The 72,089-nt window shown below is 45.8% G+C and overlaps 2 protein-coding genes across 2 annotated transcripts; both read right to left on the bottom strand.

Moving 5' to 3' along the window:
- Window positions 1–30,879: 30,879 nt before the first annotated feature.
- LOC138356855 (trophinin-like) lies at window positions 30,880–31,578 on the bottom strand. Its single transcript, XM_069313200.1, has one exon. The coding sequence runs from the start codon at window positions 31,576–31,578 to the stop codon at window positions 30,880–30,882; it is 699 nt and encodes a 232-aa protein (XP_069169301.1).
- A 769-nt stretch (window positions 31,579–32,347) lies between these two features.
- On the bottom strand, window positions 32,348–41,148 carry LOC138356856 (uncharacterized). Its single transcript, XM_069313201.1, has 6 exons — window positions 41,038–41,148; window positions 40,772–40,857; window positions 39,399–39,516; window positions 38,350–38,932; window positions 37,711–38,249; window positions 32,348–32,359 (listed from the first exon to the last, which is right to left on the bottom strand). The coding sequence occupies exons 1-6, from the start codon at window positions 41,146–41,148 to the stop codon at window positions 32,348–32,350; spliced, it is 1,449 nt and encodes a 482-aa protein (XP_069169302.1).
- Window positions 41,149–72,089: the final 30,941 nt, after the last annotated feature.

The following is a 72,089-nucleotide window of genomic DNA, read 5'->3' on the forward strand; positions in this document are numbered from 1 at the left end:
GTCTGCTGTCAGTTTGACAGTTACCTCCCGTGTCTGTCTGCTGTCAGTTTGACAGTTACCTCCCGTGTCTGTCTGCTGTCAGTTTGACAGTTACCTCCCGTGTCTGTCTGCTGTCAGTTTGACAGTTACCTCCCGTGTCTGTCTGCTGTCAGTTTGACAGTTACCTCCCGTGTCTGTCTGCTGTCAGTTTGACAGTTACCTCCCGTGTCTGTCTGCTGTCAGTTTGACAGTTACCTCCCGTGTCTGTCTACTGTCAGTTTGACAGTTACCTCCCGTGTCTGTCTACTGTCAGTTTGACAGTTACCTCCCGTGTCTGTCTACTGTCAGTTTGACAGTTACCTCCCGTGTCTGTCTGCTGTCAGTTTGACAGTTACCTCCCGTGTCTGTCTGCTGTCAGTTTGACAGTTACCTCCCGTGTCTGTCTGCTGTCAGTTTGACAGTTACCTCCCGTGTCTGTCTGCTGTCAGTTTGACAGTTACCTCCCGTGTCTGTCTGCTGTCAGTTTGACAGTTACCTCCCGTGTCTGTCTGCTGTCAGTTTGACAGTTACCTCCCGTGTCTGTCTGCTGTCAGTTTGACAGTTACCTCCCGTGTCTGTCTGCTGTCAGTTTGACAGTTACCTTCCGTGTCTGGCTTTCCAGCTTTGACTCACAGTAAGGTTTAGGGATAAAATTATTAAAAAATTCTACACACTCGAATTTCCTTTTTCTCGCTGGAACTGCCGCTACAGTCACACGTCACCAGGCGCTCCGATGAGTCACCCGGCGCTCCGATGAGCCACCAGGCGCTCCGATGAGTCACCAGGCGCTCCGATGAGTCACCCGGCGCTCCGATGAGCCACCAGGCGCTCCGATGAGTCACCAGGCGCTCCGATGAGTCACCAGGCGCTCCGATGAGTCACCAGGCGCTCCGATGAGTCACCCGGCGCTCCGATGAGTCACCAGGCGCTCCGATGAGTCACCAGGCGCTCCGATGAGTCACCCGGCGCTCCGATGAGCCACCAGGCGCTCCGATGAGTCACCAGGCGCTCCGATGAGTCACCCGGCGCTCCGATGAGTCACCCGGCGCTCCGATGAGCCACCAGGCGCTCCGATGAGTCACCAGGCGCTCCGATGAGCCACCAGGCGCTCCGATGAGCCACCAGGCGCTCCGATGAGCCACCAGGCGCTCCGATGAGTCACCAGGCGCTCCGATGAGCCACCAGGCGCTCCGATGAGCCACCAGGCGCTCCGATGAGTCACCAGGCGCTCCGATGAGCCACCAGGCGCTCCGATGAGTCACCAGGCGCTTTGATGAGCCACCAGGCGCTCCGATGAGCCACCAGGCGCTCCGATGAGTCACCAGGCGCTCCCATGAGCCACCAGGCGCTCCCATGAGTCATCATGCAGGCGCTCCCATGAGCCACCAGGCGATCCCATGAGCCACCAGGCGCTCCGATGAGTCACCAGGCGCTCCGATGAGTCACCAGGCGCTCCGATGAGCCACCAGGCGCTCCGATGAGCCACCAGGCGCTCCGATGAGTCACCAGGCGCTCCGATGAGACACCAGGCGCTCCGATGAGCCACCAGGCGCTCTGATGAGCCACCAGGCGCTCCGATGAGCCACCAGGCGCTCTGATGAGCCACCAGGCGCTCCGATGAGTCACCAGGCGCTCTGATGAGCCACCAGGCGCTCCGATGAGCCACCAGGCGCTCCGATGAGTCACCAGGCGCTCCGATGAGTCACCAGGCGCTCCGATGAGCCACCAGGCGCTCCGATGAGCCACCAGGCGCTCTGATGAGCCACCAGGCGCTCTGATGAGCCACCAGGCGCTCTGATGAGCCACCAGGCGCTCCGATGAGTCACCAGGCGCTCTGATGAGCCACCAGGCGCTCCGATGAGCCACCAGGCTCTCCGATGAGCCACCAGGCGCTCCGATGAGTCACCAGGCGCTCCCATGAGCTACCAGGCGCTCCGATGAGTCACCAGGCGCTCCGATGAGTCACCTGGCGCTCCGATGAGTCACCAGGCGCTCCGATGTGCCACCTGGCGCTCCTATGAGCCACCAGGCCTTCCGATGAGCCACCAGGCGCTCCGATGAGCCACCAGGCGCTCCGATGAGCACCTAGGCGCTCCGATGAGCCACCAGGCGCTCCGATGAGCCACCAGGCGCTCCGATGAGCACCTAGGCGCTCCGGTGAGCATCCAGGCGCTAAAAGGAAAGATGTACACGTTCACACAAGCCAACAGGCGCTCATACAAGACAACAGGCGCTCACAGGAGTCAACAGGCGCTCACAGGAGCCAACAGGCGCTCACACAGTTTAATTAACAGGCTCTCACACAAACTAGCAGGTGCTCACACAAGTTAACAGGCTCTCACACTAACTAGCAGGTGCTCACACAAGTTAACAGGCTCTCACACTAACTAGCAGGTGCTCACACAAGTTAACAGGCTCTCACACAAACTAGCAGGTGCTCACACAAGTTAACAGGCTCTCACACAAGTCAACAGTCACTCACAGTCACCAGGCACTCCCAGTCACCAGGCACTCACAGTCACCAGGCACTCACACAAGTCAACAGTCACCAGGCACTCACACAAGTCAACAGTCACTCACAGTCACCAGGCACTCACACAAGTCAACAGTCACTCACAGTCACCAGGCACTCACAACAGTCAACAGTCACTCACAGTCACCAGGCACTCACACAAGTCAACAGACGAATACAGAAGTCAACAGGCACTCATAAAAGGCGCTTACGCAGGTCAAAAGGCTCGTACAGGAGCCAACAGACGCTCACACTAGCCAACAGGCAGTAAGACAAATCAACAGACGCTCACACTATCTAACAGGCACTCACATAAGTCAACAGGCGCTTGCACAAGCTAACAGGTGATCACACTAGTCACCAGGCGCTCACACTATCTAACAGGCACTCACATAAGTCAACAGGCGCTTGCACAAGCTAACAGGTGATCACACTAGTCACCAGGCGCTCACAGAAGTCAACAGGAGTTTTCTGAAGACAACAGAATACTCACACATGTCAACAGACGCAAAGACAAGCTACAAGACGCTCACACCAGTCAACAGGCGCTCTCACAAGTCAACAGGCGCTCACAGGAGTCAACAAACACTCACACATTTCCCGGCGCGGAGCTGTTTTCTACTCACGCTTCTTGTACACAAGCATGAAGCGCCGACAAGATCTCTTCTACACTTAGATGGGATCACTAACTACCTGTACACAAGCAGCCACAAGCTCTCTTCTCTCGGATCACCTTGTTCCCCGCTAGCGTCCACAAGGCTGCTCCAGGTGGCTCAGAACACTGACAGCACGCAGACAGACAGACAATGCTACACGTCTGCTCTACACTCAGGAGGCCCAGGAGACAGACAGCACGCATTCAGGCAGACAATATCTCAGGTGTGTGTGTGGCAGACATTACATATTTACGGAACACATGACAGTCACAAACAGAAACCCAATTAAAGATTAAATCCAGACTGAGCTCAACTATGTAGTGGGAATTGAGAGGTAGCTTAGTGAGGAGTGTAATTACCTAAGTGTAATTACCTAAGTGTAGTTACAGGATGAGAGCTACGCTCGTGGTGTCCCGTATTCCCACTACTCTTTGTCATATAACGCTCTGAAACTACTGACTGTCTTGGCCTCAACCACCTTCTCACCTAACTTGTTCCAACCGTCTACCACTCTGTTTGCGAAAGTGAATTTTCTTATATTTCTTCGGCATCTGTGTTTAGCTAGTTTAAATCCATGACCTCTTGTTCTTAAAGTTCCAGGTCTCAGGAAATCTTCTCTATCGCTTTTATCAATTCCTCGATGTGTGTGTGTGTGTGTGTGTGTGTGTGTGTGTGTGTGTGTGTGTGTGTGTGTGTGTGTGTGTGTGTGTGTGTGTGTGTGTGTGTGTGTGTGTGTGTGTGTGTTTGTGTGTGTATGTGTGTGTGTGTGTGTGTGTGTGTGTGTGTGTGTGTGTGTGTGTGTGTGTGTGTGTGTGTGTGTGTGTGTGTGTGTGTGTGTGTGTGTGTGTGTGTGTGTGTGTGTCTGTGTGTCTGTGTGTATGTGTGTGTGTGTGTGTGTGTGTACTCACCTAGTTCTACTCACCTAGTTGTGTTTGCGGGGGTTGAGCTCTGGCTCTTTGGTCCCGCCTCTCAACCGTCAATCAACAGGTGTACAGATTCCTGAGCCTATTGGGTTCTATCATATATACACTTGAAACTGTGTATGGAGTCAGCCTCCACCAAATAACTTCCTAATGCATTAAATTTGTCAACCACTCTGACACTAAAAAAGTTCTTTCTAATATCTCTGTGGCTCATTTGGGCACTCAGTTTCCACCTGTGTCCCCTAGTGCGTATGCCCCTTGTGTTAAAAAGTCTGTCCTTATCTACCGTATCAATTCTCTGAGAATCTTGTATGTGGTGATCATGTCCCCTCTAACTCTTCTGTCTCCCAGTGACGTGAGGTTTAATTCCCGTAGTCTCTCCTTGTAGCTCATACCCCTCAGTTCTGGTACTAGTCTGGTGGCAAACCTTTGAACCTTTTCCAGTTTAGTCTTATGCTTGACTAGATATGGACTCCCTGCTGGAGCCGCATACTCCAGGATTGGTCTGACATAGGTGGTATATAATGTTGTGAAAGAATCCTTACACAAGTTCCTAAAGGCCGTTCTTATATTAGCCAATCTGGCATATGCCGCTGATGTTATCCTCCTGATATGAGCTTCAGGGGACAGGTAGGGCCTTTCTCTCTGACTCTTGCAGGATTTCATCTCCCAAATGATACCTTGTATCTGGTCTCCTACTCCCTACACCTATCTTCATTACATTACATTTGCTTGGGTTAAACTCTAACAACCATTTGTTCGACCATTCCTGCAGCTTGTCAAGGTCTTCTTGAAGCCTCAAGTTGTCCTCCTCTGTCTTAATCCTTCTCATAATTTTGGCGTCGTCAGCAAACATTGAGAGGAATGAGTCTATACCCTCTGGGAGATCATTTAAGTATATCAGAAACAGAATAGGTCCGAGTACAGAGCCCTGTGGGACTCCACTGGTGACTTCACGCCAATCTGAGGTCTCACCTCTCACTGTAACTCTCTGCTTCCTATTACTTAGGTACTCCGTTATCCACTGGAGCGCCCTACCAGTTACTCCTGCCTGTTTCTCCAGCTTATGTACCAGCCTTTTATGGGGTACTGTGTCAAAGGCTTTCCGACAGTCCAAAAAAATGCAGTCCGCCCATCCTTCTCTTTCTTGCTTAATCTCTGTCACCTGATCGTAGAATTCTATTAAGCCTGTAAGGCAAGATTTACCCTCCCTGAACCCATGTTGATGGGTTATTACGAAGTCTCTTCTCTCCATATGTGTTACTAGGTTTTTTCTCACGATCTTCTCCATCACCTTGCATGGTGATGCTGCACAATGACAGCCCCTTTCAAAGCTGGAGAAATTGCTGACCTGGAGAGCGTGCAGAGATCCTTTACTGCTAGAATCCACTCAGTAAAACATCTAAATTACTGGGACCGACAAAAGAGCCTAAATCTGTACTCCCTTGAGCGCAGGCGGGAGAGATACATAATAATTTACACGTGGAAAATAATTGAGGGGCTGGTCCCAAACCTGCACACAGAAATAACACCACATGAGACCAGGAGGCATGGCAGGATGTGCAGAATACCCCCGTTGAAAAGCAGAGGTGCAACAGGTACTCTGAGAGAGAACTCTATCAACATCAGAGGCCCGAGACTGTTCAACACGCTTCCACTACACATAAGGGGCATAACTGGCCGACCCCTCACAGTGTTCAAGAGAGAACTGGATAAGCACCTCCAAAGGATACCTGATCAACCAGGCTGTGACTCATACGTCAGGCTGCGAGCAGCCGCGTCCAACAGCCTGGTTGATCAGTCCAGCAACCAGGAGGCCTGGTCGACGACCGGGCCGCGGGGACACTAAGCCCCGGAAGCATTTCAAGGTAACCTCAAGGTATTTTATACATGTTAAGGACACTGGCCTGTAGTTCAGTGCCTCTTGTCGGTCGCCCTTTTTGTATATTGGGACTACATTAGCCGTCTTCCACATTTCTGGTAGGTCTCCCGTTTCCAGTGACCTACTATACACTATGGAGAGTGGCAAACAAAGTGCTCCTGCACACTCTTTCAATTCCCATGGTGAGATTCCGTCCGGCCCAACAGCCTTTCTCACGTCCAGCTCCAATAGGTGCCTCTTGACCTCATCTTTTGTAATTTCGAATCCTTTCAAGGTCGCCTGGTTTGCTGTTTGGTTGCTGCCACGGTAGCGCCATGACCTCTTCTTGTTCTATTGTAAAGACCTCCTGGAACCTTTTGTTGAGTTCTACACACATTTCTTTGTCATTCTCTGTGTACCTGTCCTCGCCCACCCTAAGTTTCATCACCTGTTCCTTCACTGTTGTCTTCCTCCTGATGTGACTGTGTAGTAGCTTTGGTTCGGTCTTGGCTTTATTAGTTATATCATTTTCATACATTTTCTCAGCTGCTCTTCTCACACTAACATACTCGTTCCTGGTCCTCTGGTATCTCTCTCTACTTTCTGGTGTTCTGTTATTACGGAAGTTCCTCCACGCCCTTTTGTTCAGCTCCTTTGCTTTCATACATTCCCTATTAAACCACGGATTCTTCCTTTGCTTCTCGGTTTTTTCCTGTCGGGCCGGGATAAACCTGTTTACCGCCTCCTGACACTTTTGGGTGACATAGTCCATCATGTCTTGTACGGACTTAGTTCTGAGTTCTGTGTCCCATGGTATATCTCATAGGAATTTATTCATTTACTCATAGTTTCCCTTTCGGTACGCCAGCCCTTTGTTTCCCAGTTCTTTTTTGGGGAGATAAATCCTAGCTCTACCAGGTACTCAAAGCTCAATACACTATGATCACTCATTCCCAATGGGGCTTCCAACTTAACTTCACTTATATCCGACTCATTTAGGGTAAATGTCAGATCAAGCAGGGCTGGTTCATCCCCTCCTCTCATTCTTGTCGGTTCCTTGACGTGTTGACTTAGAAAGTTTCTTGTTGCCACGTCCAGAAGCTTAGCTCTCCATGTGTCTGGGCCTCCATGTGGGTCTCTGTTCCTCCAATCTATCTTCCCATGGTTGAAATCTCCAATGATTAGTAGTCTGGATCCGTTCCTGCTAGCCACAGAAGCTGCTCTCTCTAATATATTGATGGTAGCCATGTTGTTTCTATCATATTCCTGTCTGGGTCGTTTAGTGGGGGGGTTATGTGTGTGTGTACTCACCTATTTGTGCTTGCAGGATCGAGCATTGGCTCTTGGATCCCGCCTTGGATCCCGTGTGTGTGTGTGTGTGTGTGTGTGTGTGTGTGTGTGTGTGTGTGTGTGTGTGTGTGTGTGTGTGTGTGTGTGTGTGTGTGTGTGTGTGTGTGTTTGTGTGTGTGTGTGTGTGTGTGTGTGTTTTTTTGTGTGTGTGTGTGTTTGGTCCCCATGCCTTTGCTGATCATCCCATATTCCTTACTCAATATCTACATAAGCCATTCCCCCGGTGGTAACCTTCGTCATACTCACAAACACACACAACAAGAGTTCGACATTGTTGATAAAATTGGCCAATCCCAGCTCCTTGGGAACCTGGTCTCCCGGGTCGTTACCCTGAGGGAAGAAACTACCACTGGAGACGCCTCGAGATGCAGCATCACTCCCGGAATGCCCTACAGGCCAGAGTTCAGTCCCGATGATCGTGTGAGTGAAGATGAAATACAAGAGACTGTAACGAGGTCAGAGAGGAGACCACCGGGAGCCACGTTACAGTTGCGGGGTAACACAAACGACACAAAATACCACCAAAGAGATGTTAAAGATACAGCAACGCTGTATCATGTTGCTGTATCAACATGTTACAGACATGTGGGAGACGGGAGTGTGGGGCATGATAAACAGTTTGGGTACAAGGGGGGGGGGTAGAAATAGCCTAAGCTATTCTATCCCTTTATAATGTATTTTTTTTCTTGTCTCAATAAAGATACTTGAACTTGAACTTATACAAACAAAGACGGCGGGAATGATGGAGATGTCGGGAGAGTCTTGGGAAAAACTGACGTTATACAAGACGCTGAAGCTAATGAAGCTTAAGCAGATTAATCACCCTATGACGGGAAAGACTCTAAACACTCCTGTTTAGCGCCTCTTGAGGAAAAAACTACAATTCTAAGCAAACAAAAAACCTATATTTACGCTTCAAATACTATTATCATTTTAAACGTCGATCACTATAACAGTCCATCAATTGGAGAAGCAATTTCATTGTATTACATGAAATTCACGGATTTGAGGTCATGGTAAGAAGTGATGTAAAACATAGTGAATGAGAGGATAGTGTGGGTATGTTCAGTCACGGGAGCTGAATAACCCAAAGAGGAAACCAATGAATAAGCGCATATCAAAGAGCAAGCAAAACAAAAATAAAAACTTCATCATTCCAGAAAGTAAATTGTCTAATTTTATTTTACATAAAAATTATTATTGGGTAACTTTGGCAAATTTAAAAATGTATATCTGGAGCCCCTCTAAGAATGAGACAAAATAGATAAGAGACAAGTAAAGAGAACTCAACGCAGGTAAATACTGAAGTAGAGCACAATAGATATATCCATCAGGAGCATCTCAGACCAAACATCAACGGTGTCTCCCTCCAACATTTCAGAGACACAACCACTGAACCTCTCGTTCATCAACCGCCTTCGTTCTCTCTCACTACGGCAAACATCATCTAACTTCCACCTCAGAGCCACCAGTTCCCCATCACTTAACACAGGAAATCCCCAAGAGTATTCCTACAGCAACTGCAGTACTCCTAACTCACCTTCTCTCAGTCTCATCAAGACAGATGATGCAAAAATTAAAACTTCACTCCTAGCTCCTACAAGGACCATCCCACAGGACAGTCTCTCAGCATTCCCCAGAAAAAAAATCCCCATCCAATGTAGACGGTGAGGCACATCAACGTGGCTGAAAAAATAATGACCAACCCAAACATCAGAAGATGAAGAAGCGACGACGTTTCGGTCCGTCCAGGACCATGATCATCCCATCCACCCTCTTCTCACATCAAATGTCAGCAAGACGAGTGACATTTTCTGGTCCAAGAGTTTGTAATTGTTGGGTTCTCATATAGGATCTGCAGTTACGTATTGCACTTGTAATAGCCCACGTAGAGTTACCCAAGGAGTAAGTGGGCGTTTAATCCTCGATCGTCAAAGTGTTCGGCATCCTTTTTTCCCTCCGTACCATCCCAAATCATCATGATCATCCCTGCCAAGTGCTATGTAGTCGTAATTGCTCGGTGCTTTCTCCTGACAGTTCCCTCCCCTTCCCACTATGTCATAATCTTGTGTCAAGGGTCATCGTCCTACCCAAATGACAATCACTATTGGACTTAAAATGCTCAGGGAGTCATACATCCACTTTTAACTTGTTACAAGGCTGTGTGTGAAGCAGCTCTACCCCGGAGAATTATTAACTGGGCCAGGGAGTCGAATAGCCAACTATGTGTGAGAACAGCACAGCAAAAAATAATTTTATTGAAGTCATATATAATTAAATAATTGTTTATTAAAATAATGTAAAAAAATATTTCATATGGTTCCAATCGGAAAACCCGACACCATTTACTAATATTCAATTCAATAGGCAGATAATATTGCTGCTGGGTTGAATAAATAAACTCACTCATAGAAAACGCAGTGGAAATTTCCTCTGATAGAAAACGAGATATCATTGCCACATGGCGCTATTAATTTACCAGCTAATTTTGTTGAGAACATTCATAATACAGCAATCGTCGGACTTTAAACCTCATAAAACATCTCACTTGAATTAACTTAATTATTATTACCAAAATAAAGTAAATGTGACCTTTCTACGACTTATTGACATCTGGACGAGAGAGCCAGGGCGTCAGGCGAGGTGCGGTCAGAAATATTGCTAGACCAGAGTCTCAGGAGCAGATCACCTCCAATAATTCTCCTATGAACGAAGTGTTATGGCGAGTAAATTAGGGCTTCCTCCATCATCAACACGCAGTCATCATCTAAACAAGCGAAGTGTCTTTCCAAAATCTGATCTAGTCATTCCTGGCCAGTAATGTTAGGTAGATAGGATTATTTTTCTGGTTAGGACATACGACAGCAACCACGTTACAGACCTCCATCAGTAACAGACGCTGGTGCAGTCTCACTCTAGCCAGGAGGTTGGCGCCTAGGAATCACTCATTAGGTCACAAGAATAAGTGATGGCCAGGTCTCAACACTCGCTCAATCCTTCCACGCCTCGCTAACCAGACACAAAGATCCCATGACAACGTCCACTCAGCTATGGCGATGGAGTCAACTCACAGGTTCAGTACGTGGCTACTTATTGCAGGCAGAGGAGCTGTGTGTGGTACCACATTACACACACCCAGGGATGTGTGTATTACTACACTACACACACCCAGGGATGTGTGTGTTACTACACTACACACGCCCAGGGATGTGTGTGTTACTACACTACACACACCCAGGGATGTGTGTGTTACTACACTACACACACCCAGGGATGTGTGTGTTACTACACTACACACACCCAGGGATGTGTGTGTTACTACACTACACACGCCCAGGGATGTGTGTGTTACTACACTACACACACCCAGGGATGTGTGTGTTACTACACTACACACACCCAGGGATGTGTGTGTTACTACACTACACACACCCAGGGATGTGTGTGTTACTACACTACACACACCCAGGGATGTGTGTGTCACTACACTACACACACCCAGGGATGTGTGTGTTACCACACTACACACACCCAGGGATGTGTGTGTTACTACACTACACACACCCAGGGATGTGTGTGTTACTACACTACACACACCCAGGGATGTGTGTGTTACTACACTACACACACCCAGGGATGTGTGTGTTACTACACTACACACACCCAGGGATGTGTGTGGTACTACGCTACACACATCCAGGAATGTGTGTGGTACCACACTACACACACCCAGGGATGTGTGTGGTACTACGCTACACACATCCAGGAATGTGTGTGGTACCACACTACACACACCCAGGGGATTTTTTTAATTAAATTATTATTACTTTCTACCACAAACGTGGCCACACATTTACAATGCTAACCAGCATATATACATTTTCTTCTGTCCTCCATGAACAGGGTTAGAGATGTGTTAAACATATAGTTCAAGGGTTTATTGAACAATCAACCACAGAAGGTGATTCGGTGCTTTTAAAATGCTAAGCTAACCTACATACGTAAATACATAGATACACAGATTTACGTATGCCCTAAATAAAGTGTTCGATGTGTCCTTTACATAGTGTCATTAATGTGCATTTACAAAGGTGAAATGTAATTCTGATCAGCTTCCATATATACTTTATAGAAATACATATACATACACACACACACACACATATACGTACATATACATATATACACACACATATACATTCACATACATTTGTCTCTTTTACTCTGACAGGGTGAGATAGCTGATAGAGAAACTAGTGTGCAATTAAGCATTTAATCACTGAAGGTGATGAAGGTGCTTTTACAAATAAGTAAGTAATTATCAAAAGAAGGCACCAAACCGGGAAGGCTATGTAGCACCATCAAATACGCAAAATAATCAGAGGGCGCTAAATATCACCAAGGATGTCAATACGAGAACAAAAACGCATAAGGCGAAGGATATCAAAAGTATCCGAGTCACCAAGAATTCTATCGAGGGACAGGTGACCGCGAGGGGCGGTCGGAAAGCAAGACACACGCTCGTCCTGGAAGTCAGGACATTCAAGAAGGACATGCACGACCGTAAGAGGGACAATGCAACTAGGACAATAAGGAGCAGGGCGGTGCTCCATCAAGTGACCATGGGTTAAGTGAGTATGGCCAATACGCAACCTCGCCAGAGCTGTTTCCCACCGCCGGATACGGTGGTAGGAGGGCTGCCACGAGGAAACACAACATTTAAGAGTACGTAGCTTGTTACCAGTAACAGACAACCAAGAAGCCTGCCAACGGGTAAGGACTGAGGAATGGATAACCGGGTAAAAGTCGGAATACGGAATGCCCTTACGAGAGATGGGACAAGAGCGGACAGCTTCCTTGGCGGCAGCATCCGCACGCTCATTTAAAGACACACCAATATGGCTGGGAACCCAATAAAACTCAACCGACTTAAATTTACTGTGAACGAGAAACAGCCAACGCTGGATCTCGACAACCACTGGATGAACCGGATTAAAGGACCCGAGAGTCATGAGGGCACTACGAGAGTCAACAACAACTACAAAGGAAGACTGACAACAAGAAAGCAGGAGACGAAGAGCATAGAGAATAGCATAAAGTTCCGCTGTAAAGATGCTAGTCTCCGGAGGCAAGCGACACATATAAGTGCGATCAGGAAAAACAACAGAGTAGCCAACACCATCCGCTGACTTAGACCCATCGGTGAAGACAGAAACGGAGCGGGAGTGAGAAGAAAAGTGCTCGAGGAAAAGGCGTTTTAGAACCGTAGGAGGGGTAAAAGCTTTAGTGATACGGGTCAAGGATGTACAAAACCGCGGAAGAGGGACCCTCCACGGGGGCAAAGAAGGAACAACACGAGGAGAAACATCAGAAATACGAACGGAAAGAGAATCCTGCAGACGAGATAACCGGACAGAAAGAGGGAGGTGGTGAAGAGGAACAGGAACCGCAGGAGGGGTAAAAGTTAAAGCACGACAGAGGCGAGAGGAAGGATGTTGCAAGGACCGCGCAAGATAGCGAAGACAGTAGCGATCACGGCGGTCCTGGAGAGACAGGAAGCCAGTGTCAACATACAAGCTAAGGACGGGAGTCGAACGAAAGGCACCAGAACTGAGGCGCAACCCAGTATGGTGCAAAGCATCAAGACGGCGAAGAGTAGAAGGAGAAGCAGACGAGTAAGCAGGGCAACCATAATCGAGCTGAGACAGGACGAGAGAGGAATGTAAAGCAAGGAGAGTGCGCCTATCTGCCCCCCAAGAAGTATGGGACAAGACCCGAAGGAGGGTAAGGGCCTTAGAGCACTCAACACGGAGGTAAGAGATATGGGGAGACCAAGACAAACGAGTGTCAAGGAATAACCCCAAAAGCTTCGCGGAATCTTTGTATTCAAGGGGATGACCATAAAGTGACAAAGAGGGACGAAGAACAACCCGTTTCCGCGTAAAAGTCATGGCACAAGTCTTAGAAGTAGAGAACTTGAAGCCATGATCAGTGGCCCAAGACGACACGGCATCAATTGCAAGTTGAAGCCGGCGTTGAAGGAGAGGCGAATTATCACCCTGACAACAAAGGGTAAGATCATCGACATAGAGAGCGGAGAAGACACCAGAAGGAAGAGAGGAAAGAAGACCATTGAGGGTAACCAGAAAAAGAGTAGTGCTCAGAACACTACCCTGGGGCACACCTTCGTATTGCTGAAAAGAGGGAGAGAGAGCGGTACCAAGGCGCACCCGAAAGGAACGACGAGAGAGGAAGCCGCGGAGAAAGAGAGGGAGATGACCACGAAGGCCAAAAGAATGAAGTTGAGATAGGATATGATAACGCCAAGTGGTGTCGTAAGCCTTTTCCAGGTCAAAAAGGACGGTAACAACGGAGGTCTTCGCAGCAAAAGCAGTACGAATATAGACCTCCAAGTTCACCAGGACATCTGTCGTGCTGCGGCACTTGCGGAAACCAAATTGAGAAGGGGAGAGGAGGTGATGGTGTTCCAGGAACCACATCAGACGAACGTTAACCATACGTTCAAAGAGTTTGCAGACACAACTTGTGAGAGCAATAGGGCGAAAGTCCTTAGGGGAAGTACCCAGAGACCCCGGTTTGCGAACAGGGAGGACAACGGCATCGAGCCAGTCCTCAGGGACTGACGACGACTCCCAGATCCGATTATACAGACTCAGTAAATACTGAGACGTGCTCGGAGGGAGATGGCGAAGCATCTCATAATGAATACCATCGGAGCCCGCCGCCGTAGAACCGCAGAGGGCCAGGGCAGAACGAAGTTCAGAGAGAGAGAAGGGATCATTATAGGGAAGCTGAAGATGAGTGCAGAAATCTAAAGGACGAGACTCAAGGACAGGTTTACGAAGAAGGAAAGATTGGGGAAGATGAAGACCAGAGCTAACAGATGAAAAGTGGGAACCCAGTTCGGAAGCGACCTGCAACGGGTCCGCCACAAGAGTATCATGGAGGTGAAGGACCGGTGAAACATCGGGAACGAACTTACCCGCTATCTTGCGGATACGCTTCCAGATCTGGGCCAGAGGGGTTTCGGACGTAATTGTTGAGACATAAGATGCCCAACATTCACGTTTAGCCGTACGGATGGCCCTACGGGCCACCGCACTCGCTTTCCGAAAGAAAAGAAAAGAATCGGTCGTCTGCCTACGGCGGTGCCTCTTCCAGGTTGCACGCTTACAGCGGACAGCCCGAGCACAGTCCGCATTCCACCAGGGAACGCACTTCTGTGGACCCCTTGAGGAAGAGCGAGGAATAGAACGGAGGGCAGCGTTGAAGACAGTGTCATGAAAAAGGAGGAGAGCGCGAGAGAGAGGCATAAGGGAGAGGTTAGAGAGAGCAGCACTGAGGGTAAATAGGGTCCAGTCTGCCTTAACAAACTGCCACCTAGGGAAAGAGAGGGAAGGGCGAAAAGAGAAAAAGGAAACAAGGATGGGGAAATGATCACTTCCATGGAGGTCATCAAGAACCTGCCACGTGAAATCTAAGTAAAGAGAAGAAGAGCAGAGAGAAAGATCAAGACAAGAAAGGGTGCGAGTCCAAGAGTCCAAATGAGTGGGCTCACCAGAATTCAGAAGAGACAGGGAAGAAGAGAGGAGAAACGGCTCAAGGAGGCGACCCCGGGTATTCGTCAGAACGTCACCCCAAAGAGAATGACGACAATTGAAGTCACCCAGCAGGAGCACAGGCTCCGGCAAGGAGTCTAGGAGGTGTTTCAAATCAGGAAGAGAGAGCGGGACACTCGGGGGGAGATAAATGGAACAAATTGTGTACCATTTCCCCACAAAGATACGAGCAGCAGAACAATGGAGAGGCGAAGGAAAAAGCAAAGGAACAAAGGGAACATCGGCACGAATCAAGAGAGCAGAAGAATTAGAAGCCCCAGCAATGGCTGGGGGGGGGGGGGGAGAGAAAGGAATAGCCACGAAAACGACCAGGATGAGTACCAAGCATTGGCTCCTGGAGACAGACACAAAGGGGCGAAAACCGCGAAATCAGAAGTTGGAGTTCGAGGAAATTGGCGTAATAACCTCGAACGTTCCATTGAAGAATGGACAACGACGAGAAGAGAAAGGACAAAAACAGAGAACAAGGAAGAAACAAAGGCGAAAGAGCAACAGAGCATGTTAAAGAATATCAGGGTCGGGATCAGGGTCAGCAAAGTCAGGGTTAGGGGGCATGGGTAAACTGAGCAAAGACGGAGGGAAGGAAACGGGAGAACAGATAAGAGGTGGGCGGGCGGGGTCCGGAGGAGGAGGAGGAAGAGGAGGAGACAACGGAGAGGAGCAGTCAAGGACAGCAGCAGGAAGAGGGGGAGTAGAAAGAGGGGAGCGCACCTCAGCAAGAGCAGCAACCGAAAGGGAAGCAGGGGCCAAAGAAACCCCCAAAGCAGGAACAGGGGGCGCAATCACTGAAACGGGAGGGGAAGGAGCAACAGAGCCAGAAGTAGGAGCTGAGGAAGAAAGCGAAGCCTTCTTACCTGCCGGGGAAGAGGAAGGGGAGGAGCCAGGCTTTCGCTTCTGACTTAAAGAGACCGGTGTCCCAGCAACTACGTACCGGGCAACGGATTCCAGTGTCTCAACAGGAGAAGCCGAACGAGAGCACACACGACGGCCGTTAGGAGAGCGATGGACATCCGCCCGCACTGACAGGCGGTGGGGAGAGCCGATAGATGGAGGAAGAGGATGGGAAGGAGGATCAGAGGGGGACGAGGAAAAAGACACAGGAGACACGACAGACCGGGTAGAAGGAAGGGGAACCCCAGACAGAGGACCAGGAGGAGGATCCTTCGGGAGAGAACCCAAAGGAACAAAGGAGAGGGCAGTGGGCGCATCAGGGTCCAAGGCCCGGAAACGGTTGTGAGTCTGAGGAAGGCGGGAAGGACGAGGAGAGGAAGAGCGCAACACGCGAGCATAAGAGATATTAGCAAAAGGCGGGAGCCGGCGAACCTGGCGCCTCGCCTCAGGAAAAGATAAACGCTCCCGGTGCTTCAAGTCGAGGACGGCTGCCTCAAGCTTGTAATGGACACACGCACGGGAGAAGGTAGGATGGGCCTCACCGCAGTTGAGGCAACGAGCCTGGGGAGAAGTGCACTCCGACTCAGAGTGACCTTCACTCCCACACAAAGGACAGAGAGAGACAGTCCCAGAGCAGCGGAGGGCACCATGCCCAAACCTCCAGCACTTGTTACAAAGTCGAGGAGAAGGAATATACTCCTGGACAGAGCACCTAGCACCAGCAAGAATGACAGAGGATGGAAGGGTCCTACCATCAAAGATGATCTTCACAACGCGAAGGGGTTGACGGCGACGACCACGAGGGGGACGAGTAAACGAGTCAACCTGGAGGACAGAATGGCCTTGGGCATCAAGGATATGCCGAATATCATCGTGGCAATCCTGCAGATTCCGAACACCGGTTGCAACACGGGGTGGGAGGAGAATAGTGCCAACACTGGCATTCATCTGAACGTTCTTTGAGACCCAAACAGGGATCTCGCCAAGGCAAGATAAGGCAGCCAAGCGGGAAGCCGCATCCTGAGAAGGAGCAGCAACGACACGTGTACCGAGACGAGTGGGGTTGAAAGTAACAGACGCATCCACGGAATCTACAAGATGCCGATGGAGGGAGAAATCGTCAGGAGGCGCAGAATCAAGAGGGAGGAGATCAAAGTATTTGGCCCATGAAGCAGGACCAAACAAGGCCTGATACGCATCAGCACGAGAAGGAATCGAGCGAGTGCGGTTGGGGCGCGAACGGCATTGAGAACCCCTAGAGAGAGAGGGGTCAAAAGGCGCAGTAGTCACAACGAAAGACTTAGCCACACCAGGGGACGAAGTGGTCACCACCGGGGGCTGGAGGCTCGACCCAACCACAGAGGAGGGAGGGGAGCTGGGGGAAGAAGTCAGGACGGTCAAAGGAGGAGCAAGGTCGGGGCCCAACGCAGCGGGAGCTACAGAGCCTGGTCTTCCAATACAGGCCGACTCGGGGGCTTGGTAGCCCACCCCACGAGCCTGAGAGGGTACAACGGAAACATTCAACGACATAGAGACGAAAAGTGACAAATTCACCCACGAATGTGCCCCCATACCCACCATGGAGCCACAATTAGAGGCAGGACACCCAACAGGAAGCTATCGCCGATCATGCCGGGGCCCCCTAGGGGTGCGTCGTGAGTATACGCCCCACAAACGCCACCTTAAGAACCGTCAGTCCGTCGAGATCGGGTTCAGCGACGAAAGGGGGATTGACAATAAAAGGTTCCCCTCGCTCGAGACGTTGGGTACTACAGTTCTACGGGTGCCAGAGTATGCCTCCTCAAGCACCCGGGCGTCAAAATAGAAGAAGTCCAAAGAAAGAATCCAAAACAAGCAAAAGGTCGGCAGGAAACGACAAGCAGATAGGAGAAGAGGGGGGAGAAAAACGAAACATAAGGAAACGGAAAAGCGATCCGGCACAATTGGAGAAGACAGCAGCAGGAGTGCAAGGCCAGAAAAGGACAGAGGACTGCCCAACGGAGCATCACACTCCGGCAGCCGTCCACCAAGCCACCTCACGACGCCAACGGGCCGGATGGGGAGGGGGAGTTGCTTTTACAAGCTAAGGTTATATAGTTACATCACGTACATACATTGTATAATTGATACATTACATGGTTAATCTTGGGTACAAGTCTAATATATCATCAAGTGTTCCAGTACTCATATAGTAATTACACAGTTCAGTATACCTTAGCCCAGGAGGGCAAAAGTCAGTCAATATGGGAATTTCTTTCGTCGTATAGCGAAAAGTCGTATAGCTTCATTTTGCAAGGTTTCAAGAGATTTCAGCTCTTTGTCAGTATACAGTGTGAGATGTAGAGCATTGTAGCCAATCACAGAGCGTATAAATGATACATAAAACATTTTAGCAAGTCTCATGTTAATTCCATGATTGACACCAACAAGGACCCGCAAGGGCTTTAATCTCTCCCAAAGTCTCCTCTTGAGAGAAGAAAGGTACCCAGGGTCGTTAATGGGGACACCAAGGTATCTGTAAGACTCGCAGTTCTCAAGTGCTCGCCCATCTATATGATAATTGGCTGGTGGAATACCACATGGAATGAGAGCATGAATTTTCTGTACAGAGATAAGGAGGCCACATTCCTCAGCTCTAGTAGCAAAAGCATCGAGCAGAAATTACATTCTAGGCTCGGAGGCAGCCTGTAAACATATATCATCAGCATAACAAATGACAGTGTCTTCATTATTAGTTGGAAGATCTTTAATAAGTTTATGCATCAGAATGTTGAACAACAAGGGGCTGAGAACCCCTCCTTGTGGAGTTCCCAGTTCAAAGTGTTTGCTCTCTGTGCTTTTAACACCATTAAACAAAACATATGCTGTTCGATTAGACAAATAGCCCTTTATCCATTTGTTACGGCCCTCCTGGGACGCAACCGGGTTCTTCTCTGATGGTAGTAGAGTTTGGGAATCCGGCCCCAAGTTAGTAGACTTTCAAGGGGTGTGTTTCGTAATGCAAGTTAAATTAAAGGGGGAGGGATACAAATGTTCCAATTTATATATATATATATATATATTTCCACCACCATGTATAAATAAAGAACAGTCACACGCGGGGATTATAACTACACAATTATGTACAGGTTCGTCTTCCTCCGAAGACACTGGATGCTCGACGGTGCTCACTCTGGGTAGCCCTGGTTCCTTCTTCCGTGGCCCACGATGAATCCACTATGATTCTATGACGAATCTACCTTGGCCACAGGCCAGCCAAATCACAGTCCCACTGGGTGCTTCGTCGTGTAGGCCTTCAACCACAATCCAGCCTGTAGCTGGCAGGTACCGATCAGCTCCGCTGTGCAGGCCACTCCACGACCGATACTAGGGTTGCGTGCCCTAGGCAGGAGCCTCGTGTGACCCGCTGATCACTCTCCTCACTAAGCACCACAGTGGCTAGTCTCTTCCACCAGCCAGCCCCGGATAAGGCGATTCCCAACACTGCCACGCCACAGGCAGGCTAATACTCTCAACAGAGTTCGTCCAGGGGTGACTCACAGCTTCTTCAAAGCAGACTGGTGAAGAGACCTTGGCTGCCTTGGGTAGACTGGTCCTTCGTCCAACACAGCAGTCCCAGGTCGACTCTGCAATCAGATACGTCATTAATACTGGGATGCTCTAGGGAACCTCACTTACAAGCTCAGACACAAACGTCCACCTCTTTGCTCCATAGATGGCGTTCACTGTCTAAGCGCCACCTCACCAGAGGTCGGCAGCGACTACGTTATGAGCTGATTAAGACGGGAATCCAGCACCTGTGGCCGGTATATCCCATCCTCAGTAGATGGCGTCGTCCATTTGGAATGGGTTTCGGGAGCGGACTCACAGATGGCGTTGTTGTCACTGCTCAGTGCTCCGACGCTGGACTCGGGTCCGTAAAACCATTTCAGTAATTTTCCTTGTATTCCCAGCTCGGCAAGCTGTTTCAGTATGATTTCTCTGTTTGCTGTATCAAAAGCTGCTGCAAGATCGATGAAGACTGTTTGAGGGGAAGCTTCAATATGTGCGAAGTACTCAGCTAAACAGTGTTGTGTACTGAGCCGAGGCATAAATCCAAACAGTTGGGGTGACAGGTGTCCCTGTATATGATACATGAGTCTGTTAAGAACAATACGTTCAAGCACTTTACAAACACACGATATTAGAGATTTGGGTTTATAATTTTCTGAGTGTGATTTGGGGATAGGAACAATGACACTCTTTGTCCAAGCATTAACACACACTACCTCCTTCACTTACACTCATTCTGTACAACACTAATAGTGGATTACCTGGTACGTGTGAGACTAATCTCAGTAGACAGTAAGTAATACCGTCCTCTCCACGAGCACTCCCAGGGGATGTGTGTGGTACCACACTACACACACCCAGGGATGTGTGTAGTACCACACTACACACACATCCAGGGATGTACTCACCTAATCGTGCTTGCGGAGGTTGACCTTTGGCTCTTTGGTCCCGCCTCTCAACTGTCAATCAACTGGTGTACAGATTCCTGAGCCTACAGCCCCAATCATCATATCTACATTTGAAACTGTGTATGGAGTCAGCCTCCACCACATCACTTCCTAGTGCATTCCATTTATTAACTACTCTGACACTGAAAAAATTCTTTCTAACGTCTCTGTGGCTCATCTGGGTACTAAGTTTCCACCTGTGTCCCCTTGTTCGTATCTCACCCGTGCTGAAGAGTTTGTCTTTGGCCACCCTGTCAATTCCCCTGAGAATTTTGTAGGTGGTTATCATGTCTCCCCTTACTCTTCTGTTTTCCAGGGATGTGAGGTTCAGCTCCTTTAGCCTTTCCTTGTAGCTCAATCCTCTCAGTTCCGGGACGAGCCTGGTGGCATACCACTGAATCTTCTCTAACTTTGTCTTGTGTTTAACTAGGTATGGACTCCAGGCTGGAGCTACATACTCCAGGATTGGTCTTACATTAGTGGTATACAGGGTTCTGAAAGATTCCTTACGCAAGTTTCTAAAGGCAGTTCTTATGTTGGCCAGTCTAGCATATGCCGCTGATGATATTCTTTTGATGTGGGCCTCTGGGGACAGGTTCGGTGTGATATCAACCCCCAGATCCTTCTCTCTATTTGACTCTTGCAGGATTTACCCTCCCAGATGATACCTTGTGTTCAGCCTCCTGCTGCCTTCGCCTAATTTCATCACCTTACACTTTCCAGAGTTGAACTTTAGCAGCCATTTTCTAGACCATTCCTCCAGTTTATCCAGGTCATCCTGTAGTCTCTGTCTATCTTCATCCGTCTTGATTCTTCTCATAATTTTTGCATCATCAGCAAACATTGAGAGGAATGAGTCTATACCCTCTGGAAGATCGTTCACATATATTAGAAACAGGATGGGTCCAAGTACTGAGCCCTGTGGGACTCCGCTGGTGACATCTCGCCACTCTGATGTCTCCCCCCTCACTGTTACTCGCTGTTTCCTGTTGCTTAAGTACTCCCTTATCCACTGGAGCACCTTCCCTTTTACTCCTGCCTGTTGCTCCAACTTTTTTAACAGCCTCCAATGGGGTACTGCGTCAAAGGCTTTTTGGCAATCCAGGAAATTGCAGTCGGCCCACCCTTCTCTTTCCTGCCTAATTTTCGTTGCCTGGTCATAAAATTCTATTAAACCTGTGAGGCACGATTTACCATCTCTGAACCCATGTTGGTGGTGCGTTACAAAGTTATTTCCCTCCAGATGCTCTATGAGCCTTTTCCTCACGATCTTCTCCATCACTTTGCATGGTATACAAGTTAGGGAAACTGACCTGTAATTCAGTGCCTCTTGCCTGTCTCCCTTTTTGTACATTGGGACCACGTTAGCTGTCTTCCTACTTTCTGGTAAGTCTCCTTTTTCCAGTGACCTGTTATACATCATAGAGAGTGGCACACTTAGTGCTTCTGCACCTTCTTTTAGTATCTATGGTGAGATTCTGTCAGGCCCAACAGCCTTTGTCACATCCAGCTCCAGCAGACACCTTTTGACCTCATCACTGGTGAGGTCAAATTCCTCCAAGGTTGCTTGGTTTGCCGCCTCCTCATTTAGTGCAGGGGCTTCTCCTTGTCTATTGTGAAGACCTCCTGGAATCTCTTGTTGAGTTCTTCACACACCTCCTTGTCATTCTCTGTGTATCTGTTCTCCCCTTTCCGCAGCTTCATCACTTTTTCCTTCACTGCTGTTTTCCTCCTGATGTGGCTGTGGAGCAGCTTTGGTTGGGTCTTGGCTTTACTCGCGATGACATTTTCAAACTGTCTCTCTGCTTCCCTCCTCACTCTGAGGTACTCATTTCTGGCCCTCTGGTATCTCTCCCTGCTCTCTGGTGTTCTGTTATTTCTGTAGTTTCTCCATGTTCTTTTACTCAGTTGCTTCGCTACCTTGCATTCCTGGTTGAACCATGGGTTTTTCTGTTGTTTTTCGTTTTTCTCCTTTTGGACGGGGATAAACCTGTCTGCAGCTTCCTGGCACTTCTGGGTGACAAAATCCATCATGACCTGTACATTCTTGTCTCTAAGTTCTGTTTCCCATGGTATTCCCCTGAGGAAGTTCCTCATCTCGTCATATTTTCCTCTTCAGTAATTCAATCTTTTTCCCTCTACTCCCATCCTTGGATAGGTTATCCCTACATCCACCAAGTACTCAAAGGTCAGTACACTGAGGTCACTCAATCCTATGGGGGGCTTCAACTTTGACTTCCCTTATTTCTGACTCATTCAGGGTGAATATCAAGTCGAGTCTAGCTGGTTCATCATTGCCTCTCACTCTAGTGAGTTCCTTGACATGCTGGCTCAGAAAATTCCTTGTTGCCTCTTCCAAGAGTTTAGCTCTCCATGTATCTGCACCACCATGTAGGTCCCCATTCTCCCACATTCAATATGTGTGGTACCACACTATACACACACCCAGGTATGTGTGTGGTACCACACTATACACACACCCAGGTATGTGTTTGGTACCACACTGCACACACACACACAGGGGATGTGTGTGGAACCACACTACACACACACCTAGGGATGTGCGTGGTACCATACATCACACACACCCAGGGATGTGTGTGGTACCACACATCACACACACCCAGGGATGTGTGTGTGGTACCACACTACACACACACCCAGGGATGTGTGTGGTACCACACTACACACACACATGTGTGTGGTACCACACTACACACACCCAGGGATGTGTGTGGTACCACACTACACACACACCCAGGGATGTGTGTGGTGCCACACTACACACACCCAGGGATGTGTGTGGTACCACACTACACACACCCAGGGATGTGTGTGGTACCACACTACACACACACCCAGGGATGTGTGTGGTACCACACTACACACACCCAGGGATGTGTGTGGTACCACACATCACACACACCCAGGGATGTGTGTGGTACCACACTACACACACACCCAGGGATGTGTGTGGTACTACACTACACACACACACGCGCACACACACCCAGGGATGTGTGTGGTACCACACAACACACACCCAGGGGATGTGTGTGGTACCACACTACACACACCCAGGGGATGTGTGTGGTACCACACTACACACACCCAGGGGATGTGTGTGGTACCACACTACACACACCCAGGGGATGTGCCACTGCAGTACGAGACAAAGTGTCATAATAACAGTGACAGCTGACACAACAAGTGCTGATTTACAATAACTTAACTTGGGTGGTTAACACTACACAATTAAGCAACAGTTCAAGTCCTTATCCTTTATACAATTTTGTCAACAGTGACCATTCACATGATCCTGCCAGGGGGTAGAAATAGCCTAAGCTTCTCTATCCCTTTGAGATGTATTTCTTTCTTGTCTCAATAAACATACTTGAATTTGAACTTGATGCTTGCTACTTGCAACACGTTTACATATATAGTCTACATATATGCTCAGCACATATGTGACTTGACTGTATGCTTACGATTTCAGTGATTTACGATGATACAACAGTGTTACTCCTGTCACTGTTCATCACCTGTTGATGGTACAACCTTCTGCTCTTCCTCAAATGTAACCGGGAATAGAACTTGGTCATTCAGTAGGACGCAAGCAGGGAATACATGCAGTGAAGGGGGCCAAGGGAGCCGGTGACTGGGCGGACAGAACACTGGACGCGTGATCCTTTGGTCCCAGGATCAATCCCAGGCGGCGACGAGAAACGATGGGCAGAGTTTCTTTCACCCTGATGGCCTGTTACCCAGCAGTAAATAGGTAGCTGAGAGTTAATCAGTTGTCACGTGCTGCTTCTTGAGGGTGGAGGCCTGGTCGAGGACCGGGCCGCGGGGACACTAAAGCCCCGAAATCATCTCAAGATAACCTCAAGAAGTATAGATCTTAAACGTTGAGTCGAAAGACTATTGATTTGGCTGAATCAGGGGTCGACTGCACGATATAGACTCTCAACACAGGCAGACACAACAGCATGGCTGATCAGCTGGTTCGTCTGTGTAGCAAGAAGACATACTTAATCCAGTGAGATGACATCTCTCTGTTATGACCCCACATATACGTCATGTAAATATTGGTGTTCTGTAACCCCTTCCTGTATGTGGAGGTCATAAGCTCACTCACTTACTTTTCGTTAGCTTACTCCTGAAGAACTATTATAGTACAGAATAACAGAAGTTTAGGCTCATACACCCATATACTGAAGGTAGTTATACACGGTGAATAAGTCTTAACAACCGGTGACCTCGTAACTGCTGGAACTCCTCTATTAACCCCCCCCCCCTGGCCCTTAGTGAACGTCTTCAACAGGTGTAACAACTCTATATAAATATATAAAAATAACTTCCTTATGTGTTCACACATATTGACGTATATGCGCAAGTACCTTGAGGTTTTGTATATATATATTTTATTATGTATATCTGTATGGACTTGTGTAAATATATCCACTTTGTTGTTCTGTTATTGGTGGGAGGAAGGGTGGAGTGACTTGCCGTGTTGGCACCACAGTCATTCTCGGTGGTTCACGGGCCAGATTCACGAAGCAGTTACGCAAGCACTTACGAACCTGGGGCCAGATTCACGAAGCAATTACGCAAGCACTTACGAACCTGGGGGCAGATTCACGAAGCAATTACGCAAGCACTTACGAACCTGGGGCGAGATTCACGAAGCAGTTACACAAGCACTTACGAACCTGGGGCCAGATTCAGGAAGCAGTTATGCAAGAACTTACGAACCTGGGGCCAGATTCACGAAGCAGTTATGCAAGCACTTACGAACCTGGGGTCAGATTCACGAAGCAGTTATGCAAGAACTTACGAACCTGGGGCCAGATTCACGAAGCAGTTACGCAAGCACTTACGAACGTGTACAACTTGCCTCAATCTTTGGCGGCATGGTTACATATATTAAACAGTTTACAACCATGGAAACTTGTCAATCAACTGTTGTTACTGTTATAAACAGCCTCCTGGTGCTTCGGAGCTCATTAACTGTTTAATAATTGTAAACAAAACCGCCAAAGATTGAGAAAAGATGTACAAATTCGTAAGTACTTGCGTAACTGCTTCGTAAACCTGGCCGTCCAGGCCGCTAGCAAGTCACTAATCCCATGATTTCCCAGAGAGGCAGATGTCATACGTCTGGTCCTCTGATTGTATAGTATATAATCTTATACTGTGCATTAATGTCTTAATGTTGAGTGTCCGAGAGTAATGCTATATTGCCAGGGTACCCGAGTTATCATGTCAGATGGTCGGTGACTGTGAGAACTATGGGCTATAGTGTACTCACCTAATTGTACTCACCTAATTGTGCTTGCGGGGGTTGAGCTTTGGCTCTTTGGTCCCGCCTCTCAACTGTCAATCAACTGGTGTACAGATTCCTGAGCCTACTGGGCTCTATCATATCTACATTTGAAACTGTGTATGGAGTCAGCCTCCACCACATCACTTCCTAGTGCATTCCATTTATTAACTACTCTGACACTGAAAAAATTCTTTCTAACGTCTCTGTGGCTCATCTGGGTACTAAGTTTCCACCTGTGTCCCCTTGTTCGTGTCCCACCCGTGCTGAAGAGTTTGTCTTTGTCCACCCTGTCAATTCCCCTGAGAATTTTGTAGGTGGTTATCATGTCTCCCCTTACTCTTCTGTTTTCCAGGGATGTGAGGTTCAGCTCCTTTAGCCTTTCCTCGTAGCTCAATCCTCTCAGTTCCGGGATGAGCCTGGTGGCATACCGCTGAATCTTCTCTAACTTTGTCTTGTGTTTAACTAGGTATGGACTCCAGGCTGGAGCTGCATACTCCAGGATTGGTCTTACATAAGTGGTATACAGGGTTCTGAAAGATTCCTTACACAAGTTTCTGAAGGCAGTTCTTATGTTGGCCAGTCTAGCATATGCCGCTGATGATATTCTTTTGATGTGGGCCTCTGGGGACAGGTTCGGTGTGATATCAACCCCCAGATCCTTCTCTCTATTTGATTCTTGCAGGATTTCCCCTCCCAGATGATACCTTGTGTTCAGCATCCTGCTCCCTTCGCCTAATTTCATCACCTTACACTTTCCAGAGTTGAACTTCAGCAGCCATTTTCCAGACCATTCCTCCAGTTTATCCAGGTCATCCTGTAGTCTCTGTCTATCTTCATCCGTCTTGATTCTTCTCGTAATTTTTGCATCATCAGCAAACATTGAGAGGAATGAGTCTATACCCTCTGGAAGATCGTTCACATATATTAGAAACAGGATGGGTCCAAGTACTGAGCCCTGTGGGACTCCGCTGGTGACATCTCGCCACTCTGATGTCTTCCCCCTCACCGATACTCGCTGTTTCCTGTTGCTTAAGTACTCCCTTATCCACTGGAGCACCTTCCCTTTTACTCCTGCCTGTTGCTCCAACTTTTTTAACAGCCTTTTATGGGGTACTGTGTCAAAGGCTTTTTGGCAATCCAGGAAAATGCAGTCAGCCCACCCTTCTCTTTCCTGCCTAATTTTCGTTGCCTGGTCATAAAATTCTATTAAACCTGTGAGGCACGATTTACCATCTCTGAACCCATGTTGGTGGTGCGTTACAAAGTTATTTCCCTCCAGATGCTCTACGAGCCTTTTCCTCACGATCTTCTCCAGCACCTTGCATGGTATACAAGTTAAGGAAACTGGCCTGTAATTCAGTGCCTCTTGCCTGTCACCCTTTTTGTATATTGGGACCACGTTAGCTGTCTTCCAACTTTCTGGTAAGTTTCCTGTTTCCAGTGACCTGTTATACACCATAGAGAGTGGCACTCTTAGTGCTTCTGCACCTTCCTTTAGTATCCATGGTGAGATTCTATCAGGCCCAACAGCCTTTGTCACATCTAGCTCCAGCAGACACCTTTTGACTTCATCACTGGTGAGGTCAAATTCCTCCAAGGTTTCCAAGGTTGCCGCCTCCTCATTTAGTGCAGGGGCTTCTCCTTGTTCTATTGTGAAGACCTCCTGGAATCTCTTGTTGAGTTCTTCACACACCTCCTTGTCATTCTCTGTGTATCTGTTCTCCCCTTTCCGCAGCTTCATCACTTGTTCCTTCACTGCTGTTTTCCTCCTGATATGGCTGTGGAGCAGCTTTGGTTGGGTCTTGGCTTTACTCGCGATGTCATTTTCAAACTGTCTCTCTGCTTCCCTCCTCACTCTGATGTACTCATTTCTGGCCCTCTGGTACCTCTCCCTGCTCTCTGGTGTTCTGTTATTTCTGTAGTTTCTCCATGTTCTTTTACTCAGTTGTTTCGCTACCTTACATTCCTGGTTGAACCATGGGTTTTTCTGTTGTTTTTCGTTTTTCTCCTTTTGGACGGGGATAAACCTGTCTGCAGCTTCCTGGCACTTTTGGGTGACAATATCTATCATGACCTGCACATTCTTGTCTCTAAGTTCTGTTTCCCATGGTATTCCCATTAGGAAGTTCCTCATCTCGTCATATTTTCCTCTTCGGTAATTCAGTCTTTTCCCCTCCACTCCCATCCTTGGATAGGTTATCCCTACCTCCACCAAGTACTCAAAGGTCAGCACACTGTGGTCACTCATTCCTATGGGGGCTTCAACTTTGACTTCCCTTATTTCTGACTCATTCAGGGTGAATATTAAGTCGAGTCTAGCTGGTTCATCATTGCCTCTCATTCTTGTGGGTTCCTTGACATGCTAGCTCAGAAAATTCCTTGTTGCCACTTCCAAGAGTTTAGCTCGCCACGTATCTGCACCACCATGTGGGTCCCCATTCTCCCAGTCTATCTTTCCATGGTTGAAATCACCCATGATTAAGAGTCTTGAGCCATTCCTGCAGGCAACTGAAGCTGCTCTCTCTATTATATTAATGGTTGCCATGTTGTTCCTATCAAACTCCTGTCTAGGTCTTCTGTCATTTAGGGGAGGGTTGTAAATGACTGTCACTATTATCTTAGGTCCACCCATTGTTATAGTTCCTGTTATGTAATCTCTGAATCCGTCACAGCCCGGAATTTCCATCTCATCAAAACTCCAGTCCTTCCTTATCAGCAGGGCCACTCCTCCACCTCCTCTCCCTTCCCTCTCTTCCCTTACTATATAGTAGTCCTTTGGAAACACAGCATCTGTTATGACTCCTGACAATTTTGTTTCTGTTAGTCCTATTACATCAGGGTTTTCTTCTTGCACCCTTTCTGCCAGTTCACTTGCTTTATTGGTAATCCCATCAATGTTTGAGTACATTACCTTGAAGCTCACTTTCTTATATCCAATTTCACCCACACTCCCTACAAGTGTAGGAGGTTGTTCTATGGTCCTTGCTACTTGGGTAGGCTCCTCCTCCTGTGAGGTAGTTGCCAGGGGTTCAGGGGGAGGTGGGGTGGGGGGTGGAGGGCTTAGGTCTTCCTCAGGCCTGCTTGGGTCAGGAAGAAGTCCTGGGGGTGAGGGAGCAGGGATTGCTTGGGGAGAGGGCACGCCCTCCTGCGGTGTAGTTGACAGGGGTTTGGAGGGAGGTGGAGTGGGGGATAGAGGGCTTTGGTCTTGCTCAGGCCTGCTTGGGGCAGGGAGAAGACCAAGGGCTGGGAAAGCAGGGGCTACTTGGGGTAAGGGGAGGGAGAGGATTTGGGTTTCATGATGGGCATTATGCAGGGGCAAGGAAGGGTTTGTGCTGGGGGGTAGAGAGGGCCCTATTGGGTGGTGGACTGGGGTGTTGCATTCCCCCCTGGGGTTCCTGGGTTGCTGGATTGGGGTTCCCCACTCCCCTCTGGGATTGCTGGGTTGGAGGCTGAGGTTCCCTGGCTCTCTTCCCTCTCCTTGCGCCTTTTCCTTGCATCTGCTGCCCTTACTATCTCGTCTCTGGTCATGTCCCTCTGAACATATACCTCTTTGTAGTTCCTTGCATGCCTCAGTTTGTTCTTCCTTACTAGAATGTCCTCTTTGATGTCCTCGCTCTTGAATACTACCTTGATCAATCTTTTTTTGTCTCTGTTGTACTGGCCAATCCGGAAAAACTGTTCTATGTCTCGTTCAGCCCCTTCCATTCCTATCTCCTTTAATATCCCTGCCACTGCAGCTTTGTCTTTAGTCCTCGTTTCCTCCCTTGTGGAGCCCTCTTGTTCCTCGACACCTACCACTACTACAGCTCTTTTCCTTTCCATTAGCTGGCTTGTGCATCTAGCTGCCTCCTGTGAGGTTACTGCTTTCATTACAACATCCTTGACTGTGGACATTGCTCCTGGGCTCTTGAGCATTTCAGCAAAGGTTGGGCCAATTGTAGGGGTCCCTGCCATAGCTACATGTGTGTTGTTGTGGTGTTACACAAGGTGACTGATTCCTTTGCCCAACTGTGTCACCCTCCCCATGTTATGTTGGATAGTGTACCACTGCGCCGGGTGGGAGTCTGGAGTCAGCTATATCTATGTTTAAGCCGTTACTGATATGATAGCTGATGAGTTATTGATTTGTTACCGAGTTACTAACTGATGAGTAGGTTAACTGATTTGATAGTTGACTGAGTTTGACACTAATTTGATAACTGATTTGCTTGTTGAGTTGACAGATGAATGATAACTGATTTATGTGACTAGTTGAAGCTCTCTTCTTTCTGATGAATGTATCAGCTTTAGTGTGCATCAGTAATGTATATATACTAGTTTTACGGTGACCTAATTATATGCCCCAGTAAACTGGCGTTGATGTAACCAGCCTTCTGCGGGCTCACCATAGCCCGTGCTACTTGGAACTTTTGTGTTCTGAGTAGCTCAATCTATAACAACAACAACAACAACGAGCCTTTTTTATTGATTCCCCCAAGACTCTTGATTTAAACTGGCCAGGCTTTGGTTGGCCAGCGACGCTGGGGTCATGAGGTCATGACACTGTCATAATGACCGTCTCAGAGCAGTTTACATCCCGGGACGGTGGAGGTCCCAAAACGGATAGAGGAAGATATATGTGACTTCACTCTTGGCAGGCTGACCTGACCTTGCACCCCCAGACCGTCCCAGCAGAGATACAAGCACACCTAGAGAAGGTTTCAGGAGTTCTTTTACTCCCCGAGCCCGGCCCGGGGCCAGTCTCGACTTGTGATAACTTGGTCCAACAGGCTGTTACTTGAAGTGGCCCGAAGGACTAAATATCCACTACAGCCTGATTGGTCCGGCACTTCTTGCAAGTACCTATCAAAGTGCCTCTTGAATACATCCACCTTCGTTCCGGCAATATTTCTTCTGCTTGCTGGTAGGGTGTTGAACAGCTGTACACCTCTACAGGGCTACAATAAATACACTGAATTGTTCAGTGTCTTCTGTAATAGCAATATTCATGCTGATTTTTGTATCATCTACAAAGGATGACACGGTGTGACACCTTCACCTCTCCAAACTTCCTCTGACCTCATGTTCTGATTGGTTGATTGATGAAGATTACGCCACCCAAGAGGTGGCGTACTTAAGCTAAAATAGAATCTAGCATATATTAGTTATTCACGTTCTATGGGTATCATAGAACAAAGAACAGATGGGCCATGACTGGATATTTTTAGTTCCCAGAGAACATAGTGATTGTTGTGGTCAGCATATATCCACCATTGATTGTTGTGGTCAGCATATATCCACCATTGATTGTTGTGGTCAGCATATATCCACCATTGATTGTTGTGGTCAGCATATATCCACCAATGATTGCTGTGGTCAGCATATATCCACCAATGATTGCTGTGGTCAGCATATATCCACCAATGATTGTTGTGGTCAGCATATATCCACCAATGATTGTTGTGGTCAGCATATATCCACCAATGATTGCTGTGGTCAGCATATATCCACCAACGATTGCTGTGGTCAGCATATATCCACCAATGATTGTTGTGGTCAGCATATATCCACCAATGATTGCTGTGGTCAGCATATATCCACCAATGATTGCTGTGGTCAGCATATATCCACCAATGATTGCTGTGGTCAGCATATATCCACCAATGATTGCTGTGGTCAGCATATATCCACCAATGATTGCTGTGGTCAGCATATATCCACCAATGATTGCTGTGGTCAGTATATATCCACCAATGATTGTTGTGGTCAGTATATATCCACCAATGATTGTTGTGGTCAGCATATATCCACCAATGATTGTTGTGGTCAGCATATATTTACCAATGATTGCTGTGGTTAGCATATATTTACCAATGATTGTTGTGGTCAGCATATATTTACCAATGATTGCTGTGGTTAGCATATATCTATCAGTTTAACACAATACATGAGACAGGCATCTCTAATGATTGTTAAACGAATTCTTAAATATATCTAAAGTACCATAAACATATTATGGAAATACTCTTAAAATAAATAAGATCATAAATAGCTATCTGTTTAACCAAACACATTTGGTAAACCTGAGTACATAACCAATGTTTAAACCGGGAGGGAACCTGTACTCCCCCTGAGGCAGGCCACTGGTGGCGGGCGTCGCCTTCAGCACACGAAATCATTTAAACATAAAGACACACAAACTTGAAAGTTTTCAGTGATCCATAGTAAGGGAAGTAAAGTTGTATTTAGTGATAGAGAGAGAGAGAGCAGTGAAGTGGACCAAGCCTCTGCCGGCCACACCGACGCCATTACTGCCACGGAGCCTAGACATCATCATAGCCACGGAGCCTAGACGTCATCACAGCCACGGAGCCTAGACGCCATTAACAAAAGACTCCACCACTTCAACAGTAGTGAGCACCGTTGCAGTGTTGGGGCCCACCATGAGGACTATGTCTTAAAAAGACACAATAGACACAACGCTCTGTCTATTGTAAATTACTGCACGTTCAAATTACACCAAATAAAAAAGGAGGTTTGAGGTAAATGAAAATTTGGATCCAATTCCTTTGATGCCATTAACATCATTATATCACAGGTGCGGTTAAGACTATGGGCTTATGAGCCCAACTCAGCAAGAACAAGATACTTACCAACCAATTAATTATGATTAGCAAAGGTTTAACCAATTTTTAAATGATATACTGCAATGGTTTAAAGACAAAGTAATATACTTTGCAATAAATAAATTCACATCAATAAAAAATAAAAGTAACCATTACTTGCCAGTGTTTAAATATAGTAATGTGACAAGAGACCAGGACAATAAAGTGTGGCCCAAATCATAATAAACTAAACGATACCTGAGCATGATGAACACAGGTAAGTTTATTGATACAACTTGATTGAGATTAGTTCGGCCGACAGGTAAATGAAGGCACCAGCATCATGAGACACTCCGTAGGATCCGTGATGAGCCTCCTGCACATCATACATCATGATGTATGATACATCATTCACGCGTCGAGGTATGATGCATCATACATTAAGCTCAAGAGGGTCTTCTTTCCCAGCTGTTTAATGGAGGCCCGTTCCCCTTACCTGATGGTTCGCTAGATAGTAGATAGAAACTACTATCTACTATCTCTCACTCTAGATACACATCATACATCATGATGTTTGATGCGTAGGGTCATCATACCTGGCTGGATCTCCCTCACAGTATACCAACAGGGGTCCCCCGAGCAGCACTGACCCATCTAAGGAACTCTGTACCAAGTAGAATATATCACAACAGCTGCTACTACCAGCAATCAGCCGCTAAGGTGTTTTGTTTCAGTAGATTAGTTTATTTTAATAAGATTTTTCTCCTTATATTGATGGAGTTACAGAATAAATCCCACACCATTCCAACTGCGTGCAAAGGCAACCATTGTTCCTGAGGGCACAAGGCGATGAATCCCTCCATTGCTCTTGTTGTACACTACCCTTTGCACACTCGAGGCAATGTGAATTCCTCAGCCCTCACAGAGTTCTAAAGAGTTCACAAAATTAAGATACAGTGATCAGCGAGACAGGGAGGGAACCGACTTGAGATAATAAGGAGATTCAACCTAACATTAAAATTCAAGACAATATTGCATTTGAATAATAAATATACAAGAATCAAACACCAGAGTGTAATTTTTGTGTAGCACAAGCAATGAGTATAGCAGTTTTATAAAGTACTAATATGCCTCGAGAATTGTGTCTGTGGTAGGTGGAGACAGGGGGGGTGAGGGAAGAAGGGCAAGGAAGTGTGAGTGAACGGTAAACTCTACTCCTGGGCACCACCAGGTATCCAGTATATAGTAATCATTAACTATCTTGCTCTGATGAAGGCGAATTGAGCCGAAAACGCGTCCAGCATTCGCTAATTTTAATATATTTTCGTATTACAACTATTAATATGCTTACAGCTAATACAATCACTAATATTACAACTACCATCAAGACAACTTCACCTACTGATGCAACAGGAAAATTACTGTAGATTTTACAGATATTAATTACCGTGTCACCATCATCTTGGGGTTCTCTCCAGGTCCGCCTCAGACTTTCCTGGAATTTTTCCTCCTTTTAACCATTTTACTTCCTCCTTCCCTGCTTCATACTCATGAAAAATTTTTGGTTTAAAAACTTTGAAATTTCTCACCAAGGCAGGTGGAATATTTGGTCAGCGTCTTGAAATATATAAGATGAATTTTTGACGTCGTATTATGGAACAATTTCCTGGAAAGTTTAGCATATTTTAAAAGAATATTTAAGGAGTCTGGATGCAGGAAATTCAATAAAATTGTTAATGAGTAAAGGAAAAGATAATCTTATTATTTTCTTGTAAGACTCGTAATTTGGAAGTAATATATCTGTTTCCCACCTCTCTCACTATTTCTCACTCTCCTCTCTCTTTCTCTCTGATAAAACTGCAAGCTAAGCGCTATTATCCTATATCAGCTTATCTGAAGCCTGATCCTCGAAACTTATTTCTTTTTGCTCAGCTCGACACTAGTTTTTTGTAACTAGTAATCTTCAACTTTCATGTCACATAGAAGATGAATCACGAGTCATCAGTGTGTCACAGCCTTCCTATGCTCGGTTGACTTGTGTTCATATGTATCTTCATGTTCAGGGAACATGTTCAGCGAACATGTTCAGCGAACATGTTCTAAAGGGAGTCCCCCTGAATAATCGCTAATAGAGTGATGTTCACGAGACCGGAATACCCAGCAATTAGCAAAACTAACAGCTATTGTTGTTAGTGAAAGCTTTGAGTTTAGGTTCTCAACTTTAGGTTGTCCAAAATGACGGGGGAGGCGGGTGTATCGTCAGACCATAAGCTGCATAAATGACAGTCAGACGCTTAACTGCTCTTAGGTATTAAAGTCACTAATTAATAAAAGGAATATATCGATAGGTTGCTTGAGTCAGCCAGTTTTTCTGAGACTTTGAATGAGAGTAACTTTATAAGTTACTTTCCTAGCTTTTACTTTAGTCGTAAAGTTACTTTTTTGTAACTTAGTAAGTTACTAAGTAAATAACTTTGTAAGTTCTCCCGCAAACCTCTTGATCTAACTGTGGTGCCATATCTGGAAGTGTCTCATCGCAGCGGCCTCCAGTCAATCAGATATGGACCTACGAAAATTCCATAGTGATGATTCGTGCTTGGCAGAGATGATGGTCCACCATCGGGAGAACACCATAGTGAAGGAAGGCGCTAAGCTGGGTGAACGTCTGTTGCAAGGACCGGAAACTTGAGTGGTGTGAGCACTTAACGAAAAGTGTGCCTGGAAATTAAGTGAGAGCCACAACTCAAGGAGACATTCTACAAGACAATGTTCCCAGGAAGAGGAAGGAAGCTCTGGTGTTGGAGGAGAGCTGGTCCTTGTTGTCCTTCGTGAGTCACAAGCAGGTCTAAGGTGCTCCGGGAGGAGGCGAGGTGCCATCAACAGCCGCCAGTGTTGATGTCTTGATGCACCAGTCTGCCAGCTGCCACCACCAGCTGTGAGGGCCCTACCCACCATCACCCCCACCTGTCACCAGCTGCCACCACCAGCTGTAAGGGCCCTACCCACCATCACCCCCACCTGTCACCAGCTGCCACCACCAGCTGTGAGGGCCCTACCCACCATCACCCCCACCTGTCACCAGCTGCCACCACCACCACTGTACTGAGCCGGGAGCTGCTCTGTACTGGGTGGTGAGAGAGCCAATATATCTACTGAAACACAGAGCACCAGTATAATGTTGAGGTAAGTGTTCCAGTGTTGAGTGACCACATGTGAGGGGGACGCTAGAGGCCGCCCTCACTGCTGGCGGGGTCACCTGAGTGTTAATACTATCGCACCGCTCATCAGCCGCCTCCTTCACCTGCGGCCTCGGTAAACAATCGAGTCTTATTAAGGAATTAATAATAAGGATATGTGTGGTTGATATTGATATGTGTGGTTGATATTGATGTGTGTGGTTGATATTGATGTGTGTGGTTGATATTGGTGTGTGTGGTTGATATTGATATGTGTGGTTGATATTGATATGTGTGGTTGATATTGATATGTGTGGTTGATATTGATGTGTGTGGTTGATATTGATGTGTGTGGTTGATATTGGTGTGTGTGGTTGATATTGATATGTGTGGTTGATATTGATATGTGTGGTTGATATTGATATGTGTGGTTGATATTGATGTGTGTGGTTGATATTGGTGTGTGTGGTTGATATTGATGTGTGTGGTTGATATTGATATGTGTGGTTGATATTGATGTGTGTGGTTGATATTGATGTGTGTGGTTGATATTGATGTGTGTGGTTGATATTGATGTGTGTGGTTGATATTGATGTGTGTGGTTGATATTGATGTGTGTGGTTGATATTGATGTGTGTGGTTGATATTGATGTGTGTGGTTGATATTGATGTGTGTGGTTGATATTGATGTGTGTGGTTGATATTGATGTGTGTGGTTGATATTGATGTGTGTGGTTGATATTGATGTGTGTGGTTGACATTGATGTGTGTGGTTGATATTGATATGTGTGGTTGATATTGATATGTGTGGTTGATATTGATGTGTGTGGTTGACATTGATGTGTGTGGTTGATACTGATGTGTGGTTATAAATTATATATGTGGAAGATATTGATATATGTGGTAGATATTGATGTATGGTATATTAATATATGTAGTAGATATTGATATGTGTGGTAGAAATTGATATGTGTGGTAGATATTGATATGTGTGGTAGATATTGATATGTGTGGTAGAAATTGATATGTGTGGTAGATATTGATATGTGTGGTAGAAATTGATATGTGTGATAAATATTGATATGTGTGGTAGAAATTGATATGTGTGGTAGATATTGATATGTGTGGTAGAAATTGATATGTGTGATAAATATTGATATGTGTGGTAGAAATTGATATGTGTGATAAATATTGATATGTAGGTGTAGATGATGACAATTGTAAGATTTAATAGTGTAAGATTTAATAGTGCAGAAAGAGGTAAGAGGCCTCTTGTCTAACACTGACAGTTTAGGCTCTAGCAATCCTCCCTACAACCTTGAGAGCTTCCTACACTTGGCGAAACATACTGAAGCAGAAGGATGGTAAACTTCCGCTTCCTATACTGGAGTCGTGAACATTTTCTCCGTTACAGTAAAGAACAAAAAAATAAAAGAGTTAAATGACCACCAAACAATTCTTCCACGTCTTCCATCTCAGTTTGTGCCTCTTAGCGCTCCTCTGTGGTGAAGGTATTGGAACATTTCTCGTACAGTTTCCACACTGACGAAGATATTCCTTTACCATCTCTCTGTCTCTCTCTCTCTCTCTCTCTCTCTCTCTGTCTCTCTCTCTCTCTCTCTCTCTCTCTCTCTCTCTCTCTCTCTCTCTCTCTCTCTCTCTCTCTCTCTCTCTCTCTCTCTCTCTCTCTCTCTGTCTCTGTCTCTGTCTCTGTCTCTCTCTCTCTCTCTCTCTCTCTCTCTCTCTCTCTCTCTCTCTCTCTCTCTCTCTCTCTCTCTCTCTGTCTCTCTCTCTCTCTCTCTCTCTCTCTCTCTCTCTCTCTCTCTCTCTCTCTCTCTCTCTCTCTCTCTCTCTCTCTCTCTCTCTCTCTCTGTCTCTCTCTCTCTCTCTGTCTCTCTCTCTGTCTCTCTGTCTCTCTCTCTCTCTCTCTCTCTCTCTCTCTCTCTCTCTCTCTCTCTCTCTCTCTCTCTGTCTCTCTCTCTGTCTCTCTCTCTGTCTCTCTCTCTCTCTCTCTCTCTCTCTCTCTCTCTCTCTCTCTCTCTCTCTCTCTCTCTCTCTCTCTCTCTCTCTCTCTCTCTCTCTCTCTCTCTCTCTCTCTCTCTCTCTCTCTCTCTGTCTCTCTCTCTGTCTCTCTCTCTCTCTCTCTCTCTCTCTCTCTCTCTCTCTCTCTCTCTCTCTCTCTCTCTCTCTCTCTCTCTCTCTCTCTCTCTCTCTCTCTCTCTCTCTCTCTCTCTCTCTCTCTCGCTCTCTCTCCATAGTTGCACACGGGGGTACCTGAGCATCTACTATAGTTGCACACGGGGGTACCAGAGCATCTACTATAGTTGCACACGGGGGTACCAGAGCATCTACTATAGTTGCACACGGGGGTACCAGAGCATCTACTATAGTTGCACACGGGGGTACCAGGGCATCTACTATAGTTGCACACGGGGGTACCTGAGCATCTACTATAGTTGCACACGGGGGTACCTGAGCATCTACTATAGTTGCACACGGGGGTACCAGGGCATCTACTATAGTTGCACACGGGGGTACCTGAGCATCTACTATAGTTGCACACGGGGGTACCAGGGCATCTACTATAGTTGCACACGGGGGTACCAGGGCATCTACTATAGTTGCACACGGGGGTACCTGAGCATCTACTATAGTTGCACACGGGGGTACCAGAGCATCTACTATAGTTGCACACGGGGGTACCAGGGCATCTACTATAGTTGCACACGGGGGTACCTGAGCATCTACTATAGTTGCACACGGGGGTACCTGAGCATCTACTATAGTTGCACACGGGGGTACCAGAGCATCTACTATAGTTGCACACGGGGGTACATGAGCATCTACTATAGTTGCACACGGGGGTACCTGAGCATCTACTATAGTTGCACACGGGGGTACCAGAGCATCTACTATAGTTGCGCACGGGGGGTACCAGGGCATCTACTATAGTTGCACACGGGGGTACCTGAGCATCTACTATAGTTGCACACGGGGGTACCAGAGCATCTAGTATAGTTGCACACGGGGGTACCAGGGCATCTACTATAGTTGCACACGGGAGTACCTGAGCATCTACGATAGTTGCACACGGGGGTACCTGAGCATCTACTATAGTTGCACACGGGGGTACCAGAGCATCTACTATAGTTGCACACGGGGGTACCAGAGCATCTACTATAGTTGCACACGGGGGTACCAGAGCATCTACTATAGTTGCACACGGGGGTACCAGAGCATCTACTATAGTTGCACACGGGGGTACCAGAGCATCTACTATAGTTGCACACGGGGGTACCAGAGCATCTACTATAGTTGCACACGGGGGTACCAGGGCATCTACTATAGTTGCACACGGGGGTACCAGAGCATCTACTATAGTTGCACACGGGGGTACCAGAGCATCTACTATAGTTGCACACGGGGGTACCAGAGCATCTACTATAGTTGCACACGGGGGTACCAGGGCATCTACTTTAGTAAACGTATCCAATGGCTTAAGTGATAATGTTAATTCCACATTGCTCTTTGTGGGTGTGTAGCGGGACCCACCGTGGCGCCCCCTCAGTCCTGGGCAACTGTGGCTCCTGTGTAGCGCACGACCTCTGTTCTGTGTACTCACATACTTGTGCTGGCGGGGGTTGAGCTCTGGCTCGTTGGTCCCGCCTCTCAAATGTCAATCAACTGGTGTACAGATTCCTGAGCCTACTGGGCTCTATCATATCTACATTTGTAACTGTGTATGGAGTCAGCCTCCACCACATCACTTTTTAATGCATTATATTTATTAACTACTCTGACACTGAAAAAAATTTATTTCTAACGTCTCTGTGGCTCATCTGGGTACTAGGCTTCCACCTGTGTCCCCTTGTTCGTGTCCCACCCGTGTTGAAGAGTTTGTCTTTGTCCACCCTATCGATTCCTCTGAGAATTTTGTAGGTGGTTATCATGTCTCCCCTTACTCTTCTGTTTTCCAGGGAAGTGTGTTCCATTTCCTTTAACCTTTCCTCGTAGCTCACTCCTCTCAGTTCCGGGACGAGTCTGGTGGCATACCGCTGAATCTTCTTTAAGTTTAATCGTCTTAAACACAAGAATCGTCTTGTGTTTAACTGGGTATGGACTTCAGGCTGGAGATGCATATTCCAGGATTGGTCTGACATAAGTGGTATACAGGGTCCTGAACGATTCCTTACACCAGATTCTAAAGGCAGTTATTATGTTGGCCAGTCTAGCATATTCCGCTGATGATATATTTTAAATGTGGGCCTCTGGGGACAGGTTCGGTGTGAAATCAACCCCCAGATCTTTCTCTCTATTTGACTCTTGCAGGATTTCACCTCCCTGATGATACCGTGTGTCCAGCCTCCTGCTGCCTTCGCCTAATTTCATCACTTTACACTTTCCAGAGTTGAACTTTACTAGCCATTTTCGAGACCATTCCTCCAGTTGGTTTTGGTCGTCCTGTAGTCTCTGTCAATCTTAATCTGGCATGATTCTTCTCATAATTTTTGTATCATCAGCAAACATTGAAAGGAATGAGTCTATACCCTCTGGAAGGTCGTTTACATATATTAGAAACAGGATGGGTCCAAGTACCGAGCCCTGTGGGACTCCGCTGGTGACATCTCGCCACTCTGATGTCTGTCCCTCACAGTTACTCTCTGTTTCCTCTTCCTTAGATACTCCCTTATCTACTGGAGCACCTTACCTTTTACTCCTGCCTGTTGTTCCAACTATTTGCAACAGCCTTTTATGGGGTAATGTGTCAAAGGCGTCCTGACAGTCTATAAAAATGCAGTCTACCCACCGTTCTCTTCCTTGCCTAATTTTTGTTGCTTGGTCATAGAAGTCTATTAAACCTTTGAGGAACAATTTACCTTCTCTGAACCCATGCTGGTGGTGTGTTACAAAGCTATTTCTCTCCAGATGCACTACCAGCCATTTCCTCACGATCTTCTCCATCACCTTGCATAGTATTTAAGTTAAGAGAAACTAGCCTATAGTTCAGTGCCTCTTACCTGTCACCCTTTTTGTATATTGGGACTACATTAGCTATCTTCCAGCTTTCCAGAAGGTCTCCGGTTTCTAGTGACCTGTTATACACCATAGAGAGTGGCACACTTAGTGCTTCTGCACCTTCCTTTAGCATTCACGGTGAGATTCTGCCAGGCCCAACAGCCTTGGTCACATTCAACTCCAACAGATTCCCTTTGACGTCATCACTGTTGAGGTCAAATTCCTCCAAGGTTGCCTGGTTTGCCTCATCATTTAGTGCAGGGGATTCTCCTTGATCTCTTGTGAAGACCTGGAATCTCTTATTAAGTTCTTCACACACCTCCTTGTCATTCTCTGTGTATCTGTTCTTCCCTTTTTCTCAGTTTCATCACTGGTTCCTTCACTGCTATTTTCCTCCTGATATGGCTGTTGAGCAATTCTGGTTGGGTCTTAGCTTTACTCACAAATATCATTTTCATACTGTCTCTCTGCTTCTCTCTTCACTCTGAGGTACTCATTCCTGGCCCTCTGGTAACTCTTCCTGCTCTCTGGTGTTCTGTTATTTCTGTAGTTTCACCATGTTCCTTTACTTAATTGCTTCCCTACCTTACATTCCTGGTTGAACCATGGATTCTTCTGTTGCATTTCGTTCTTCTCCTTTTGAACCGGAATAAACCTGTCTGCAGCTTCCTGACACTTCTGAGTGACATAATCCATCATATCCTGTACAGTCTTGTCTCTAAGTTCTGTTTCCCATGGTATTCCCTTTAGGAAGTTCCTCAACTCGTCATATTTTCCTCTTCGGTAATTTAGTCTTTTCCCTTCCGATCCCATCCTTGGATAGGTTATCTCTACCTCCACCAGATTCTCAAATGTCAATATATTGTGATCACTCATTTCTATGGGGGCTTCAAATTTGACTTCACTTATTTCTGACTCATTCAAGGTGAATATCAAGTCGAGTCTAACTGGTTCGTCATTGCCTCTCATTCTTGTGGGTTCCGTAACGTGCTGGCTCAGAAAGTTCCTTGTTGCCACTTCCAAGAGTTTAGCTCTCTATATATCTCTACCTCCATGTGGGTCCCCATGCTATCGTTCCATGGTTGAAATCCCCTATGATTAAGAGTGTGAAACCATTCCTGCAGGCAACTGAAGCTGATCTCTCTATTATATTATTGGTTGCCATGTTGTTCCTATTAAACTCCTGTCTGGGTCTTCTGTCATTTAGGGGAGGGTTGTTAATAACTGCCACTATTATCTTAGGTCCACCCATTGTCATAGTTCCTGTCATGTAATCTCTGAACCCGTCACACCCCTGAATTTCTATCTTATAAAAACTCCAGTCCTTCCTTATCAGCAGGGCCACTCCTCCACCTCCTCTCCCTTCCCTCTCTTTCCTTACTATATAGTAGTCCTTTGGAAACACAGCATCTGTTATGACTCCTGACAATTTTGTTTCAGTGATTCCTATTACATCTGTTTTTTCTTCTTGCGCTTGATATTGATATGTGTGGCTGATATTGAAATCATGTGTGGTAGATATTGATAGACTCACATAGTTGTACTCACTTAGTTGTGCTTGTGGGGGTTGAGCTCTGACTCTTTGGTCCCGCCTCTGAACCGTCAATCAACTAATGTGCAGATTCCTGAGCCTACTGGGCTCTATCATATCTACATTTGAAACTGTATATGGAGTCAGCCTCCACCACATCACTTCTTAATGCATTATATTTATTAACTACTCTGACACTGAAAAAAAATTATTTCTAACGTCTCTGTGGCTCATCTGGGTACTAGGCTTCCACCTGTGTCCCCTTGTTCGTGTCCCACCCGTGTTGAAGAGTTTGTCTTTGTCCACCCTATCATGGAGTCAGCCTCCACCACATCACTGCATATTGCATTCCACCTGTTAACTACTCTGACACTAAAAAAGTTCTTTGTAACGTCCCAGTGATTCATTTGGGTATTCAGTCTCAACTTATGTCCCCTTGTTCGCGTACCACCCGTGTTAAAAAGTTTATCGTTATCTATCCTGTCAATTCCTCTGAAAATTTTGTAGGGAGAAATCATGTCTCTCCTTACTCTTCTGTCTTCCAGTGTCGTAAGGTGCATCTCACGCAGCTTTTCCTCGTAACTCATGCCTCTTAGTTCTGGGACTAGTCTAATGGCATACCTTTGGACTTTTTCCAGCTTCGTCTTGTGCTTGACAAGGTACGGGCTCCATGCTGGGGCCGCATACTCCAGGATTGGACTTGTGTGCAAATAAAGTAGATGCTCAGGTACCCCCGTGAGCAACTATAGTAGATGCTCAGGTACCCCCGTGTGCAACTATAGTAGATGCTCAGGTACCCCCGTGTGCAACTATAGTAGATGCTCAGGTACCCCCGTGTGCAACTATAGTAGATGCTCTGATACCCCCATGTGCGACTATAGTAGATGCTCAGGTACCCTCATGTGCAACTATAGTAGATGCTCAGGTACCCCCGTGTGCAACTATAGTAGATGCTCAGGTACCCCCGTGTGCAACTACAGTAGATGCTCAGGTACCCCCGTGTGCAACTATAGTAGATGCTCAGGTACCCAAGTGTGCAACTGTAGTAGATGCTCAGATACCCCCGTGTGCAACTATAGTAGATGCTCAGGTACCCCCGTGTGCAACTATAGTAGATGCTCAGGTACCCCCGTGTGCAACTATAGTAGATGCTCAGGTACCCCCGCGTGCAACTATAGTACATGCTCAGGTACCCCCGTGTGCAACTATTGTGGAAACCGACCTGTGAGATTTATATTTATTTAATTTATATGAATTTATATTTACGTTAATTTATATACTTCGATAGCAATTTGTATAATGATAAGTGGACTGTATTTCTGCAATAATCTCTTAATCTCACAAATCGATCCTCTACACATTAGGGGGGGTTATTAAATTAATATATATATGCAGCCAATCAAACTACAGTAATAGCTACATACATTGAAGAGGTTCCTTATCTTATAGTACAGCAGGTTAGTCCACCAGGTATAACTAGGGTGTAGACACCAAATTATCCTCTTTGAGGTAGCTTCCATATCACCCAGTAACTGGTGCACAAATCTTGCTTCCTCGTCTTGACCTGTCAAAAGTGCGCTAGCTGTGAAGCCAGAATCCTATATATGACAAGCTATATCAGAGAAAACACTATAGTACATGGAACATTGAGACCTGGCTTAATTACCTTTAGTTTGAGGCGATTTCGCGATCTAACCGGGTCACCCTATATCCTGACATTAATGGCCATAAATGAATGATAAACGGGTTTCGGATAGACACTTAACTTGAATTGTAGACATCGTGTTGGAGATGGTACCTTTGGTTTCCATAACACTACGTCCAAGTAAAATTAACAGGAGCCGAATTTGCTCCTGTGTGAGCCTCTGGTCTCAATATAAACAATGGCTGTGTAACACTCCATAATATTGACGTTACTGGCCGACATTGTCCAGATATGATAGGAGCTAAATTTGCTCCACACGTCTCGGAGGTGACACAACAATGGCTGCTTCCTTCCTTCCTCCCTGACGCCTGGCCTACTTTGTCCAGATTTCAGAAAGTGATAGAAGGGTCACATTTACTCTACTTTAATATTGATAATTAAGTTAATTTATATAAGATGTTTTTATGATGGTAAAGTCCAAAGACTAATGTATTTAAGAATAATTCCCAGCAGAATAGCTGGTGAATTATAATGGTATGTGGTGATGATATCCCGTTTTCTTTAGACGGTAATTCCACTACAAGTTACGTTTTCTATGGGTAACTTGTTGGTAATACAGCAGCTATTATCTGTATGATATTAAATGGTGTCGGATTTTCCGACATAATTCCCCAGGGGGCTGCTCACGGGTCGAAGTCCTATTTAGAACAGACGAACACCGATACTCCTCCTTCGAATTATTACATTAATTTGATGTTAGTAGTTAGTAATCACACATTTGTGCGTCTGTTCGTACAGGACGGATGTCCCGTACTAGAGTTGCAGGGGTTAGAAGTCTAATGCGATTTCATTTCCCTGTCAACTCTTGAAAGGCTAATATTCAAGCCTTATTACATATTATTTAACCCAGAAGACTGGATGTGATCAAGTACTACAGTCAAGTATGATTCAGGGACTGCAGTGAGATCAGTGACATTAGATATAACTTGAAGTTTCTTCAGGTAACTGGTCACTGATATATAAACACTGAGGCCCATGGAATACATCTTGATTAAATAATAAATGTATCAAATCAGTCATCAAATTTATTGGGGTTTAATTTAGTTAATTGATTCAGAAGATTGAATAGTTCATCATTAAAGTAAAGTATGGTTCTGAGACTGCAGTGGGTTCAGTGACATTGGTCGCAGTGACTTGTAGCTGTTTTAGGCTACTGTTCACTGATTTGCCACTGTGGCCTCATGAACTCATCTCCAGCTTTAAATGATGATACTAACATCAACCTCTGTTGGTATAGTCAGCTGTAATCTCCTTAGTATAATGCTACTGGAGAAATATAATCAGCTGACAAATTTAGTTTCTATTGGTATTGTTTATCTGCAGGCATAGGTCTCCTCAGGCTTGATACTGGGCCTGAGAGTAATTTACCTCCTGCAGAGTTTAACATGGTTATGCCCTGATATTTAGTAGGGCCACCGATGAATTGATGGTAGTAATCTGTCCCCACAAGGACAGCCATTTGGCATTTGATTTGCTCAAATTTACCTGCAGCTGCTTGATAATAGCTTTCCAGGTCAGCATAATCAACTTGAGATTGTTGTGACAAATCTTCACATTTCTTGATCTGTCTTGTTAAGTGGCCTTTAAGACCTGCAAGGGTTCTTTTCATTCTCCCTGCATTATCCATACTGGCTCGTTGGTGAAGCCTTGTGGGACTTGTACTTGGGCTGCTCATAATACTGAGCAAGCACTGATGGTAGCCTAGGGTAAATTCTGAACTCACTAGGCAATAATCCTACCTCTACTAGAGGTTAGCACTTAAAATTAATACACATTATATATATACAATCATACACACTAATGATTTGAGTGATAAACCAGTGTCACTGGAAGTACCTTTAGGTTAGCTCTTCTATATCACCCTAGGATGGTAGAGACACTAATTAATCACTCAAAGGTGTAATGATCATAAGTAAATTATTATATACACAACTCAACTCGAGTTGATAAAAATTACACCCAAAATAGGGTCAGCACCATTCATTAATGGTGTTAGGTTATTCAATATAGTACAACTGACTATGGTAATAATGGGACTAGGATGAACGATAATAGTTCAACTAGTCAATGGTTTTATCCTACCCTGTTGTGGGTTGGCAATTAGTAAATATTATATTGAGAACACTAGTGCAGTATATATTAAATAATTCTCTATTTTGGAGAAATAATATACACAATTATTGATAATAGCCTCTTAATTAGCCTCTATGAAACTTCTAATATTATCTAGAAGTATTAAATATTATTAGTGACCTCACGAAATAAACTCCACAAAATTCGTAGATAATCTCTCGCGAAATGTAACACCACGAAATCCGTGAACAATCTCGCGAAGACACAGTCACTAATTTGGCTGGTTTCAATATTAGCGCTGTCATTTCACGAAATAACACGCCACCAAATATCTGTGGGTGTGCATGAAACCGCTGACGAAGCTGAACTGGGCTGAGGGAGGCTCCTGAGCTCCCACGAGGCAACGCCGCTGTCTATGACTGGCTTTGTTTAAATAACACTGCACTAGTATATTTAATGAATCCACTGGTTAACTGGTTCATCCGGTACTAAGATGACCAAATGTGGGTTCATAGGATCAAATAATCCGTCATCCGGTTCGAAGATGACCAAATAATGTGGGAACCGACCTGTGAGATTTATATTTATTTAATTTATATGAATTTATATTTACGTTAATTTATATACTTCGATAGCAATTTGTATAATGTTAAGTGGACTGTATTTCTGCAATATTCTTATAATCTCACAAATCGATCTTCTACACATTAGGGGGGGTTATTAAATTAATATATATATGCAGCCAATCAAACTACAGTAATAGCTACATACATTGAAGAGGTTCCTTATCTTATAGTACAGCAGGTTAGTCCACCAGGTATAACTAGGGTGTAGACACCAAATTATCCTCTTTGAGGTAGCTTCCATATCACCCAGTAACTGGTGCACAAATCTTGCTTCCTCGTCTTGACCTGTCAAAAGTGCGCTAGCTGTGAAGCCAGAATCCTATATATGACAAGCTATATCAGAGAAAACACTATAGTACATGGAACATTGAGACCTGGCTTAATTACCTTTAGTTTGAGGCGATTTCGCGATCTAACCGGGTCACCCTATATCCTGACATTAATGGCCATAAATGAATGATAAACGGGTTTCGGATAGACACTTAACTTGAATTGTAGACATCGTGTTGGAGATGGTACCTTTGGTTTCCATAACACTACGTCCAAGTAAAATTAACAGGAGCCGAATTTGCTCCTGTGTGAGCCTCTGGTCTCAATATAAACAATGGCTGTGTAACACTCCATAATATTGACGTTACTGGCCGACATTGTCCAGATATGATAGGAGCTAAATTTGCTCCACACGTCTCGGAGGTGACACAACAATGGCTGCTTCCTTCCTTCCTCCCTGACGCCTGGCCTACTTTGTCCAGATTTCAGAAAGTGATAGAAGGGTCACATTTACTCTACTTTAATATTGATAATTAAGTTAATTTATATAAGATGTTTTTATGATGGTAAAGTCCAAAGACTAATGTATTTAAGAATAATTCCCAGCAGAATAGCTGGTGAATTATAATGGTATGTGGTGATGATATCCCGTTTTCTTTAGACGGTAATTCCACTACAAGTTACGTTTTCTATGGGTAACTTGTTGGTAATACAGCAGCTATTATCTGTATGATATTAAATGGTGTCGGATTTTCCGACAACTATAATAGATGCTCAGGTACCCCCGTGTGCAACTATAGTAGATGCTCAGGTACCCCCGTGTGCAACTATAGTAGATGCTCAGGTACTCCCGTGTGCAACTATAGTAGATGCTCAGGTACCCCCGTGTGCAACCATAGTAGATGCTCTGGTACCCCCGTGTGCAACTATAGTAGATGCTCTGGTACCCCCGTGTGCAACTATAGTAGATGCTCAGGTACCCCCGTGTGCAACTATAGTAGATGCTCAGGTACCCCCGTGTGCAACTATAGTAGATGCTCAGGTACCCCCGTGTGCAACTATAATAGATGCTCATGTACCCCCGTGTGCAACTATAGTAGATGCTCAGGTACCCCCGTGTGCAACTATAGTAGATGCTCATGTACCCCCGTGTGCAACTATAGTAGATGCTCTGGTACCCCCGTGTGCAACTATAGTAGATGCTCTGGTACCTCCGTGTGCAACTATAGTAGATGCTCTGGTACCCCCGTGTGCAACTATAGTAGATGCTCTGGTACCCCCGTGTGCAACTATAGTAGATGCTCAGGTACCCCCGTGTGCAACTATAGTAGATGCTCAGGTACCCCCGTGTGCAACTATAGTAGATGCTCTGGTACCCCCGTGTGCAACTATAGTAGATGCTCTGGTACCTCCGTGTGCAACTATAGTAGATGTTCATGTACCCCGTGTGCAACTATAGTAGATGCTCTGGTACCCCCGTGTGCAACTATAGTAGATGCTCAGGTACCTCCGTGTGCAACTATAGAAGATGCTCTGGTACCTCCGTGTGCAACTATAATAGATGCTCAGGTACCCCCGTGTGCAACTATAATAGATGCTCAGGTACCCCCGTGTGCAACTATAGTAGATGCTCTGGTACCCCCGTGTGCAACTATAATAGATGCTCAAGTACCCCCGTGTGCAACTATAGTAGATGCTCATGTACCCCCGTGTGCAACAATAGTAGATGCTCTGGTACCCCCGTGTGCAACTATAATAGATGCTCATGTACCCCCGTGTGCAACTATAGTAGATGCTCATGTACCCCCGTGTGCAACTATAGTAGATGCTCAGGTACCCCCGTGTGCAACTATAGTAGATGCTCAGGTACCCCCGTGTGCAACTATAATAGATGCTCATGTACCCCCTGTGCAACTATAGTAGATGCTCAGGTACCCCCGTGTGCAACTATAATAGATGCTCAAGTACCCCCGTGTGCAACTATAGTAGATGCTCATGTACCCCCGTGTGCAACAATAGTAGATGCTCTGGTACCCCCGTGTGCAACTATAATAGATGCTCATGTACCCCCGTGTGCAACTATAGTAGATGCTCATGTACCCCCGTGTGCAACTATAGTAGATGCTCAGGTACCCCCGTGTGCAACTATAGTAGATGCTCTGGTACCTCCGTGTGCAACTATAGTAGATGCTCTGGTACCCCCGTGTGCAACTATAGTAGATGCTCATGTACCCCCGTGTACAACTATAGTAGATGCTCATGTACCCCCGTGTGCAACTATAGTAGATGCTCAGGTACCCCAGTGTGCAACTATAGTAGATGCTCTGGTACCTCCGTGTGCAACTATAGTAGATGCTCAGGTACCCCCGTGTGCAACTATAGTAGATGCTCAGGTACTCCCGTGTGCAACTATAGTAGATGCTCTGGTACCCCCGTGTGCAACTATAGTAGATGCTCATGTACCCCCGTGTGTAACTATAGTAGATGCTCATGTACCCCCGTGTGCAACTATAGTAGATGCTCAGGTACCCCCGTGTGCAACTATAGTAGATGCTCTGGTACCTCCGTGTGCAACTATAGTAGATGCTCAGGTACCCCCGTGTGCAACTATAGTAGATGCTCAGGTACCCTCGTGTGCAACTATAGTAGATGCTCAGGTACCCCCGTGTGCAACTATAGTAGATGCTCTGGTACCCCCGTGTGCAACTATAGTAGATGCTCTGGTACCCCCGTGTGCAACTATAGTACATGCTCAGGTACCCCCGTGTGCAACTATAGTACATGCTCAGGTAACCCCGTGTGCAACTATAGTACATGCTCAGGTACCCCCGTGTGCAACTATAGTAGATGCTCAGGTACCCCCGTGTGCAACTATAGTAGATGCTCAGGTACCCCCGTGTGCAACTATAGTAGATGCTCAGGTACCCCCGTGTGCAACTATAGTAGATGCTCAGGTACCCCCGTGTGCAACTATAGTAGATGCTCAGGTACCCCCGTGTGCAACTATAGTAGATGCTCAGGTACCCCCGTGTGCAACTATAGTACATGCTCAGGTACCCCCGTGTGCAACTATAGTAGATGCTCAGGTACCCCCGTGTGCAACTATAGTAGATGCCCTGGTACCCCCGTGTGCAACTATAGTAGATGCTCTGGTACCCCCGTGTGCAACTATAGTAGATGCTCATGTACCCCCGTGTACAACTATAGTAGATGCTCATGTACCCCCGTGTGCAACTATAGTAGATGCTCAGGTACCCCCGTGTGCAACTATAGTACATGCTCAGGTACCCCCGTGTGCAACTATAGTACATGCTCAGATACCCCCGTGTGCAACTATAGTAGATGCTCAGGTACCCCCGTGTGCAACGATAGTAGATGCTCAGGTACCCTCGTGTGCAACTATAGTAGATGCTCAGGTACCCCCGTGTGCAACTATAATAGATGCTCAGGTACCCCCGTGTGCAACTATAGTAGATGCTCTGGTACCCCCGTGTGCAACTATAGTAGATGCTCAGGTACCCCCGTGTGCAACTATAGTAGATGCTCAGGTACCCCCGTGTGCAACTATAGTAGATGCTCAGGTACCCCCGTGTGCAACTATAGTAGATGCTCAGGTACCCCCGTGTGCAACTATAGTAGATGCTCTGGTACCCCCGTGTGCAACTATAGTAGATGCTCAGGTACCCCCGTGTGTAACTATAGTAGATGCTCAGGTACCCCCGTGTGCAACTATAGTAGATGCTCTGGTACCCCCGTGTGCAACTATAGTAGATGCTCAGGTACCCCCGTGTGCAACTATAGTAGATGCTCAGGTACCCCCGTGTGCAACTATAGTAGATGCTCAGGTACTCCCGTGTGCAACTATAGTAGATGCTCAGGTATCCCGTGTGCAACTATAGTAGATGCTCAGGTACCCCCGTGTGCAACTATAGTAGATGCTCAGGTATCCCCGTGTGCAACTATAGTAGATGCTCAGGTACCCCCGTGTGCAACTATAGTAGATGCTCAGGTACCCCCGTGTGCAACTATAGTAGATGCTCAGGTACCCCCGTGTGCAACTATAGTAGATGCTCAGGTACCCCCGTGTGCAACTATAGTAGATGCTCAGGTACCCCCGTGTGCAACTATAGTAGATGCTCAGGTACCTCCGTGTGCAACTATAGTAGATGCTCAGGTACCCCCGTGTGCAACTATAGTAGATGCTCAGGTACCCCCGTGTGCAACTATAGTAGATGCTCAGGTACCTCCGTGTGCAACTATAGTAGATGCTCAGGTACCCCCGTGTGCAACTATAGTAGATGCTCTGGTACCCCCGTGTGCAACTATAGTAGATGCTCAGGTACCCCCGTGTGCAACTATAGTAGATGCTCAGGTACCCCCGTGTGCAACTATAGTAGATGCTCAGGTACCCCCGTGTGCAACTATAGTAGATGCTCAGGTACCCCCGTGTGCAACTATAGTAGATGCTCAGGTACCCCCGTGTGCAACTATAGTAGATGCTCAGGTACCCCCGTGTGCAACTATAGTAGATGCTCAGGTACCCCCGTGTGCAACTATAGTAGATGCTCAGGTACCCCCGTGTGCAACTATAATAGATGCTCTGGTACCCCCGTGTGCAACTATAGTAGATGCTCAGGTACCCCCGTGTGCAACTATAATAGATGCTCTGGTACCCCCGTGTGCAACTATAGTAGATGCTCAGGTACCCCCGTGTGCAACTATAATAGATGCTCTGGTACCCCCGTGTGCAACTCTACAGGTTGTCGGGTTTGGGAGTTTCCAGTGATGTGGAAACTTAATATTTGTCCAAACAGTGAAGGAAAAAATCGTCTTATATATACAAGAAAATATTGTGCTGTTTTATCAGTTTATGTCATAAAGTAAGATACATCCTTGAGGTGAATGAGTGGGTCATGCTTCAGGGATGAGTAAGATACATCCTTGAGGTGAATGAGTGGGTCATGCTTCAGGGATGAGTAAGATACATCCTTGAGGTGAATGAGTGGGTCATGCTTCAGGGATGAGTAAGATACATCCTTGAGGTGAATGAGTGGGTCATGCTTCAGGGATGAGTAAGATACATCCTTGAGGTGGATGAGTGGGTCATGCTTCAGGGATGAGTAAGATACATCCTTGAGGTGGATGAGTGGGTCATGCTTCAGGGATGAGTAAGATACATCCTTGAGGTGGATGAGTGGGTCATGCTTCAGGGATGAGTAAGATACATCCTTGTGGTGGATGAGTGGGTCATGCTTCAGGGATGAGTAAGATACATCCTTGAGGTGGATGAGTGGGTCATGCTTCAGGGATGAGTAAGATACATCCTTGTGGTGGATGAGTGGGTCATGCTTCAGGGATGAGTAAGATACATCCTTGTGGTGGATGAGTGGGTCATGCTTCAGGGATGAGTAAGATACATCCGTGAGGTGAATGAGTGGGTCATGCTTCAGGGATGAGTAAGATACATCCGTGAGGTGAATGAGTGGGTCATGCTTCAGGGATGAGTAAGATACATCCTTGAGGTGAATGAGTGGGTCATGCTTCAGGGATGAGTAAGATACATCCTTGAGGTGAATGAGTGGGTCATGCTTCAGGGATGAGTAAGATACATCCTTGAGGTGAATGAGTGGGTCATACTTCAGGGATGAGTAAGATACATCCTTGAGGTGAATGAGTGGGTCATGCTTCAGGGATGAGTAAGATACATCCTTGAGGTGAATGAGTGGGTCATGCTTCAGGGATGAGTAAGATACATCCTTGAGGTGAATGAGTGGGTCATGCTTCAGGGATGAGTAAGATACATCCTTGAGGTGAATGAGTGGGTCATGCTTCAGGGATGAGTAAGATACATCCTTGAGGTGAATGAGTGGGTCATGCTTCAGGGATGAGTAAGATACATCCTTGAGGTGAATGAGTGGGTCATGCTTCAGGGATGAGTAAGATACATCCTTGAGGTGAATGAGTGGGTCATGCTTCAGGGATGAGTAAGATACATCCTTGAGGTGAATGAGTGGGTCATGCTTCAGGGATGAGTAAGATACATCCTTGAGGTGAATGAGTGGGTCATGCTTCAGGGATGAGTAAGATACATCCTTGAGGTGAATGAGTGGGTCATGCTTCAGGGATGAGTAAGATACATCCTTGAGGTGAATGAGTGGGTCATGCTTCAGGGATGAGTAAGATACATCCTTGAGGTGAATGAGTGGGTCATGCTTCAGGGATGAGTAAGATACATCCTTGAGGTGAATGAGTGGGTCATGCTTCAGGGATGAGTAAGATACATCCTTGAGGTGAATGAGTGGGTCATGCTTCAGGGATGAGTAAGATACATCCTTGAGGTGAATGAGTGGGTCATGCTTCAGGGATGAGTAAGATACATCCTTGAGGTGAATGAGTGGGTCATGCTTCAGGGATGAGTAAGATACATCCTTGAGGTGAATGAGTGGGTCATGCTTCAGGGATGAGTAAGATACATCCTTGAGGTGAATGAGTGGGTCATGCTTCAGGGATGAGTAAGATACATCCTTGAGGTGAATGAGTGGGTCATGCTTCAGGGATGAGTAAGATACATCCTTGAGGTGAATGAGTGGGTCATGCTTCAGGGATGAGTAAGATACATCCTTGAGGTGAATGAGTGGGTCATGCTTCAGGGATGAGTAAGATACATCCTTGAGGTGAATGAGTGGGTCATGCTTCAGGGATGAGTAAGATACATCCTTGAGGTGAATGAGTGGGTCATGCTTCAGGGATGAGTAAGATACATCCTTGAGGTGAATGAGTGGGTCATGCTTCAGGGATGAGTAAGATACATCCTTGAGGTGAATGAGTGGGTCATGCTTCAGGGATGAGTAAGATACATCCTTGAGGTGAATGAGTGGGTCATGCTTCAGGGATGAGTAAGATACATCCTTGAGGTGAATGAGTGGGTCATGCTTCAGGGATGAGTAAGATACATCCTTGAGGTGAATGAGTGGGTCATGCTTCAGGGATGAGTAAGATACATCCTTGAGGTGAATGAGTGGGTCATGCTTCAGGGATGAGTAAGATACATCCTTGAGGTGAATGAGTGGGTCATGCTTCAGGGATGAGTAAGATACATCCTTGAGGTGAATGAGTGGGTCATGCTTCAGGGATGAGTAAGATACATCCTTGAGGTGGATGAGTGGGTCATGCTTCAGGGATGAGTAAGATACATCCTTGAGGTGGATGAGTGGGTCATGCTTCAGGGATGAGTAAGATACATCCTTGAGGTGGATGAGTGGGTCATGCTTCAGGGATGAGTAAGATACATCCTTGTGGTGGATGAGTGGGTCATGCTTCAGGGATGAGTAAGATACATCCTTGAGGTGGAATGAGTGGGTCATGCTTCAGGGATGAGTAAGATACATCCTTGTGGTGGATGAGTGGGTCATGCTTCAGGGATGAGTAAGATACATCCTTGTGGTGGAATGAGTGGGTCATGCTTCAGGGATGAGTAAGATACATCCGTGAGGTGAATGAGTGGGTCATGCTTCAGGGATGAGTAAGATACATCCGTGAGGTGAATGAGTGGGTCATGCTTCAGGGATGAGTAAGATACATCCTTGAGGTGAATGAGTGGGTCATGCTTCAGGGATGAGTAAGATACATCCTTGAGGTGAATGAGTGGGTCATGCTTCAGGGATGAGTAAGATACATCCTTGAGGTGAATGAGTGGGTCATGCTTCAGGGATGAGTAAGATACATCCTTGAGGTGAATGAGTGGGTCATGCTTCAGGGATGAGTAAGATACATCCTTGAGGTGAATGAGTGGGTCATGCTTCAGGGATGAGTAAGATACATCCTTGAGGTGAATGAGTGGGTCATGCTTCAGGGATGAGTAAGATACATCCTTGAGGTGAATGAGTGGGTCATGCTTCAGGGATGAGTAAGATACATCCTTGAGGTGAATGAGTGGGTCATGCTTCAGGGATGAGTAAGATACATCCTTGAGGTGAATGAGTGGGTCATGCTTCAGGGATGAGTAAGATACATCCTTGAGGTGAATGAGTGGGTCATGCTTCAGGGATGAGTAAGATACATCCTTGAGGTGAATGAGTGGGTCATGCTTCAGGGATGAGTAAGATACATCCTTGAGGTGAATGAGTGGGTCATGCTTCAGGGATGAGTAAGATACATCCTTGAGGTGAATGAGTGGGTCATGCTTCAGGGATGAGTAAGATACATCCTTGAGGTGAATGAGTGGGTCATGCTTCAGGGATGAGTAAGATACATCCTTGAGGTGGAATGAGTGGGTCATGCTTCAGGGATGAGTAAGATACATCCTTGAGGTGAATGAGTGGGTCATGCTTCAGGGATGAGTAAGATACATCCTTGAGGTGAATGAGTGGGTCATGCTTCAGGGATGAGTAAGATACATCCTTGAGGTGAATGAGTGGGTCATGCTTCAGGGATGAGTAAGATACATCCTTGAGGTGAATGAGTGGGTCATGCTTCAGGGATGAGTAAGATACATCCTTGAGGTGAATGAGTGGGTCATGCTTCAGGGATGAGTAAGATACATCCTTGAGGTGAATGAGTGGGTCATGCTTCAGGGATGAGTAAGATACATCCTTGAGGTGAATGAGTGGGTCATGCTTCAGGGATGAGTAAGATACATCCTTGAGGTGAATGAGTGGGTCATGCTTCAGGGATGAGTAAGATACATCCTTGAGGTGAATGAGTGGGTCATGCTTCAGGGATGAGTAAGATACATCCTTGAGGTGAATGAGTGGGTCATGCTTCAGGGATGAGTAAGATACATCCTTGAGGTGAATGAGTGGGTCATGCTTCAGGGATGAGTAAGATACATCCTTGAGGTGAATGAGTGGGTCATGCTTCAGGGATGAGTAAGATACATCCTTGAGGTGAATGAGTGGGTCATGCTTCAGGGATGAGTAAGATACATCCTTGAGGTGAATGAGTGGGTCATGCTTCAGGGATGAGTAAGATACATCCTTGAGGTGAATGAGTGGGTCATGCTTCAGGGATGAGTAAGATACATCCTTGAGGTGAATGAGTGGGTCATGCTTCAGGGATGAGTAAGATACATCCTTGAGGTGAATGAGTGGGTCATGCTTCAGGGATGAGTAAGATACATCCTTGAGGTGAATGAGTGGGTCATGCTTCAGGGATGAGTAAGATACATCCTTGAGGTGAATGAGTGGGTCATGCTTCAGGGATGAGTAAGATACATCCTTGAGGTGAATGAGTGGGTCATGCTTCAGGGATGAGTAAGATACATCCTTGAGGTGAATGAGTGGGTCATGCTTCAGGGATGAGTAAGATACATCCTTGAGGTGAATGAGTGGGTCATGCTTCAGGGATGAGTAAGATACATCCTTGAGGTGAATGAGTGGGTCATGCTTCAGGGATGAGTAAGATACATCCTTGAGGTGAATGAGTGGGTCATGCTTCAGGGATGAGTAAGATACATCCTTGAGGTGAATGAGTGGGTCATGCTTCAGGGATGAGTAAGATACATCCGTGAGGTGAATGAGTGGGTCATGCTTCAGGGATGAGTAAGATACATCCTTGAGGTGAATGAGTGGGTCATGCTTCAGGGATGAGTAAGATACATCCTTGAGGTGAATGAGTGGGTCATGCTTCAGGGATGAGTAAGATACATCCTTGAGGTGAATGAGTGGGTCATGCTTCAGGGATGAGTAAGATACATCCTTGAGGTGAATGAGTGGGTCATGCTTCAGGGATGAGTAAGATACATCCTTGAGGTGAATGAGTGGGTCATGCTTCAGGGATGAGTAAGATACATCCTTGAGGTGGATGAGTGGGTCATGCTTCAGGGATGAGTAAGATACATCCTTGAGGTGGATGAGTGGGTCATGCTTCAGGGATGAGTAAGATACATCCTTGAGGTGAATGAGTGGGTCATGCTTCAGGGATGAGTAAGATACATCCTTGAGGTGGAATGAGTGGGTCATGCTTCAGGGATGAGTAAGATACATCCTTGAGGTGAATGAGTGGGTCATGCTTCAGGGATGAGTAAGATACATCCTTGAGGTGAATGAGTGGGTCATGCTTCAGGGATGAGTAAGATACATCCTTGAGGTGAATGAGTGGGTCATGCTTCAGGGATGAGTAAGATACATCCTTGAGGTGAATGAGTGGGTCATGCTTCAGGGATGAGTAAGATACATCCTTGAGGTGAATGAGTGGGTCATGCTTCAGGGATGAGTAAGATACATCCTTGAGGTGAATGAGTGGGTCATGCTTCAGGGATGAGTAAGATACATCCTTGAGGTGAATGAGTGGGTCATGCTTCAGGGATGAGTAAGATACATCCTTGAGGTGAATGAGTGGGTCATGCTTCAGGGATGAGTAAGATACATCCTTGAGGTGAATGAGTGGGTCATGCTTCAGGGATGAGTAAGATACATCCTTGAGGTGAATGAGTGGGTCATGCTTCAGGGATGAGTAAGATACATCCTTGAGGTGAATGAGTGGGTCATGCTTCAGGGATGAGTAAGATACATCCTTGAGGTGAATGAGTGGGTCATGCTTCAGGGATGAGTAAGATACATCCTTGAGGTGAATGAGTGGGTCATGCTTCAGGGATGAGTAAGATACATCCTTGAGGTGAATGAGTGGGTCATGCTTCAGGGATGAGTAAGATACATCCTTGAGGTGAATGAGTGGGTCATGCTTCAGGGATGAGTAAGATACATCCTTGAGGTGAATGAGTGGGTCATGCTTCAGGGATGAGTAAGATACATCCTTGAGGTGAATGAGTGGGTCATGCTTCAGGGATGAGTAAGATACATCCTTGAGGTGAATGAGTGGGTCATGCTTCAGGGATGAGTAAGATACATCCTTGAGGTGAATGAGTGGGTCATGCTTCAGGGATGAGTAAGATACATCCTTGAGGTGATGAGTGGGTCATGCTTCAGGGATGAGTAAGATACATCCTTGAGGTGGAATGAGTGGGTCATGCTTCAGGGATGAGTAAGATACATCCTTGAGGTGAATGAGTGGGTCATGCTTCAGGGATGAGTAAGATACATCCTTGAGGTGAATGAGTGGGTCATGCTTCAGGGATGAGTAAGATACATCCTTGAGGTGAATGAGTGGGTCATGCTTCAGGGATGAGTAAGATACATCCTTGAGGTGGAATGAGTGGGTCATGCTTCAGGGATGAGTAAGATACATCCTTGAGGTGGAATGAGTGGGTCATGCTTCAGGGATGAGTAAGATACATCCTTGAGGTGAATGAGTGGGTCATGCTTCAGGGATGAGTAAGATACATCCTTGAGGTGAATGAGTGGGTCATGCTTCAGGGATGAGTAAGATACATCCTTGAGGTGAATGAGTGGGTCATGCTTCAGGGATGAGTAAGATACATCCTTGAGGTGAATGAGTGGGTCATGCTTCAGGGATGAGTAAGATACATCCTTGAGGTGAATGAGTGGGTCATGCTTCAGGGATGAGTAAGATACATCCTTGAGGTGAATGAGTGGGTCATGCTTCAGGGATGAGTAAGATACATCCTTGAGGTGAATGAGTGGGTCATGCTTCAGGGATGAGTAAGATACATCCTTGAGGTGAATGAGTGGGTCATGCTTCAGGGATGAGTAAGATACATCCTTGAGGTGAATGAGTGGGTCATGCTTCAGGGATGAGTAAGATACATCCTTGAGGTGAATGAGTGGGTCATGCTTCAGGGATGAGTAAGATACATCCTTGAGGTGAATGAGTGGGTCATGCTTCAGGGATGAGTAAGATACATCCTTGAGGTGAATGAGTGGGTCATGCTTCAGGGATGAGTAAGATACATCCTTGAGGTGAATGAGTGGGTCATGCTTCAGGGATGAGTAAGATACATCCTTGAGGTGAATGAGTGGGTCATGCTTCAGGGATGAGTAAGATACATCCTTGAGGTGAATGAGTGGGTCATGCTTCAGGGATGAGTAAGATACATCCTTGAGGTGAATGAGTGGGTCATGCTTCAGGGATGAGTAAGATACATCCTTGAGGTGAATGAGTGGGTCATGCTTCAGGGATGAGTAAGATACATCCTTGAGGTGAATGAGTGGGTCATGCTTCAGGGATGAGTAAGATACATCCTTGATTGGTTGGGATTAGATACTCTGAGGTGAATGAGTTCATGCTTCAGGGATGAGTAAGATACATCCTTGAGGTGAATGAGTGGGTCATGCTTCAGGGATGAGTAAGATACATCCTTGAGGTGAATGAGTGGGTCATGCTTCAGGGATGAGTAAGATACATCCTTGAGGTGAATGAGTGGGTCATGCTTCAGGGATGAGTAAGATACATCCTTGAGGTGAATGAGTGGGTCATGCTTCAGGGATGAGTAGATACATCCTTGAGGTGAATGAGTGGGTCATGCTTCAGGGATGAGTAAGATACATCCTTGAGGTGAATGAGTGGGTCATGCTTCAGGGATGAGTAAGATAATCCTTGAGGTGAATGAGTGGGTCATGCTTCAGGGATGAGTAAGATTACATCCTTGAGGTGATGAGTGGGTCATGCTTTCAGGGATGAGTAAGATACATCCTTGAGGTGGATGAGTGGGTCCATGCTTCAGGGATGAGTAAGATACATCCTTGAGGTGAATGAGTGGTCATGCTTCAGGGATGAGTAAGATACATCCGTGAGGTGAATGAGTGGGTCATGCTTCAGGGATGAGTAAGATACATCCGTGAGGTGAATGAGTGGGTCATGCTTCAGGGATGAGTAAGACTACATCCGTGAGGTGAATGAGTGGGTCATGCTTCAGGGATGAGTAAGATACATCCTTGAGGTGAATGAGTGGGTCATGCTTCAGGGATGAGTAAGATACATCCTTGAGGTGAATGAGTGGGTCATGCTTCAGGGATGAGTAAGATACATCCTTGAGGTGAATGAGTGGGTCATGCTTCAGGGATGAGTAAGATACATCCTTGAGGTGAATGAGTGGGTCATGCTTCAGGGATGAGTAAGATACATCCTTGAGGTGAATGAGTGGGTCATGCTTCAGGGATGAGTAAGATACATCCTTGAGGTGAATGAGTGGGTCATGCTTCAGGGATGAGTAAGATACATCCTTGAGGTGAATGAGTGGGTCATGCTTCAGGGATGAGTAAGATACATCCTTGAGGTGAATGAGTGGGTCATGCTTCAGGGATGAGTAAGATACATCCTTGAGGTGAATGAGTGAGTCATGCTTCAGGGATGAGTAAGATACATCCTTGAGGTGAATGAGTGGGTCATGCTTCAGGGATGAGTAAGATACATCCTTGAGGTGAATGAGTGAGTCATGCTTCAGGGATGAGTAAGATACATCCTTGAGGTGAATGAGTGGGTCATGCTTCAGGGATGAGTAAGATACATCCTTGAGGTGAATGAGTGGGTCATGCTTCAGGGATGAGTAAGATACATCCTTGAGGTGAATGAGTGGGTCATGCTTCAGGGATGAGTAAGATACATCCTTGAGGTGAATGAGTGGGTCATGCTTCAGGGATGAGTAAGATACATCCTTGAGGTGAATGAGTGGGTCATGCTTCAGGGATGAGTAAGATACATCCTTGAGGTGAATGAGTGGGTCATGCTTCAGGGATGAGTAAGATACATCCTTGAGGTGAATGAGTGGGTCATGCTTCAGGGATGAGTAAGATACATCCTTGAGGTGAATGAGTGGGTCATGCTTCAGGGATGAGTAAGATACATCCTTGAGGTGAATGAGTGGGTCATGCTTCAGGGATGAGTAAGGACTCATCTAATGCATTATGTGAGGAAATGTGGGTTTAGGAATTTCTCTGACAATATACTCACAGCTCTGCCATTAAACAAGGAAAACACGTCTGTAGTCCTAGTTCCTCATGGTTTATGACCATTGGAACAGATCAAGAATCAGGAAGAGATCTTTCTAGTTTCTTGGAACAGATCAGGAAGCAAGCTGGGGCCTGGGATGGCATCGACTGAACAAATCCACAAGGGCCGTGACAAGGATTCGAACTTGCGTCCGAGAGTATCCCAGACGCTGCCCTAATCGACCGAGCTAGTTTCGACATCGACTGTTTGTGTTAACGGGTTCGCATGTGTTGGATTAATTTGTATTTATCGCTGCTGTGGTCCACCGTCACTACAAGACTGGTCCACCGTCACTACAAGACTGTGGTCCACCGTCACTACAAGACTGTGGTCCACCGTCACTACAAGACTGCGGTCCACCGTCACTACAAGACTGTGGTCCACCGTCACCACATGACTGTGGTCCACCGTCACTACAAGACTGTGGTCCACCGTCACTACAAGACTGTGGTCCACCGTCATTACAAGACTGTGGTCCACCGTCATTACAAGACTGTGGTCCACCGTCACCACCAGACTGTGGTCCACCGTCACCACAAGACTGTGGTCCACCGTCACCACCAGACTGTGGTCCACCGTCACCACAAGACTGTGGTCCACCGTCACCACAAGACTGTGGTCCACCGTCACTACAAGACTGTGGTCCACCGTCACCACAAGACTGTGGTCCACCGTCACCACAAGACTGTGGTCCACCGTCACCACAAGACTGTGGTCCACCGTCACTACAAGACTGTGGTCCACCGTCACCACCAGACTGTGGTCCACCGTCACTACAAGACTGTGGTCCACCGTCACTACAAGACTGTGGTCCACCGTCACTACAAGACTGTGGTCCACCGTCACTACAAGACTGTGGTCCACCGTCACTACAAGACTGTGGTCCACCGTCAGTAGAATAGAAAGCGCCACATAGTGCCACCTATGTAGGGAGATCAGATAAGAAATCAGAAGCTGGGAGCCACATAGTGCCACTCCATAATAGGTCACCCAAGGTGTGTGTGGTAGCAGTCGAAAAAACAGTGGAGATAGGTATCTATTATGTGCCACTATGATCATGTTCATTTATACAGTAAAGTATGACAATATATTTAAGTAAAAATGAATTTATTTGTATAATAAACACTCGTGGGTGAGTGCCAGTTACACCCCCACATTCCTCTATGGGGCAGGTGTAAAACAGGTTCCCCCCGGTGAGGGTGGTCGCCCGTACCCTTCCTCGCACCTAATGGCCTTGACTTTACCGTAACAGAGTTCCACACCCAGCGGAGGTTGAGTGGGTCTTATATAGGGGTATTAAATTATAAATCTCCTCCAGGGGTTAAAAAAATCAAAGAATTTATTAATGTTTTATTAGGTAAAAATCACAAATGATGTATAAGAAGTTAATTATGGCCCCTATCCCTCTCCCCCCTCCACCTCCCCTTCCTCATCTGAGTAGAATTCTGACGTCTCCCCATCCGTGGTGAGTGGGGGGAGGTCTTGACCCCCTCCCCCCTCTCTTGGGGGAGTGGGGTGAGTTGGCTGGTTGCCTTTTGGACGACTTTCCTTCTGACTCTCATCTGAAGTGTTCTGGAAAGAGATGGGGAAAATAATTTATAGGACTATATCTTTTATTTGAAAAATATTCTATTTCCTCTAAGAACAGTTAGTACATACCTCTCCCCCTGCAGGAGCGACCTTGTGTCCTCTACAGCAGGCATCATCAATTAGGGTACGTAACAGCATCTTGTTTGGGGCAGACCTTCCTCGTAGAATTACTACTCTACAAATGTGGACAGGTCCTAAGAATTGCACTGAAAAAAAAGAAGAGGTAAAATAGAGGTTGAGCAAACTTTCTATTGTGGGAAAAAAAATAAATCTTTACCAGAAAGTGAGGGTAATACTAACCAGGCCCTTCAAGGACTTCAATCTTCCCTGCGTGTGTTTCTGGGGAGACGCCTTCCATTTGTAGGATAAGGGGGATGGGGGTCTTCTAGGGAGGTTGTGGGGTGAGAGGTGTTTTATATGTGGGGTAATCCCCCTGTTAGGTGGGTTGCCTAGCTAACAAAAATATTCTCTACACCACCTATAAGAACCAACCCTTACTCCTCTACAAAATGTCCTAACACAGTGATGTTTCATAGGAAAATATCGTCTCGCATAAGCGAGGGCTCGTTTATCATTTAATTTTAAACTAACGCTTGAAAATACATTATGTAAGTAATGTACTGTTGAAGGCAACCCCAGGTGACTCACCCTATGGACGAACATTACGCAATACAGTCCACAAGCAAGGGTAAAATCACTCTGGAGTCTGTAGCACATTCCAAACACCTTTGTTATTGTGTTAGTTTTAATAAATCCTTGAAAATAATGTCCATAAGTAACCGCCGACATTGCATAACTATCGAAAAAAAACATTCGATGTTTAACTTTATCAACATAAATAGCTACCCAATGTCCCATAGTTAATCTGCTATGTGATGGTAAAATATTAGTTATGAGAACAATAGGTTTTCTTGATGAGATATTTAAATGTTCTATTTCATCAGCATTATAACAACCTAGGTAGAGTGCTCGATCCCCTAGATTATTTTTTAAATTAATATTTATATCATTACAATTCATTATGTTTTTAAGCTCGCACGTCACACAGAACAGTTCTCTGTCCGTCGATGGATAGTACCCCGGTCGTTTCCCCAAACAGTAAAACCAGCCTGTTATATGTAACACCACCACCAAACTCAAGCTCCATACGCAAGTTGCCAGATTTCTCCACAGGGAGGGAATCCTTTGTTTGAATGGTGGTTAAGTCAAAGGCGAATATCGATCTTCCCTTATTAAAAGTGTCATAGGCTAGAAGTGAATCACGCTCTAAGCCTAATGTCTTCAAAGTTTCGTAATAAAGGCGGGCATAATGATTGTCGAAATCACCACCAATTCGGTAAATTGCATTATTGTTCAAATACATGGCGATATTTTTCAGTTTTGCATTTTCAAAATATAATCCATTACCTTGGTGAAGGCCAGCGAAATAATTCATTGGCACAATTACCATGAATATCCTGTGAGGAATTACTTGCGCCCAAGGCTGATCAATTAAGAGACTAGTTTGATTCCCTGCTAGGACATATGTTTTAGAAATGGTTTTATTGAAAGTATAGCTTATGGGGTCGGGGGATGCTAACAGTGAGCTGTTTAAGGCTAGGTAAGCACTTGGGTATGGGAACACTCGTGTTACCCACAACTTAGCATAATCCATATGCAGCCGATACTTAGAGCCATCGTCCACGCTTGTATCTAGGACCCAGGCATGGGGGGAGAGCTCCAATCTTAGGCGCACATCTATATTATCTAATATGTATTGGTCTAGGGTTGTTACGTCCAATAGTAGGGGAAAACACATTGACAATCCTTTACCTTTTAAATCGGTCATAAATTTTTTATCCTTGGCGGTTGCCCCAGTAAAAAATGTATTAGTAAATTCGTTAGGGATTACACCATCATCACTCCAGTCCCTACGAAAGGCTCCAATCCTCCCCAAGGAAGACATTTTTGATGGAGGCATGGAGGTAATTAATTTAATAAACGACCAATAATTAAAATTAGAATTTGTTTCAACTACCTGCTCTCCTAAAAACACCTGAACACCTTTAAACATGGTATTTGACAACCCATTAACAAATTCCACATGGTCATCCTCTTCCAATTTTGTGGTATCGTCATCTTTCGTTAAAGATACCTTAAAATCTATAACAATATTAGCTAGATCTAAGAAGGCGCCCTGGGTTCCGGGGATGCGGAATTCTAAGTAATTATCCCGCAAACGTTGATTAATAGGGAGGTTAACAGGTAGAATGTCTATTTGCTGTGTGGAGGCAATTGAACTCTCCACATTACGTATTCTGTTACTTCTAGGAAATTGGTCAATAATACTGGAAGTATAATATTCTACAGGGATTTTCAACCCAGCTCCACTAGCCTCCGCCATGATCTCCTCCGAAAGGTGAAGTATGACTGCTTACTGTAGTGAAAATACATCATTTTTATACCCAAGGGCTCGTTTACATTTATTATTTTTATTTTTTCTTCTCCTAGAGAGTCTTTTAATTTTCCCGCCTGCTACCAATTTCTTCCCCACAGTCTTAAGAGCATCAATACCGTGAGTTCTCAGAGCGCTCTTTACATCCCGTCTACCACTGGTTAAATCACCAAGAACATTTTTCCCAAAATCGATAGCAGTCGGCGTTACAGTTTTCATGAAAAATGGTATGGCTCGTCGAGCCAAGCCGGCTAAGGTCCCAAAAAAAACACCACCAGATCTGAGATAAGGCGCTTGGAATGTGCGTATGTCATTCATCGCTCCCCCCCTCACCCCGTATCTCCCAGAGAGGGGGGAGAAGATCTCCCCATACTCCTTCTGGGAGGGTGTGTGGAAAGGTACTCGCATCCCGACTCCTCTGCTTATAATAACCGATGATGTGGGTAAACACTTCTATATATATATATATATATATATATATATATATATATATATATATATATATATATATATATATATACATATATTTATATTTATATAGATTATATTGTTATACCTTAGGGCGGAGGTGTAAGACTACCGTAACCGACCTCCCATCTTCAAAACTAACCTTTCGCCCAAACTGATCTGTTATCTTAATGCTCACCTTCTCCAACGTGTTAGTATTTAATGTCTTGTACACTAGGGGATGAGCCCCTCTAGAATAAGAGTCATGATAATTGATTGCATCTAAGATATTTACAATTTGTCCCCCGTAACGATCCGGCTCGATGACGTCACTATAAATGAGTAAATAGTCACAACCTCCGTCATTGTCTGGGGGGAATGAGGCCACGATCTTTGAGGCTGCTGTAATGTCATCTGATTTTGCCTGATAAATGGTGTATTTGCGACTGCTGTCAAAACCAAGTACATTAGCTATTCTGTGTTTAAATTGAAGACTAAGAGAATATAAGGAACCAGTGCCTTCATTGTTAAGTGTAGAGGATAGTAACACGCGCTCTAAGGATTGATCATAGGTGAGGATTGGTTCTCTTTCTGAGAAGTATATTTTGAAATCACCTCGGAAGCTAAGCTTCATGTCGGTGATTATTTGTCGGCTAAGCTCACTCGTGATGAATGTGATGTTTCTGGATAATATGTTGGTTTTGGGGGTGTAGGTGTAGATGAGATGTTCTGGGCTTTTAGAAAGAGTTCCTCGCTTAAAAGTAGCATAGACGTCTATACCAGACTCCCCCTCATCCTTGATGATAGCGTTAATTCGTCTGGGTAGGAGTATGTTGACTAAGGCCACTTCATGTTTAATGGAAGGGTTTAAATGTAGAGTGGGGATGGTGTTTGTAAATGCTGAACTTGTGTTGTTGTATATATCTTCTTGGTCGAGGCTAGTGAGGTATATGTAGTGTTCCTCGTCCATTGTTAAGTTATGTACTGACTGGGGTGGGAATAAAACATCATTACTTATATTTTATTTTATTAATCTACTAAGGAAATATTACTTTTAAAAGAACTACAACAGGGGGGGGGGGGGACTACATTTTGTTCCCCCATAACAAATTACATATAAAGAGCAGCAGCTGTTGGTACTGCTGTCGTCCGCTGCTGCCGCTGCCGCTGCTGCTGGGGGAGCTGTTGGTACCACTGACGCCGCTGCCACCGCTGACGGCACTGCTGCTGCTGCTGCTGCTGCTGCTGCTGCTACCACCGCTGGAACCGTTGTAGTTGGTGGTACTGCTGGCGCTACCGTTACCGCTGCCGGCGATGATGGTACTGTTGCTGCCGCTGTCACCGCCGGAACTGCTGTAGTTGGTGGTACCGTTGCCGCTACCACTACCGCTGACAACACTGTCACCATCGTCGGTGGACCTGCTACTGCTACCACCACCGAAGCTGTTGTAGATGGAGGTACTGCTGTTGCTGCTGCTGCTGCTGCTGTTACTGACTGTGGTGGTGCTGGCACGTCTTCTTTGAGCGTTGATGGTTACAGCTTTCGTTGTTTTTTCGGTGATGAGGATAACAGGAATATTTCCTGCGACTCTCCATCGAGGATGGTGTCAATACGATGATTTGAGAGGGGGTCGAAGTCAATAGTGGTTTCGATCCGTCGTTTGGCCGTGCCAGATGTTGTGGGTGGGGGTGGAGCAGCGCTGGAGGTGGATGAGTACTCTTGTAGGTGTCTCTTCTTCCTGGGGGTGGCTGGTGGTGCTGGTGGTGTAGAACGAGAAGAGCTTCCTGGGGTGGTGGCACCCTCCCCCACCACTGCATCTAGGGTGATAGTTTTACTATCACCCTCTCCCCTGGGATCATCATTCGGGAGGGGTACCATCGATGGGGTGACGGTAGAGGGACGTTTGAGGATTACCAGCTCCTTGTTATGCTTGGCCAGCTCAGCGTTGAGCGAAATGAGCATGGGCCCGACGTCCTTGTGCCAGTTGTCCATGCCATCACGGGAGGCCCCCAGCCCATGGGGCACCACCAGCCGAAACATGGTTGGAGTTCTTACCATGAGATTGCCAACCTTTGTTAGGGCTGTTTTCAGCCAAAACAGTCTATTCTTGGCAGTATCCAGGGTGACATTGGTGATGTAGTGGATGTCGGAGGAAGACTGCACTTGCTCCTGAGCTATAGGGTTGGACTCGAAGGGTGCTCCTGCACCGAAAGCGGAAATTAGCGCCACGATGGTGGGGCGGAAGAACAAGACTGGCTCTTCGACAATGTCTTGACCGTCGGAGGGTAGGGGAGCTATCTTCACCTCGATGTCACCCGGGGTAGACCGGTAACGTATTGTGGCCCTGTTGACACGAGTCAGTCCTTCACGTTCCACACGGGCATAGTTGTAACATTTCCAAATTACACTTGCCAGTCCATAGGGGCGCACAACAGCAGCCGGGAGGTCATACACGATGACATCACCAACCCCAAAGGCGTGGGTGTCGGTGATGTCGCTGTCTATTGACTTAATGGACGATAAAGCCATGGCGGAGGGGCGGTTGAGAGGAACGGGGTAGAGTCGTCGTCAACTATGGTGACCGAGGGTGACGGTGGAGGCCTTTAAATACACCTGTGTCCCCCACCTGGAGGGGGGAGGGATGTATGGGGTGTGGCGTAGAGGCTGCCTTCCCTACCTTAAAAGTCCATACACACTCCGTCCAGTCTCGAAGGCTGTAATCTGGTCTCGATGTTGGAAGGTTAATTTTTCCATTTGCCATATCTCCGTCTGGATTTCCTGGGATGAATATTCTTCATAACGTTTCACCGTCTCTCCAAATGACTTAAAAAACCGTTCTGGAGGGGCACTCAACACAAGACGGTCATAACAATCCCACAATGCATATATCAATCTACATTTGTGTTCGACATACTTGTAGTACCGCTGAGTAGCAACCAACTTCTTTAATAAGGGAGATTTGTCTTCTGGGGGTGTAGCTGGGGGAGGAGTGGGTCTAGAAGCTTGCTCCATGGTGGATATGCAACTGAATATGGTGGTCTTTAAGATGGTCTTCATATAGGTCTTCAATACGGCTCCCAATGGGGTCTCCTATGGATACCCCTCCCCCCTTTTAACTGAGATCTAGCGCGATAATTACGTATGAGGGTTGGGTCTATGCCAGCCACCCTCAGTAAAACCCTTACATCTTCCTTGTCACTTGCCCTAAATTGCCCCTTTGTGAAGGCTAGAGTTTTAATTATATCTAAAATATTTAAATTTTGTACAGGCTTTAATAAATTTCCGCGACTATCCCACATCACCTGTTGGCTGTTTTGTCCAAACATGTTCAATAATGCTTTGACATGAGGAATTTCCTCAATTTTAAAATTCACATTTATTAAGTTGTCCAGACTTGGATTTTGGGGTGTGATGGTGGCTTTATGTGGAGTGTGGCCAGCAACAATTACTTGCACTTCGGGCGGGAGGATGGAATGTCCCCTTTTTTTATTTATTTTTTTTTTTAAAAGGCGATGGTCGCGCCGGGCAGCCCGCGTTTTTTTTTTTCTTTTTAAGGGTGGCGGCGGGCGACGGTCGCCGGGGGCCCCAATGTCATTTAAAGGGTGTGTGACCAGCCCCGCCCGTCTGGAGGTGCTACTACGGCAACACCGCCCACAGCCCGTTGTTGTCAGGTGGGAGGAAGGAGTGTCCTCTTCCCCCACCCCCCCATCACCCCTACCAGAGTCGCAGGTGGGTAGGTTACGGGCTCCCCCAATATTATTACTTGGGGTGGATTCGTTTTTTAAAGAGAAGGACATACTTTCACTACCATCACCACCGGGGGAGGGCAGACCCACAGCATTAGGAGGTGATGGTGAGTTCTTGTTTTTATTAAATAAATATTTTTCAGCTATGAATCGTGGTACCAGGCAATATTCTTTCACCATTTTATTCTCTCGTTACTTATTTACGCAATTACCTTATTAGGGAGGAAATTAACGATACAGCCAAAGGTAGCAGAGCTGCTAATATCGCCCCACCACGTCTGGAGGTCAGTATGAGCTTCTTTTTGTATAAGGGAGTTTTCTTACGCGCTACAGATCGTATGTCGTTCTGATATCTCTGTAAGCCATTAATTATCTGAGGTTGAACTGGGATGTTTCGTTTCAGAAAATTGGCAAAAATTTCACAAATTGATTCAATTTCCTGCCGTTTTAAAGCCTTGATTAGTTTATTCCGCTTCTTGGGTGATAAATTGTTTAATAAAAATAACAACTGATGATGTTTCTCTACGAGAGAGTCCTCTTGAACTGTCATTTTTTGTTAAATTTGACGATGTCTTGAGCTTTAATCCAGCTATTGGCAGAATCTGGGTACCCTCTCCACTTGACGAAATATTCTCTGTGTCCTTTCGATGTTTTCCTAGACTGTAATACCGTTACAGGAAAATAGTCTGGAAGGGATGTTGCAATCAATTCCTGCTCATAAAACATGCCACTGATCGTCTCGTTGTTTAAATCTTTGATTTTATATGTCGGGATTGGATGTGTTCTGTCAATATGTGACACTACAAATATTTCTTCTGTATTTTGGTGCCAAAAGCCTTTGTGAAATATATTCCTGCGCTTTGCCAATCGCACATGCTGTCCAAGGTGCAGCCGTGGACTGATGGCAGTTATGGAGGAGTCATTGTTTAAATACATGACCTTAAACTGTCTTCGTATATCTTCAATATTTTGCAAGTTATGAATGGCATGAGGAGTATTTTTTAGCATCCTGTGGAAAGTGTGGTTGTACACGTCCACAACTTTAGGGAGGATGTGGGTGTATTTTAATGAATTAGCTTGAGTCATATAATGATACAGTTTATGTTTTAAAGTTCTGATGGCTCGCTCCACTATGCTAGATTTCATTTCCGAAAATACACTATATAATTTAATATTTTTCTTATTAAAATAATTTTGAACTGACTTGTTGTAAAATTCTCTACCTCGGTCAGTGAATATCCGCCTTACACCGAGAAACTGAGGCGTTTCCTCTAATATCTTCTTCAGAGCGACTAACACTTCACTCGAATTTTTTGTTTTTAAAGTTTGAGTCTGCATTAGGCGGGAATAAACATCGACACAAATTAAAATATATTTAACACCATTATTGTATTTTTGTAAACTACAAAAGTCCCCTAGGTCACAGGCAATTATGGTACGAGGTTTAGGGGCTAATATTTTCCGTCGGGGGAACCTAACTAAATTTCCTCTATGTAATGTGTAAGATCGCTCCCCATGGAGAAATTCCTTCACATCTGCAACACTAATGTTGGGGTCTTTAAGTCTGGCAGCCTTATACAATTTTTGAATTGACCCTGTGAAACCACCTGGGCTAGAAATGTCATTATAGATACTGGTGAGAATTGTTCGTTTCTGTGTCGTTAGAGACATTTTTTTTGTTGTTGTCGTTGATGATTACATTTGATACACAATTTCACAGTGGTCTTCGTTGGTGATGCTCGTTCGTAGTTGTAATGCCTCAGGAACCGTCAGATCGACCAATAAGTAACCATACTTGTTCTGGGATATTGCCCGACGGTATATTTCAACGAAACTACTAGTTGTTTTTCGCCCATATAACTGTCCACTTAAAATTTCAAGTTGGCTTATGTCTCTCTGCTTCATTAATATATAATGACTACAATTCAGAGTTATTGTCCTGGCGTATTTCCCCTGGGGAAACAAATTTTGACTAATTAGAATTACGGAAATATTACCGTGTCTCCCTCTTGTGAAGATATTGGCTATAATTGGACTCTGTATGGCTTCCAGGTATAAGTCATCAATTATATACAAAACTGACTCATTTGAAAAAGGATCTTTATACTCTAGTGGGTTAATCAGATCCTGGGAGACAGTAACCTTGTTTCGCAGAGAGGGAATGTTTGAAAGAGGTTGTTCTGTATTATTTGCAGATGACACTAAAATTTTTGAGAATTTTCCGTGGTATTTAACACATAAATTCCCCACTAGGGTCGTTTTCCCAGAATTACTGAATCCAGCTACAAATATTCTTGCTGGGTGGTGGAAAATATTAAGTTGCTCGTCTGTGACAGACGCACACTCCTCCATATTTTCCCCATAAATGGTTCAATTACCTATGGAGTGGTCGCTTATATATTCATATATATATATATATATATATATATATATATATATATTGAGTGTGTGTGTGTGTGTGTGTGTGTGTGTGTGTGTGTGTGTGTGTGTGTGTGTGTGTGAGAGTGTGTGAGAGTGTGTGTGTGAGAGTGTGTGTGTGTGTGTGTGTGAGTGTGAGTGTATTCACCCATCAAGGGATGTGTCCCCCTCAGGACATAGCCAGTCCTCCTGATGTTTTTTTGAAGTAGAAGTCCCCTAGTGATGACCTCCAGACGAGAGAGAGAGAGAAAAAAAAAAGTTTTCTACAGCAGGCCTAACCCTTCTCTTACAAAAGGACTGAGAGGTGTTGTATGTGGCAACGTTGCCCCCCACGTTTCCGAGTCAATAAAAGGACGCTACACCTCCCCCACATCATGTATTATTGAATTGTGACCAAACCATCCACTCTCCTCCCCGTCTAGCCCGAGATGTAAGTAAATTAGTATCTATTTCATATAAGGGTTATATATATATATATATATATATATATATATATATATATATATATATATATATATATATATATATATATATATATTTATATAGATAAGTAGGGGCAGGAATGAGAAGTGGAGTGATTTGAGTGCTGGGGGGATATATATATATATATATATATATATATATATATATTTATTTATTTATTTATTTATTTATTTTAGGTAAGCGTGATCGTTATGTCTCGAGTTGGTGATATTTGTAGAATTTGTGGATGGGGGTCATCACATCTCTTCGTTCATAGGTGTTACACATGTTTCTTCTGCGGAGAAACTGTATGTGTACAGTCTAGTGGTGAACACAGGAGAACCTGTGCTGGAGGTATGACCGTATTTTATATATTTATTTATTCACTTATTTCAAATAAAAAAAATATTAAGAAGGGTTTTCCCCTTCTCCATGAGTGTGGGAGAGAGAGTGTATATAAATTATACACTATTTCCTTCATTAGGTAAA

This window comes from Procambarus clarkii, chromosome 74 (genome assembly GCF_040958095.1).
Source record: "Procambarus clarkii isolate CNS0578487 chromosome 74, FALCON_Pclarkii_2.0, whole genome shotgun sequence".
In the NCBI taxonomy this organism is placed as follows: domain Eukaryota; kingdom Metazoa; phylum Arthropoda; class Malacostraca; order Decapoda; family Cambaridae; genus Procambarus; species Procambarus clarkii.

Excerpts from the sequence above, each read along its gene's own strand:
- LOC138356855 (XM_069313200.1), bottom strand. The coding sequence starts at position 31,578 with ATGCTAACCACAGCAATCATTGGTAAATATATGCTGACCACAACAATC.
- LOC138356856 (XM_069313201.1), bottom strand. The coding sequence starts at position 41,148 with ATGGATTATGTCACTCAGAAGTGTCAGGAAGCTGCAGACAGGTTTATT. Across the intron at positions 40,858-41,037 it reads GGTTCAACCAGGAATGTAAG|CCATATCAGGAGGAAAATAG; the intron begins GTAGGGAAGCAA and ends ATTGCTCAACAG. Across the intron at positions 38,933-39,398 it reads CTTCCCTGGAAAACAGAAGA|CCATTGGATACGTTTACTAA; the intron begins GTAAGGGGAGAC and ends TTATCACTTAAG.